The sequence below is a fragment of the Sminthopsis crassicaudata genome, chromosome 5 (assembly GCF_048593235.1).
Source record: "Sminthopsis crassicaudata isolate SCR6 chromosome 5, ASM4859323v1, whole genome shotgun sequence".
In the NCBI taxonomy this organism is placed as follows: domain Eukaryota; kingdom Metazoa; phylum Chordata; class Mammalia; order Dasyuromorphia; family Dasyuridae; genus Sminthopsis; species Sminthopsis crassicaudata.
In genome coordinates this window covers 39,438,967-39,511,055 of record NC_133621.1, presented here as the reverse complement: position 1 = coordinate 39,511,055, position 72,089 = coordinate 39,438,967, and the positions used below count along the sequence as shown (strand labels likewise).

Sequence of the window (72,089 nt, the reverse complement as noted above, 5' to 3'; positions counted from 1 at the left end):
TATCGTACCTTTCTTAAACCACCAGGATGACAGCATGTCACTGTATGAATAATCCTGTGTGGAAGCGTTCTATCCAGTGTCCACCAGGTGTCATCTTCTGGAGCCACGGACCCACTAGTGTCCACCAGGTGTCATCTTCTGGAGCCACGGACCCATTAAACATCTCAGTTCTTTTCTAGCAGTTATGCATTGCACACCTTTCCTAAAAGGCGTCCCTTGTGGCCACTAGACAGCACTCAGCCTAGAACACCTATGCTATTCCCCTTGCCCGCTGTGATGTGGCCTCAAATGACAACACTAAGGGATTTTAAATTTACACTGGCTGGTTTCAAATGTTCAGAGAGATAGAATACTGCTCAAAATGTCATACTTAGGAAATCTATAGTTTTGGAGTCTGTATCATATGTCTATCTTCTACTCTTTCTTTTCTAGCCTTTGCAGTAAAGATTCAGATACCCAACGAACTGTATTTAAGTGTACCTAGCAAAAATAGCAGGAAAAAGGCAAAGACATCTTATATGGAGATGTGAGTCTCCAAACCTCTGCTTCCCAGATCTTATTGGGGGATGGGAGAAAGTTCCCATATCACCCACATCTATAGATCGTAGAGACTAGGGTGAGGGAGATAAGAGAGGAAAGAGAGAGAGAGAGAGAGAGAGAGAGAGAGAGAGAGAGAGAGAGAGAGAGAGAGAGAGAGAGAGAGAGAGAGAGAGAGAGAGAGAGAGAGAAAAGAAGAAGGAGGAGGAGGAGGAGGAAGAAGAAGAGGAGGAGGGAGGGAGGGAGGAAGTGAGAAAAAAAAAAGAGAGAGAGAGAGAGAGAGAGAGAGAGAGAGAGAGAGAGAGAGAGAGAGAGAGAGAGAGAAAAGAAGAAGGAGGAGGAGGAGGAGGAAGAAGAAGAGGAGGAGGGAGGGAGGAAGTGAGAAAAAAAAGAGAGAGAGAGAGAGAGAGAGAGAGAGAGAGAGAGAGAGAGAGAGAGAGAGAGAGAGAGAGAGAAAAGAAGAAGGAGGAGGAGGAGGAGGAAGAAGAAGAGGAGGAGGGAGGGAGGGAGGAAGTGAGAAAAAGAGAGAGAGAGAGAGAGAGAGAGAGAGAGAGAGAGAGAAAGGGAAAATAATAGGGAAAGGAAGAGGGAGGGGGAGAGGAAAAGGGAAATAGAGGGAGAGTAGGCTCTATATTCTATGCTATAGACTATATAAAGAAAACTCAGAGCGAGAGTGATAAGTGATAACATTTCATTTCACTTTGCCCATTAAACAATAATATTCTCCACAGACGTGTAGGTGGAGACTTGGAGTCCCCTCTCCTACTCAATTTCCAGTTTATTTTTCTGGAACAGGGCTTGGATCACTTCTGCAAGGTGGTCTGTGATGTACAGAGTTACTAATTTTTAAAATCTTAGGCAAAAGAAACAGCTGTAATCCAAGGTTCCATTGCTCTGGTCTAGCTCAAGGAAGCTTAAAGACCTCAGTATGATAGTGGTAGCTCCTTGTCTCCCATCTCATATGGGGACTCAGAAATTGCATCTCAAAGACAGTAGAAAGAAAAGAAAGGGAGCCAATCCTGGATGCCAGTGCATAGATCTCTTATCTTCCTCAACCTTATTATATAATTTCCTCCTCCAGAGTGCTTGGGACAGTAGAGTTTTTTTATGGGGTAGAGGTGGGGAGAGATCTCTTCCTGAACTAGAAAGGATGGGGGGAGTTTAACTTCTGGCTAAGCCATTTCTCTTTCTCTATGAGGGAATTTTCTGGTCCTGGAGATATAAAACAATGCTATAGAAACATACATGTGTATATGTCTATACATAGTTCTGTGCATAAGCATAATATGTATATGAGTACATGCCTATATGTGCAATATGTGTGTATTTATGTGTGTATACATATGCACATATCTATAGATATCTAGATAGAGGGATGGTTGAATGGATGGATAGATGGATGGATGGTGGAGAGAGAGAGAGAGAGAGAGAGAGAGAGAGAGAGAGAGAGAGAGAGAGAGAGAGAGAGAGAGAGAGAGAGAGAGAGAGAGAGAGAGAGATGGACTGGATAGAAAGGATAGATTGCTCTAATGACTTAGAGCAAGACTACTCACATCTGGAGATAATAGAAGTCTCATGTAGGAGGTGTAGCTGAGCTGAGACTTGGGAGAAAATAAAGCTTTAAGGAAGAGAGAGAGCATTTCAGGCATGTGCACAAGGTCAGCCTATGTAAAGGATATGAAAAATGAAGCATGATGTATGGGAAATAGCAAAGTAAACAGTCTGGCTGGAAAATAAAGTGACTGAGGTCACAATAAGCCTGCAAAGTAAGTAACATTGCAAAAGGCTTTTTGTGCCAACTAGAAGAATTTGCATTATATTCAGAGACAAGAGGGAGCCACTGGTTTGTTTGTTTAATCAGGATACTTCTCTGGTCAGATCTGTTCATTCAAAAATATTAATTTTTCCATCGCATGGAAGATGAGAAGAGAGATATGAAGCAGGAAGACAGATTAGGACTCTGTGGTAATGGTGGAGGCAAGAAATGAGAAGGGTGTGCACTAGAGTGATGGAAGTATAGATAGAGAAAGGATAAATAGGAGTGATGTCATGGAGGTAGAATAGATGAGATCTGGTAATTTGATCGGATAGGTCAGAGCTGAGAGACAATGAAAAGTCAGGAAGACTGGGACTGTGAGGTTGTAAAAGAAGCGTAGTTGGGTCCTCCAGCGTAGTCAAACTGTGTTGCCCACCAGGCCCCAGCCATCCAAGTTTGCCTGATGCAGGAGAAGCTCAAGTCCTGAGATCTTTGGAGAGAAGGTAGAGAGGGAAGAAAAAAAGCAAACAGGAAGGCAGGGAGGAAGGATGATGAACAGTAATACAAGAGATAAGAGATTAACTGTTTTAAAAGGTTTTCCATGAGGTGGTTATGCCTTCGTGAAAACCACAGGCTATCAAGAAGAACAATCTAAAATTCTATGGCACAGTTCATTCTTCTAGTTACTAGTTTAAGATCAAATTTTCCTCTCCCAGAGATCTGATTGTATAACAGTTAAGAAAACTGTAACCATGATACAGTTTTCTTGTGTGAAATCATTTAGAGCATTCCATACCCTAGATCAACTTCAAAATCAGGCAAGATAGGGACTAATAACTTATGTCATCTCTCCTTTACTGAATGAACAATTAAATCTTTCTAACAAGAGTTTGCAACTGGGTCAAGAAAAAGCAAGTGGCGAATTTGTGGGCAAAACCAGGGAATTTGGGGCTCCAGAATCCAGTTGTCTCCCTCAATTTCTCCTCTGTAGAGTAGAGTACATGAAAATTATAGTTACAGCCAAGGGTAAGATTTCACAAGACACAGCTTCTTATGGCTACTCAAATCTACCAGGAAGCTGAAGAAGGGGCTGAAGAGCCCAATAGCCAGTTCTGGATGGGACCTATTTTACTCTTGGAAACATGGATATAAGCTTGTCAGTTACATTCATTCAGCGATCCATATAGCTAGAGTTCCTGAGAGATCATCCAGTCCAAATTCTTCATTTTACAAATGAGGAAACTGAAGCCCAGAAAAGTTAAGTGACATATGTTAGATATTATAGTCACAATTTACATCCAAGTCTCTTGATGACAAAGTCAGAGTTTCCCCTACTGCATCACATTGCCTGTTGATGTTGACTTTGTCTATTAAATATCCAACTGGGAAATATTCAGCAATTAGTTAATGACTTGGAAAAATGAGAACTAGGTATGTAAATCTGAGAGCAATTCTCATAGAGATGATTGAATTAGTGGGAGTTGACAAGATCCCTAAGAAAAAAGATGTAAAAAGAGAAGAAAAAAGAAGGCTCAGAATAGAGTCTTAGGGAATATCCAAGTATTGGAAGTGGGAGATGAATGAGAAAGAGCAGCCAAAGAAAGAGAGGTCCAAGGTAAAAGAGAGAATACAGGAGAGAGGGCCATGGCCATCTTATCAAATGATATAAGAAAGGTCAGGAAAAATGGGAACTGAAAAAAGACAACATGGGATTGAGCAATTGAGATCTTTAATGACCTTGGAGATGATCATTTCAGTAAAAAAAGTGTGGGCTGAAAAGTGTGGGAGAGGAGAGGAAGTATAGCTTGCTTTTTCTAGGAGTTTAGCAATGAAAAGGGAAGAAAAATATAGCTTAAAGGAATAGTTTGGTAAATTGTCTTCACTGAGAACATACGGAGTGTTTGTTCTTAAAGCTTTTGCATCATGGACCCTTTGACAACCTGATGAATACTGTGGACCCTTTCTCAGAATAATGTTTTAAATGCAGAAGACAAAATGCAAAGGGCATTAATTATGCTGAAATGTAGCTATAAACATTTTTAGAACAAATTCATAGACCCTGTTCTAGAGGAGTAAGTCATAACTAAATCTTGGTTCAAATCTGCTCCTTCATCTATGTTCTCAGACCAGGGTCTGTGCCCCATGAATTTAAGGGATCTTTGCAGGGCCATTGGCTTCAACCAGGCAAATCTCTCTAGGCTTGCCAGTTATCTCATCCCCTTCCTCCCAGAAGGTTATGTGACAAGTCCTTCTGGACCTATCCACAGCTCTCAATGCTATCATCAGCTAGGCTCCTCACTGAGTTACCACTTCATCATTTGCATCACTTGGGGGAGAGGGGCTCAGGAAGCTGAGAATTACTTAGAACCAGGTCAAGAAAAAGCAAATGGCCTATTTGTGAGCAAAATCAGGGATTGTGGGGCTCTGGAGTCCAGCTGTCTCCCTCAATTTCTCCTCTGTATAACCAAGATGTACAAGAAGAGTAGAGTACATGAAAATTATAGTCACAGCCAAGGGTAAGGAAAAAAGACACAGCCTCTTATGGCTACTCAAATCTACCAGAAAACTGAGAAAGGGGCTGAAGAGCCCAATAGCCAATTCTGGATGGTACCTATTTTACCCTTGGAGACATGGATTGTAAACGAGAGACTATAAGTTTAGCTCATAGCAGAGCTTAGCTCAGAATGTTTATGAACATTATTGACGACTTCCTCATCAACTACCCCTCTGTTGCTCAGCATATTATCCTCTCTCCTTGTCTCTGTTTCTGCCTCAGTCTCTTTCTACTTTCCCCCATGAAAAAAAGCAAAACCAAATACACACATATAAATATATAACATATATTATATGATATTATCCATGATACATATTTCTATGTGCATATAATAAACTTGCACTAGTCAAGAAAAATCAATTCTCCCCTTGATCCTGTTTTTTTAAACAACATTTTTAATGTATGTTGCTTTCCATATCGTGACTATATCACCTATCTTTCAAGGGATAATTGGACATAGTTTTAAAGAGTAATAAATGTATTTTGAGAAGCAAATTGTAATTGATATGCATTTATTCTCTCTTGCCCCAAATCTCCTCCCCACTGCAAAAAGCATGAGAAATAACTAACATGAGAACTTGTTTGACTTGTTTGGATGTTTGTTACAAGGCTATTTTTAAAAAGTTATGACCCCTACTCATAGGGAGACTCTCCTCATCAAGGAGATCTCTACACCAATTAAATCACCAATCCAACCCTTGTCTCTAACAAAATATGAAAGCCTATTGCCAAAGCCACATCTCCAATGTTGCACATATTTTGCTTATTTTAGTAAGTGAAATAATGTAAGAATTTAAAAGAGGTTTTTGTTGCCATCCTTTGTTTTTGCATTGCTTAGATTTCCCCCCACAGCCCACCTTCCTAGAAGGCCATCTTGTAGCATACCTTTTTTTTTAATAAATAGGAGAAAGGGGAAAGAAGAGGCAGCAGATCTGATCAGCTTCTCTGATATTGTGTTCCACCCCTTTGATCTCTGCAATAAACTGGGCGGTAGGGGATTTCATTACATGCCTCTTCTTTAGAGCTAAACTTAGTCATATAATTTCTCCAAATGCTGCTTCAATTGTTTTGTGGTTGTTATTCTTTCCATTTGCTCTAGTCGTTCTATGTATTAACATTGCTTGCTTCAGTTTATATCATCACAACAGTCTTTCCTCATTTCTTTATGCTCATACCACAATTTGCCATTCCCCAATTAATGAGCATCCACTTTATTTCCTGTTCTTTGCTAATAGCTGCAAATATTTTTGGTGTATATGGAGACTTGCCTTTTGTCAGTGATTTCTCTGGGGTACATGCCCAAGTTTTGAACATTTTAGTAGTTTGGTTTGTATAATTTCAAATTGTTTTCCAAAATGTACCAATTCACAGCTCTACCAATAATATATTAATATGCCTCCCCCCACAATTCCTCCAACATTGGCTATGAAAAGAAAAATTTAGCTCCCTTCTGAAATGTTCACTTTCATTTCTAAGATTTTAAAATATTATGTGACTTATTGGTAAAAAAAAATTGCAGGTTATGTGTTGAATTAATTATTCACAGATATAAATAAAGGGTCCCTTTTCAGAGACAGAGACGATTTTGTCCAGAGAGTCTGGATGAAGGACTAGGGCTTTAGAAGAACAATGAGAGGGCTAAGATGCCTAACCCTTGTAAAATAACTCTCTAACTTTTGTTAAGAAAATAGTGAGTGAAGAAATAAATGCATTGTAGCAGGAAATAAAAATTTCTGTAGCTTAGAGAGAGACTAACAGCTTTCTGGCATGCCTTTCAAGAGCTAAAGTCTAGAGGAAAGGGTGGAAGAATGGGAGTGTGTGCCCGGGATGCCCAACAGATGTTTTGCTTGGCTGAAGGCCTTTGCCTGCATATGTAGTTGACATAGTGATGCTACCAGAGCAACTTTGCAATGCCAAAATTCACTTATGAGTTTCTTAACTGGTTAGATTGTAAAATTTCAATTTATTTAAGGTACTTTTTTTTGCATCCTCCATCCCTTTTGAGCATAAGCTCCCTGAAAGTAGGAATGATTTCTTTTGGGGGTTTGTAGCTACAAAACATAGCACAGGGCCTGGCATATGCTAGGTGCATGTTACATATTTTATTTTTATTTATTGATTATTGTTAATTTATTGAATTAAATTGAATTTACATATCTTTTAATGGTGGAATTGGGAAAAGAAACCAAGTCTCATGAGTCTCAGTCTAAGATCTTATTGTGCTTATAGTTAGGAAGTTAGGAAGACCTGAGTTGAAATCTAGCTTCAGGAACTTACTGTGATCCCGGGCAAGTTATTTAACCCCTACTCACCTCAGTTTCTTCCATTGTAAAGTGGCAACCACAAAAACATCTACCTCACTTGGTTGTTTGAGAATCAGATGAGGTGATGTTTGTAAATGCTCAGCACAGTGCCTAATATACAGTAGATATATGATTCTGCCTGTTTTCTTTTCCCTTCAGCTCATTATGCTTGGGGTTTTTATTTGCTTATTAGAATTTTCACTAGAAGGTAATAATCTCTGCAGTTAATCTCTGTGAGAAAGAGGAAGGAATAATTAGATTTAAAGTAAAAAAGGCAATGGTGCTACTGGGGGAGAGAAGAGATTGAAACAATTGATCAATCAAAGATTAAGGGATCAATTGCAACTTTCAGGAATTAATTTATTTTGCAATTGACTTCAGAGTAGGAAGGAAATCAGGCAGTAGGAATTGAGTGATTAGCATTAGTGACAAAGAAATCTTTTTTGGTCAAAGATCAGTTCCTCTTTTTGAAATGTGGATCTTTCTATGGTTTATTTATTTATTTATTTATTTTTGTATTGAATTAGTAATAATCTCTGTGATAGAATGAGAAGTTGCAGAAGGGGATTTCAGGCATGACAAAAAGAAAAATTAAGTTGGTACCCCACAGACTTTCTCCCATTCCCCAAAAGTCAAGATGACCCTTTGGTTTTCTCCCATTTGTAAACCACATTGCCTCTCTAGCCTCAATTTGCCAAATACCTTTGTTCCTGTTGAACTGCCCCATATTTAATTGCAATTTCCAGGTGAATTTGCCAGCCTTTGCATTGTTTTTAAAAGGGCCATGATATAATATGAAATGTATTTTGCGTATATATTATGGTGGGATTAATTTCATCCTTTCTATTCACAATTCATTCTATTCACATCCAAATCCACAGGACCATTCCTACCGCCCCATCTTACCCCCCATCTCTATCTCTGTTCATCTCTTTGTCTGTGTCTCTTTTCAGATTCTATCTACATTTTGGCAACAGTTAACATTAATTTGCCTAAATAACTTGACATTGTTGGAGTTCATGAAATAGTGAGCAGATATTTGTTTGCCCACTAGTCTTTGAATCATATTATTATTATTATTATTATTTTTGCATTTTTCTAAAACGGGTGTTGAGACAGAATAGATTCTGACCAAGGTAGTTTTCAGACATAGGATGACCATAAAGTCTTAATGCAGTTTATTAAAATTATCAATGTTTAAAACCTTAGTAAGATATTGAAGTTAACTTGAGTAGGATGATATGAGGCTGAGAAGGCCTTCCTATTTCTCAAAAAATCCCCCTCCTTCACCCTGTAGGAATTGAGTGAACCCTACTGACTCAGTCTTGAGATTCAATTCTGCATCTATCTCAGTTCCCTTTCTATCCAGTTATGGAAATTATGAAAGAAAAAAAAAAACTTTTTTTAGAACTTAGCCTTGCATGCCTGGGAAACTGGACCACCTCCACCTGTTGCCTGGAGACCCTTAATTGAAAACTTAGCTTCTGCTGACCAGAAATCCAGTCTAATTCAAAGACCAATGGAGGGGTTTTCTTAGTTACACATCTCATGCAACCCATCTGCCTTACTTGGAAACTGGCCCTGTACTGATGAATCGATCACTGTTTCCTTGTTCCTTGGATTGAATACAGACACTTGAGGGGAGTGAGAGGGAATTTTTCTAATTTCAGGGAATTATACTTGTTTGCTCTTTCCCTCCCCACTTGGAAAGCTCCCAATCTTTTTTCCAATAAGAAATCAAATGACTTAATCATGCATTCTTGTTTATATCCTGTTGTTTGCTTTTAATGTATAAAAATCTGTCACCCCCTGTATTTGGGGTTCAGTGTCAAAGCTGAGGAGGCCTGGTCCTGATTTATTATGTAATTAATATACATTCTTTAATAAATCTATATGCTCAGGAGGTCAAATCTTTTTTTTTTCCTTGGTCATTTATTGATGCCTGAAATTTTATTACTCATCCATTAATTTGTGTTAAACATTGTTTTCAGGACCTTCTGTTAAGGCTCTTATTAGACCATTATAGGGCAGAAAGTGAGAAAAGACCAGATTCTGAAACCAATCTAGAACAAAAATTAAGCTATTTGTATGTGCACGTTCACACACACACACACACACACACACACACACACACACACTCATCCCCTGGAAAAGAATATTCAAAAACTCTCAAGATTTTCCCTCCCCCAAATAGCTGAGTTATCATTTGTACCATCCAGTAGCTCAAAAGAAACCCGAGATGCACAAATTTAGAGACACCTCCACTCCAAATGTTCATGTGAACTATTTGTGCCCAACCTGTGGTAGGGCCTTCTTTGCTCATCTTAGCCTTATCAGCCACAGTTGGGCACACTGTACCTTGATCCCAACATGGTCCTCTTCAAATACAAAGTTCAGCAATGAAATCATTTTATCCCATTTAATCAACCCAAGGTCTACTGTCTCTCTTACCTATCTGTTATGAGACCATGAAGTTACTGTCTATTCATCAGGGAATGATCATATTTATCTGAGTCCATGACTACTGAGGAGCACAATGAAAGGGGAGGCAACAGAATCCTATCTTGTGTTCTTTCTCATGAAGGGAGAGGTACATGTGTTTTCAATAATCCCAACTTCTCACAGTTGGGAAAGTCCAGCACATGGCTGCAAATCATGGGATGCAATGGAGAGTTGCATGATGATCTGATATAGTTTAGTTGGACTGGTTTCCACCACCACCACCATCTTTACCCTCAGGGAGGAGGAAGAACCATAAGCAAAACCAACTAGAATAACTTAAAATCCCATCTTTTATAGGAAGTCTGTCTCAACCCTCCTTAATTCCAGTGCCTTCCCTATTTTAATTATTCCCTATTTACCCTATATGTATCTTGATTATAAAGAGTTTTTTGCATATTATCTCCCCATTAGGCCACAGGGATTGTCTTTTCCCTCGTTTTATAACCCCAGTTATAAAAGCATGATACTTGTCATATAGTGTGTGCTTAATAAATACTTATTAACTATTAATTCATCAAGTTCAGTCCCTAGCATCACAAGGATTCCACCCTTCTGTGTGTTTATTGTTGTCTAACAAATTCATGATTAGTATCTTCAAATGTGATTGGGGAGTCTGCTTATCCTCCAGGGGGCATTGGTTCTAGTCCCAATCTCCCTTTGCTTACTTCAGTGGCCTCTTCCTAGTTAAAATAGGAAATATGCGACATCCCTGTGAATTAATTGTGTTTAATTACAAGAAAGTACTGAATGAATCGGGATTTCCACCTACTAGTAGAGACTGCCAATTTCAAATGCAATGGTGAAAAATTTGGACATTGAATCATTTACATAAAAGTACTGACTTTAGTGTCAACTAAAAACCATAATTATCCTAAATGACAAAGTGTAATAGTACTAATTGTTCTTCTTGTGGTAGACATTAGCCCTTCTTTTGGCCCCAACTACCCATTATTAAGAGACCTAGCCCTCAAAAACATGCCTTGTTCATAAATTAATAAATCTATTTGTTATTATTCACCAAAGTTTGTGGTTTAACAAAAGCATCTGAAGGTCAAATTGCCTTCTGGGCTGAGTTTTGGTTTTAGTTGAACTGATCTAAGTTGATTTATGGATTCATTTTTCAGATGTAATGAATAGGTGTTTAGTTTGGAGTTTTTTGTTTCATTTTGGGGTGAGTAGGTTCATTTATTAATTAAACAAAATATGATACATTATATGAAAAATTTTCAAACTGTTAACAAGTGTCTACAAGACATTTTGCTTTTCAGAATCTTCCCTTATTTCTTTTGGAAAAGATTTCCCATGATTCTAAGGGAAAGCTCTCAGGACTTTACTGAGATCCTAGGACAAGGTTCTCTAGTAAGAGGTCACATGATCAGGGAATGGTCAGACACAGAGATATTTGCCAGAGTTGCCCAAAAAGGGCCCCATGTTAGGCACTCCAGAAATTAGAGAGAGCTAAGATCTGATGTAACAGAGGTCAAAATGGAAGAGGGATAAAACAAATGACATAGCCCATGCTCACAGACTAGAACCAGCAACGTAAGAGACACAGATTTCCTCACTGGAGTATTAGGGAGGGAGGTTAGCCTTCAAAACCATCACATCATCACTTTATATCTTGGCATTCTGGTCAGTCTCTCTGTGTCTAGTCATTGGCTGATTCCACACTTAATATGTTTCCCTTCCCCAACTCAGTCTCCTGATTTCCCTAGCTTCTTTCAAAACTCAGCTAAAATCTTGCCTTTGCATGTGACCTTTCACAGTCTCTTTTTCCTTACCCAAATACTAGTGTCTTCCATTTAAGATGACACACTATTGTGTTTCACTGTAAATATCTTATATGAGTAAGATGCATGATGTGGAGTCATTCTGCACGGGTGGAATGAGCATATGCATGAATCTGCTTAGATGTAGCCTGCAGGGAGGCAAGAATAAATCTCTATGTTTTCCCCCCACTTTTCTTAAAAAGATACTGATTCTTATCAGAGACAAGCAGAAGTTGGGGGCAGAAGCTACTCTCCTCTCCACAGAAAGAGGTGATGGACTAGAGTTTTAACTATCTGTTCCATTAAATATTGCTAGTCTAGGGGAAATCATTTTTAGTTCGGGATGTTATCTTGATCACTTTCCTTAATGTGGAAAGAGTTCTCCAAACTATATATCCAAAGCTTAATTCACTTCCCCCAAAATGCCAATTCTATATGTGTACCTACTTCTAAGCGATCACAAAAAGGATACAGATTGGAGGAAAGCAAAAGGCCCACTTGTTTTAAACTTTCTGTCTCATTAGTTTGTTCAATGCCTTAAATGTATTCTAGTCACTCTTTTTAGTTAAAGCATTAACTATAGAAATCCACTGCTAAAATGCAAATATGTGAATATATAGTAATAGGCAAATAAGCCAACTTCTCCATCTCTCTCCCTTCTTCCATCCTTCTCTCTCCTCTTTCTCTCTCTAATTTATCTATATTTTATTTTTGTTTTATTATTAACTATATATCCATATATATGTATATATATAAAGATGTGTGTAATATATACATATATGCATACACACACACACACACATATATATATAAATACACACATACACATTTATTGAGTGCCTACTATGTGCCTGGAACTGTATAAGTGTTAAGAATACAAAAAGAGGGCAGCTAGTGGCACAGTGCATAAAGAGTATCAGCCCTGAAGTCAGGAGGACCTGAGTTCAAATCTGATCTCAGAAACTTAACACTTCCTAGCTGTGGGACCCTGGGCAAGTAACAGCCCCAATTGCCTTGGGGGGGTGGAGAGAGAGAGAGAGAGGGAGAGAGAGAGAGAGAGAGGGAGAGAGAGAGACAGAGAGACAGAGAGAGACAGAGAGAGAGAGAGAGAGAGAGAGAGAGAGAGAGAGAGAGAGAGAGAGAGAGAGAGAGAGAGAGAGAGAGAGAGAGAGGAGAGAGGGAGAGAAGGAGAGAGAGAGAGAGAGAGAGAGAGAGAGAGAGAGAGAGAGAGAGAGAGAGAGAGAGAGAGAGAGAGAGAAAATACGAAAAGAGGCAAAAGACAATCTCTTCCCTCAAGAATATGAGAATATGTACCAGAAAATCCTCAGAATAAATGAGGTTTCCCATTGGGGGTGAGCTAGCTCAGCTCATCCGAGAGGGGAATCTCAGTTCTCAGGCCAGGGGAAATTTGCTGAAGTCATAAATGTAACAAGTTAGGAATAAGGACATGGGAGGAGTGCTGGCTTTTCTGTGGTGGCTTCTTCCCAGAGTCTTTCCCTTCAGGGACCTGAAGAGATTCTGGACCGAGTGTCTGCTTCTCATCCAGCTCTCACCAACTTCTCTCCTCACACAAGTGAGGAGCATTGTAATCAATCTCCACCAAGGAAGAGAATGTGATATGAATGGAGCTTTGAGTCAAGAGTTCTTTGGCATACTGTGGTTTGCATGCTCTCTCCCACTGGAATGAGGACAGGTGGAGAGAAGAAACTTTTTGCTTCAGTTTTTAGCACAATGATTAAGTGCTTAAGAAATGCTAGTCAACATGACTTCTCAAAGTAACTTGACTCTACTGTTAATGTTTTTCCATCTTCTCTTCCTTCTAAGCAATCACTACCTCCATGCTGCTCCTTGATTTTCCTGGATTTCCCATTGCCTTACTCTTCTGTAGTCCCACTGTCCCCAAACTATTAAGCCCGCTATATTTCCAGCCCTCCTGGATTATTACAGTGTACTTGATTTAGTGGACAAAGTATTGGATCTGGTTCAGTAGACCTAGATTTGCTCTTCATTTCCTGGATGACCTTGGGCACACTTAAGTTCTTTGAACCTCAATCTATTCCTAAAATGAAGGATTTGAATGGTGCTCTGCAAATCGGAAGTATTACATAACCATTAGCTGTGATAGTATCACCACGTGCTCTCTACAATCCAGCTCTGAATCCCAACTCCCTGCTCTCTGAAGATTGGATAATTGTTTCCAATGCTGTTATCCACATCACTGATAAAAATATCAATTAGGACAGGGTCAGTGATGTGATAGTCATGTCAATTATTACATCAATAAATTACCCTTTTTAAATGATTTTTTTTTTTTGCATTTTAGGGATGGATTTCTGTAGCCACTGTTTTAACTGAAAGAATGTCTACCATTTAAGAAAAAAGAAGTTTTGGACAAATGGGTTTTTGGCTCCCTTCAATTTGTACCTTGTGGGTGACACCTACTTTGTGCCAATGTAAAGCTGGCACATAAGCTCAGAGACAGGATGAAATGTCAACTGTGTTTTCGGAAGCAGTTGGAAAAAAAGTCTCCATTGAAGTCTGGAAAACAAAGTCCTGACTCCTACTATTTTATACATAAATTATCAAAGTCATATTTACTGAAGTGGCTTTTTTCTTTCTCTCTCCTCCTTCTCTTTTTCCTCCTTTTTCTCCTCCTCCTTTTCTACTTCCTCCTTCTCCTTTTTCCTACTTCTTCTTCTTCTCTTCCTCTTCCTTCCCCTCATCCTTCTCCTGCTCCTGCCCCCTTTTCTCTCTTCCTCCTTCCCTCCCTCTCTCTCTGTCTTTTTCTACCTCTGTCTTCTCCTTTTCTCCTTCCCCCTTTCTTCTTCCTCCCCCTTTCTCTCTCCTCCACCAGCAACAAGAGTTGTCATTAACACAGGGATCTCTCACACTATTGCTAAAATGAATGTCTCTGCCATAGCCCTGCATTGAACGGGGTTAGGTACAAAACTAATCTAGCCAACCCTGTGTGCTGGCTCAGCACTTACACATTTTGAGGATGACAAAGCTGCTTCCGGCCATGTAAAAATCAGACCTGAAAGATGAGGAAGTTATCTCATTATGGGCAGCCACTACGCAAAGCAGTTTTATGACTCAGTGGATTCCTCAGTGAGGAAGCCGCTTTCAAGCCCTTTCTGACGTTTTCTCTTTTCGAGATAGACGTGTCCAAATTTGTCACCAGTCTATTAACTTGTCATTGAATCTTGGATTCAGAGGTCCTAGATCCATTGGTTTAAATTAGCTTATTGCACTGGGCAAGATGTTGGGGAAAGAAGTGTCTATTATGAATCAGGCATTGCATTAAGCATTTTACAAATATTTCATTTGATCCTCACTATCCCCATTTTATAATTGGGGAAACTGAGGCAAATAAAGGTTAAATGACTTACCCAGGATTCCACAGTTAGTGTAATGTAGAAGGAGAGCAAGTTAAGCATTTTTCTAGCTGGTTAATAGACATGGATTTTGAAGGAACAGTATAGAGCTGAGATGAAATCTAACAATAACTATTCAGTAGTATCACAAATTTTTGTTCTATTAAGATTTAAGTATTAACCTCATACAAAAGTGTAAAATGGCTATAATTGAAGTTATTGAATCTTATTTATATCTTTCTACCACTGTTCTATTGAGAATTTCATGTTTAACATTTCTTTTATGTGTTGGAAAATAAATATCTGTCTCATATGTGATTCATATTGCACATTGAATACCTTTCCATTCTAACCTCTGGAGAGATCCTGAATATATATAAGCCAGAAATTAAGCCTTAAGCAATTTCCTCCTTTACAATATGTTTGGGACAATAGGCTAGATGACTCTTTGAAGCATTCACTTAAATATCAGGGGTTTCTGCTTTAGTAATCCTAAGCCCTTTACAATTATTATTTCATTTGATCCTCACATGAGCCCTGGGAGTAGTTGTTATTATTGCTCCCAGTGTAAAGGGCCTGGAGTGCTATGGTTCATGAGATCATGAAAAGTAGGGCATGATTGAACAACAACAGACAGAGAGGATGTCAACCCGTATTAGTAGAGTTTCTTTAGATGAAAATTCCCTGTATCAATAATACCACCAGTCCAGTCCCCCTTTGGGAATACTTTAAATAAAATTGGAAAGCAATGACCAACCTTAATGATCCTGGATCTTGTCAAAAGAGGGCTTTCTCTGTCCAAATTGATGCATTGGTGGACTCTCTTCCCTCCCTCTCTGGATTTCCCAGAAAAAGGCCAAGAAAAGAATCTTCAGGTATCATGGTTGCCAAAGGTTCACCAGCTGCCTCTTGTCAATGAAGAAACATTGACAAGATTGATTTTGCAGTTTTCCATGAGTCTTAGTAAAATCCATGCCGACTGACTGGGAGAAATTGCCCTCCTTTAAAAGGCTATGGGAGGAATGGGACTTGACATGGTAGAGAATGAGGCAAGAAGGAAAACTAGGAGTAACTACAGCAGTTTACTTCCAGCAAAGTTACCTGACAAACAAGTGGGCTTCCTTCCATATCTATGGCCTTTGTTTTTCCAGTAGGAGAGATAGCTAGCTCATATAACAGGTAAAGCACTGGACCTGGAAACAGGAAGACCTGATAAATTCAAACAAAATTCAAATCTAGCCTCACACAGATACTGACTGACTATCATTCTGTCTGCCTCAGGGTCAACCATAAAATGAGAATAATCATAGCATCTACCTCACAGAATTGTTGTAAGAATCAAATGAGACAATATTTATAAAGCACTTAGCATGGTGCCAGGCACACAGTAGGGGCCTAATAAATGCTTGTTCCTTCTCCCTTTCTCTTCCCTTACATTGAGATTCTGGGGACCTTTACCACTTTCCCAACAGTTCTTGGTGAGAGTCATGATCTCCAATAGGAGGACTTGGAATGTCCAAGAGTTAAGAGATAGGTAGTAAAATGATAAATAACTAACCTTGCTCTGCCACTGTGGCCCATCAGGGCATGACCATCTGCCTTGTCATCGTACCTGGATAATTGAATTTTATCATCTTTCCTGTGACAAACACCGAAGGACCACAGGACCTTGCCATCCACCCTGTGTCGGGACCTCCCCTAATTAGAATGTGAACCCTTTGAGGCAGGCACCCACTAGTTGATCTATTTTTCTTTCCAGCACCCAAAAATGACTTAAATGTTTTTCTTTTTCTTGTCCTCAGACAGTTTGTTGCAAGAAATTTCTCCTAACTTCAAGGCCATTGTTTCTTTCATGTTTTGATGCAAAATAGCAACTGGCAATTTTTTGAAAATAGACTAGAAAATTCTTAGGAACTTTCTTGGAGATGATCTAAAATGATCTTACTGGTAAAGTTGGAGGGATTCACTGAGTCTATCCAAAGCTTTTTTCTAATGTAATTAGGATTAGGGATAATTTGGTGATACAATGGGTACAGGGGGATGCAATGGGTGTAATGGGCTGCAATGAAATCAGGAAAACCCAAATTCAAATCCAACCTCACACATTTATTAGCTATGTGACTCTTCCTTGACAAATCATTGAATCTCTGTTTGCCTCAATTTCTTTAATTGTAAAATGAAGATAATAAAAGCACCTATTACATAGGGCTTTTATGAAGACTAAAAGAGACAATATTTATAAACCACTTTGCTTACCTTAAAATTGTGTAATAAAATGAAACAATAACATTTTATAAAATAATACACATTTTGTAAGATATTTTATATTATTTATAATGCTGTACTATATACATTATATATATAGTATGTAATATTTTCTATTACACATTATATTACAGTATTTATTCTACATCCTATGTATTTTACACTATATTTGCCTATATAAATGTTAGCTCTTAATTATTAAGACAATTATTAAGAAAATAAGACACATTCTATAGGCAGAGAGAAAAGTTTTTGAGAGCCAACCTGCCTGAATCCCTGGGACTCTAGTCTGTTTAGACATAAATTCCCATTGCTCAGAGGTAGGAAACTGCTTCTGGCTCAAGGCCATTGGTATATTGTACTCATTCCCTTTCAACTAAGGAGTTCCCCCTACTCTGGTCTAGATTAGGTTCAATCTTGGTAGAGTTTAGTTTCTATTGAAAGTAGTTCTAGGATTGTCTTTTCTTATCTTCTTAACCCTTGGCTTGCTAAATCCCCATCCCTAATTAATTAATCAATCCCTAATTAGCCCCTAAATTAATTTCTTTCAAGCCAGGTTTTGGTCCATGTTTAAGTCTCCCCAAAGTAGGGAGAAAAGGAAGTAAAAAATGACAATAGTAATCAGGTAGGAGCCAGGCAATTTTTCCTAAGCACATGAGACTCACAGTGATAGAATAACCCAAAAAGAGAATTCAGGAACAATTTACAACTATATCACCACAATCTCTTAGGAAACTGATACTTAAAATCCTGTCAGAACATAAAGCTGTTTTTGGGATTGCTGATGAGGCATTTTACATTTCACCTCCCTTGTGTGCTGTCCAAATAATTCCTAGCCTACACCTTCTAGTTAAACAGGCCACATGTGGGCTAGGCCTCTTTCCAATGGTCATCTTATCCACTGGCTTTGGTCAGTCATGTGTCCCTTGCTAGTCAGCCCTGACCCCAAAGCCCTGGGACCTCATGGAACGTTTGTCCTGTTTGTTCAAATACAGCCTCAGACTGTTTGTCTTAGTTTCCTCAAATGTAAAATGAGCTAGATAAGGAAATGGCAAACTACTCCATTATCTTTGCCTAGAAAATCCCAAAGAGGGATGTGCAGAGTTAGACATGATTGAAAATAACTAAACAACACAGATAGAGACAGAGATATATGTACATATATGCATGTATGTATGTGTATACATATTATATACTTCTATTATGTTTTTGCAAATTAGAAAAGCATGTTTCTCAAGTCTGAAGATGCATAAAGTTTTATTTGTAAATCTCAAGAGAAAATAAATTACATTAACTTCTATTTGTTTTTACAATGCTCTGTGACTACTGAGCAATTTTGCAAAGAGATCTGTCCTTATAGTCTGAATATTTGAGTTTGGGGAGCGCCCAGGCTCCTAATCTCCCAACCATCTCACCTCCCACTAGAGTACTGACTTTCTGTTCCATCTGAGAAGCTTAACCTGGGGATCAGTGAATGGGTTCTGAATTTCCCACTCCAGCTAAGTAAATGTTAAAGCCCATGAGCCACCCTCCTAGGTAATGATCTAAAACTCAATCATGTGTTCATGTTCCCTAGTAGGCGGAGAGAGAGAACTAACTCTCTCTGGCCTGTTCTTCAAGAAGGATGGGACACACTTGTACAGATGCACTGCAATGTGATTGTGGACAAAATGAGAGAGGTATTTCTGAAACCGCTCTCCAGCAAAGGCATAGATCACAGGATTGACACAACAGTGTGAGAGGGCAATGGTTTCAGTCACTTGTATTGCCACATCCAACTGTTTGCTATTTTCACAATCCAGTTCAAAAAAGAAATTCTGGAAAGCAGCAATGAGCATTGTGATATTATAGGGTATCCAAAAGAGAAAGAAGATGATCATGATGACAAAAATCAGTTTGACCACTCTCCATTTCCTCTCACTCCTCCGTCTAAGCAGTATTTTTATAATCCCTGTGTAGCAAACGATCATGATCAGTAGGGGTAAAATGAATCCCAGGAAGTTCAGTTTCAAAGCCTGGAACTGTTTCCATGTTTCCATACTATGATCTGGGAAATGAGGACTACAGGTATGAACAAAACTCTCATTCTCAGATCTAGTGAAGATAATTTCAGGAAGAGATAACAAGAAAGCCAGAACCCAGGTAAAGATGCTGGTCATGATGCTGAGGACCACCTTCCTGACCTTTATGGCAAACACCGCATGGACAATGGCCAGATATCTATCAATAGTTAGCAGGACGATGAAGAAGATTTCACTGTACAAGCCCATATGATACAACCCTGAAAGAAGTTTACACATGGCATCTCCCAAGGCCCAACTATTTTGCAAATAATAGTGAATCCAGAATGGACGTATAATGAGGAAAAGCAGATCCGAGATGGCCAAGTTGAGAAGGTAGATGTTGGTCATGGTCTTGAGTCTCTTGTACTTTGTGAGGATCAGTATTACTATGGAATTGCCCAGCATGCCGATGATGAACACCAACAAGTACAGAAGAGGCACGAACTTGGAGGTCAGGTCTATGATGCCATCATTGTAACATGGAGTAAAATCTTCATAGTTAAATCCATTTGTAGTTAGATCTGGTGGCCATGTAGTAGTGCTCATCCTGGACTGCCCTGTGAGAATAGAAAAAGTTGATTGTTTGCTTGTTTTGCTAAAAGTTCATAGAATAATTCACTGGATCTGGGAGAGGACCTCAGTGACCTCTTTGCCTAACCTGTATCTCACCAAGAATCTCCTCTGCTACATCCCTACCAAGTGATCAGGTAGCATTAGAATGTAAGCTCTGAGGGTAGCTAGGTGGTACAGTGGATAGAGCACCAGCCCTGAAGTCATGAGGACCTGAGTTCAAATCCAGTCTCAGACACAACAATTCCTAGCTGTTGTGTGACAAGTCAAGTCACTTAACCATAATTGCCTTAGCAAAAAGTAAAAAATAAAATTAAAAAAAGCATAATAATTAGCATAGTAAGTGAAAATACAATCAAATGTAAATAACCAAGTAGACAACAAAAGAAATCTAACATAAGACCTGGAACTTGATAAACATTTGCTGATTAATTATTGATTGATCAGTTTCCAATACAGTTTTCTTCTGACATATCTTCAGAATACGGTGATGACCCTGGCTTCTTAAAGGCTTTGCCAAGGGATCACAAGCCCTAGAAAGTCATACCAAACTGAAAAGATTCCAGGTACTTCTCTCTAATAGAATAGAAGCTTTTTGAGAGTATGAATTGTTTTACTTTTTGGCTTTGTTTCTCTTGGGCTACAGAGTATAGTCCCTGATAAATAGCAAGTATTTTTTTTTATTAAAGCTTTTTATTTTCAAAGCATATGCTTAGATAATTTTCAACATTCACCCTTGCAAAACCTTGTGTCCAATTTTTTCTCTCTCCTCTAGGCAGCAGGTAATTCAATATATGTTAAACATGTGCAATTCTTCTATGCACATTTTCACAATTATCATGCTGCACAAGAAAAAATCAAGGAGAAAGGAAACAAAATGCAAGCAAATAACAAAAAGAGTGAAAATACTACGTTGTGATCCTCAGTCCGCAGTGACCTCTCTCTGGGTGCAGATGGTTCTCTCCATCACAAGACCATCGGAACTGGCCTGAATTATCTCCATAGCTAGTATTTAATAAATGCTTGTTGGATTGGATCAAATCAGAGGACTGGAAATGGACCAGGTATCGATAGTTCCAGAACTGGCCTGGCTCATTCCTAGGAGGGAGTAGCTCATCATCTGGGGAGGCGATGGTATTTCTGGGCCATGGAAACTCCTGAAACTCCCTACAGAAGCATGGAGGATGGCACTCTACACCTGGAGAGGAAGCAATAGGACTTAGTGTATCAGGTAGCACCTAGAGAAGGGGAAGGTCCAGTTTCTACAGGGTGCCAGGTAGGCTGGTAAACAAAAAAGTCAGGCAGTGACTAATGGCAAACTTCAGACTATGGCCAGAGCTGCTGTCCCATAGCCTAGCACTCTATGCCTTAGGGAGCAATGTAAAAGCCCATGGAAAGATACCTTTTACATACTAATTTTCTGAGGGGAGACTCAATCCCTGATGTCACCACTACCGTCATTATCTTATTCTCGAGTAAAGAAATTTGGGATCTCATCGTCTCCTCCCTCTATAATTGCAATGAACAGATGCCCGATTACATCATGAGTGTACACGATGGTTGTATCTCTATCGAGAACATAGTCTCTTCAAGGGCAGAGATTATTTTTCCTTTTGTCTTTGGAGCCCCAATAAAGACAAGGTGTCTGGTACAATTTTCTCTATAAGATGATTTCAAGTTGGGAGCGCCCACTGTGCAAATTCCATCCAGGAATACAGATCTACACACTACTCTGCCATTTACAATCTTAGTTGTGACCTGCCCAAGGTCATTCAGCTAGGATATGTCAAACTTGATTCTTACCCCAGGACCCATTCTCTATCCCCTTCCCTCATACTACTGCACCTTGCACAAATTAGAAGATTAGCAAGTACTTCTTGTATTTGCCACTGTCTAGCTATTCTGAACCTCCCCCCCACTTTTTTCACAAGACATTTTGCTTTATTTATTTTGATTTATCATATGCCAGGCTTGCTGACATTTTTTAAAAATTTGTTTATTGTTTTCTTTTTTTCTGGTTATATATGTACACTAATTTTAATTTTAATTTTTTTTTCCCTTGAGGTGGGGTTAAGTGACTTGCCCAGGGTCACACAGGTAGGAAGTGTTAAGTGTCTGAGGCCAGATTTGAACTCTGGTCCTCCTGAAATCAGTGCTGGTGCTCTATCCACTGTGCCACCTAGCTGCCCCCTACATTAATTTTAAAAAATACACATTTTTTATGAATTATATTGGGAGATCTGAACCTTCTTAATTCTCAGACAGCAAAAGACCTAACGGATTTGGGAGTCCACAGATATGTATGGCTGGGAATTCTGTCCTCCATAAACTGTGAGAAAGACATGGGCTACATTCTTATGACTCACATACATTGTGACCTAATGATGCTATAGGGAAGATTTCCACTGGATGTGAAAAGCACTCTCTTGCTCTATGATTCTTTGTTTAATTATTAAATAGAAGTTACCTCTAAAGGTTGTCTAGTTCATCCACCTTCTTTTGGCAATTCAAAACCCAGTCTATCCTTATTTTTAGGAATTTCCAAGGATGAAGAGCTCCAAACTTATTTGGAAGTCTACTTTCCTTAAATCCCCATTTCTCATAGGGCTTAGGCAAGAAGTGCCCTTAGAACTCATATAATTCAATCCTTCATTTCTCAGATGAGGAAAATGAATCCAAGTGATTTTCTCAATCTAATTGAGTTGTATCACACCCAAATCTCCTGAATCCAAGTTCAGCTCTCCTTTCAATGTAATTCTGTCCCCTTAACACAGCTCTGACCAGTAAATCATAAAAAAAGAAAAAAGTTACTTACTGGTTCAGCAGGCTCTTCACCCAGCCTATTAAGTCTTCTTCCTAGGCTGAAGATTCTGTCTGAGAAGGAAACACCCAGCTTCCTGAGCAACAGAAATTGGGCTCTATGGGAACTAGTAAGTTTTCAGAATAAGAAATATCTGGGTGCTGCCCTTACTTCATCTCTTGAGGAGCTCACTCATCACCTCACACAGCAGACACTATCACTGGAGGGTTTGCAGAGCAGAAATGCCCAGAACATTTTATTGAAGATGTCTTAATTTTTCTAGAAAAAAAATCTAGAAAAAAATCTAGAAAAAAAAAAGTCTATAGTGGCAGCTATAGCTGTGGGATAGTGGGGAGATCCATGGGGTGGGGCTCCAGGAAGTGAGCCCAAATAATATCCATTTGAATTCAAATCCAATCTCAGATACTTTCTAGCTGAATGAAACTTAACCTCTACTTGCTTCAGTTTCCTTAACTGTAAAATGGGGATCATAATAGTCTGTACCTTTCAAAGTTGTCGTGAAGGAGATAATATTTTTAATGTGCTTAGCCCAGTGTCTAGCACATAGTATGTCCTCTGTAAATATTTCTTTCTTTCTTTCCTCTCTCTCAGCACTGTTGTGAGGATCAATTAAGATCACACATGCAAGGTTCTTTGCAGTGTTCCATAAATGAATGTGACTTCTTTCTTCTCCTTCTCCTCTTCCTTTTTTTCCTCCTTCTCCTCCTTTTCCTTTTCATTCTTTTCTTCTCCTCTTCCTCCTTCTTCCCTTCTTTCTCTCTCTTCCTTCCTTCCTTCTGTTCTTCCTGCTTGTTTTTCTCTCTCTTTTCTTCTTCCTTCCTCCCTCCCTCCCTTTCTATCTTCCTTCCTTCCTTCCTTTTTCTTTCTTTCTATCTTCCTTCCTTTTTCTTTCTTCCTTTCTTCCTTTCTTCTTTCTTCCTTCCTTCCTTTCTTTCTTTCTTTCTTTCTTTCTTTCTTTCTTTCTTTCTTTCTTTCTTTCTTTCTTTCTTTCTTTCTTTCTTTCTTTCTTTCTTTCTTTCTTTCTTTCTTTCTTTCTTTCTTTCTTTCTTTCTTTCTTTCTTTCTTTCTTTCTTTCTTTCTTTCTTTCTTTCTTTCTTATTATTATGGACTTTCAATGAATTATAGTATCACAGAATCTTAAACTTACAGCATAGTTTCATGAAATAAGAGAACCATAAGACAATAAAGTCATTGTATCATTGAATCGGAAAATACAAGAATGATAGAAATAAATGAGACCCCAAAGATTATATGGTATAACCCTATGGCAATGCTTGAATCTATGATAATAATAATAATAATAATAATTAATACCTAGCCTATATAACACCTAAAATTGTGCAAAGTAGTTTATACATGTCATTTGAGTATCACAAAAGCCCTGGGAAGTAGTTGCTATTATTATCCTATATTTACAGATAAGGAAACTGAGGCACAAAGCAATGAAGTTATTTACCCAGGGTCACACAATTAGGGAATATCTGAGGCAGAATTCCAACTCAGGTTTTTCTGACTCCTAAATGTGGTCTATTTGCCACATCACCTATTTCCTACAACAGCTTAAACAAATGGTTATCCTACCTCTGGTTGAACATTTCCAGAGATGGGTATCTCACTGCCTTAAAAGACATCCATTCCATATTTATTCATTATTGTAAAGTTCTTCCTGAGCTGAAGTTTTCCTCTTTGTAACTACCACACTCACTGACTCACAGTATCTAAGAAGTAACTTAGAGGTTTTGTAGACCAACTTCACTACTGCTTCCCCAATAAGTGAACATGCAGGCCATCCTTTCTGTAGTAATGGGAATCCTTTACATCCTGAGGAAGCTCTCTCTACTTTTAAATCATTTAAGTGGGGGGCTTTTCCTTTATAATCAGGACTAAATGTGCCTCTGTAATTTCCACCCAATAGTTAATGTTTTGTTCCTTGGAGCCAAACTGAACCTATCTATCTAGTTCTCTCTTAGACAGCAATGCTATCAAACTGAAATGAACCAGATCCCTTCTGGCCATATTTTGACTGAGAGAACCACGAATTCACATTAACTATGTTGTATTGTATTTTTACTCATTTTGCTAAATAGTTCTCAATTAAATTTATTTTTTCATTAATGTTTTCTGTTTCTTACAACACCTACTATCAATTTTAAAGTCGGAAAGTAGACAGGAAGAATGAGCAAACAAAAAATGAATTCCACCATAAAAACTTTCCATGGTAAGAGGGATACTAAAGACTCAAACTCAGAAGAAGAAAATTACTCCAAATATCTACAATCAAACCCTCAAAGAAAAATACATTGTGGACACAAAATCGACTGAAATTCTTGGAAGATGCTATCCACCTTCAGAGAAATAGATGACAAGTGGAACAAAGCAAAGCACAGTTTTACTACATGTGTAAAGATATGTCATATATATGTAAATATGTTGGATTTCTTGTGAGAAAATGTGTCTTGGAAGAGATGAAGCAAGAGTTAAAATATTTTTATAAATGAGAGTGCTAGAAGGAAAAATGAAAAAGAAATTATAATTATGGAATACAGAATTGGAAAGGAAATTAACAGCTGGCCAAAAAAAAAAGGCACCCAAATCTTGCCCAAGTAACAAATTCTCTAAAAATTAGAATGAGTCAATAACTTTATGAGATAAGAAATATTAGACAAAGTCAAAAGACAGAAAAATAGAAGAAAATATATGGTATCTCCAATTAAAAAAATACCATTACATAGCTCCACTTTGTTGACTACCTGAAGGCCATGACCAAAAAAGATGCTAGCCATTTTATTTCTTTTTTTTTAATTCTGAAAGAGAAAAAAAAATGAGTCAAAAAATGCCTTTTTAAAACCTAGTCAAAAGAAAAAATAGAATCTACTTGGAGGGGAAGACTCTCAGGGTTTCTGGTCAAAAGAGAAACAATTGCTATTTAAGTTTTCTCTGAGGCAATCAAGGCCAAAGCAAAGACCAGGGTGGGTTTGGCCCTGAGACCTTTTATTAGCCAATCAATGAGAGCCAGAGTGATTTGATTTTTGAAGCATGGTCATTATGAAAGAAATCTAGGTAGAAAGCAAGGAATTAAGGAAGAAAGGAAAGGAGGAAGGGAAGTATGGAAGGAGGAATGAAGCTAGTTGTTTTGCCCAGTCTTCAGTGGGACAGCTCCTACACATAGAGATTGTTGTTTGTCCTTTATTCTTGAAGAGTATCATGATATCAGAAATGTATGTGCAAAGACACCAGCCTCACTTTCTCCTCCAGAGTCATCTGGGTTTATTGGCAAGATATGGATCAGGATGACTGGATATGGTCTTGGATGCAGTGAGAGAACATGGCTTTTTTGAGCTAAAAGATCTTTCACAGGTCTTATTTTTTGTGGAAGCAAAGATTTGGAAATTGAAGAAATAGTTATCAATTGGGTAATGACTGAATAAGTAATGGCTTATAAACGTGATATAATACTATTATGCTGTCATAAATGATGAAGGAAATGGTTCCAAAGAAACCTAAGGAGACTTACATACTTGAACTAACACAAAATCAGGAGAATAAAAAAAAAGCAATATTTTAAAGTCAAATAAGCTTGAAAGACTTAGGGACTCTCATAGCCAAAATGACCAACCATGGATTTTGATTATGATATTCCTGGGAGTTTTTGCTTGGGAATTTCTTCCAGAAGTAATCAGTAGATTCTTTTATTTCCACTTTGTCTCCTGGTTCTAAGAAGTCTGTGAATTTTTCTTTAATGATTTCTTGACATATAGTGGCTAGTAAAGAAGATTCTCTGAAGATGATGAAGTAGCTTAGAAAACTTTTGGCTCTCCCAATTTCCTCCACAAATAAAGACAGAACATTGTGTCAAAGAGAATGTAGAGTAGCAGGAAAAATGAAAGTCAGAATAAAATAGTTGTTCTCCTAAGACAATCTAAGAAGGCCCAAGAAACCCTAGACTTCCAAGGGTAGAAACTGGGCAAACTTCTCAAAGCCAACTCTGCAGAATCAACAAACAACAAACCTTGGGGCATAGGGTGAGGGGAGATGTAGGTAAAGGATTAGGAGACAATGCAGTAAGTAAAAAGAAATTAGAGGAGAGATGAGAATGAGTGAGGATAGTGAGGAAAAATAGTAAGGAAGAAAATATACAACAAATAATTATAACTTAGAATATAAATGGGATGAATTTACCTATAAAATGTCAACTGAGAGCAGATAAAAATTTGAATTCAACAATATCTTGTTTTTGGAAAATACTATAAAAATGAGAGAGACATGCAAACATAAAAGCTATGAGTAGAATTTATTATATTAAAAATCAGGGGTAGTATTCATGATGTCAGCCAAAGTTAAAATTAAAATAGATTTATCCCAAAAAGACATGTCATTCTTACCTCCCTTGTAATTTGGCTTTGATGATTATCTTATATTTCTTGTGGATCTTGTATGTCAAGTTTTCTCCTAAGTTCAGTTCTTTTGCAATAAAATCCTGGAAGTCTAGCAATTTATTTAATATCCTTTTTTAAAATTAGTGGTTAAGCTTAACTTTTCTGGATGTGATATTTTCAGCCACAAGCAAAATTTTTTGTTTTTGTTTTTTTTTGTTTGTTTGTTTTTTGCTCTTTGATATATAGTGTTCTGAAATTAGCAGTTTTTAAAAAAAATGTAGCCAGTACTAGATCTTGTGTGATTCTAATTGTGGCTCCACTACAATTGTATTGTATTTTTTTTTCTTGTTGTTCATAATTTTTTTCTCCTTGACTTGGGGTTTTTGAAATTTGGCGATGATATTTCTGTTGGTTTTCCCCATATTTTCAAGTGGTGATTAATGAATTTTTTTCTATTCTACTTTCCCTTTTATCCTGACAATTCAGGATAATTTTCTTTATTTGTATTATTGTATCAAGATAATTTTTTATCGTAACTTTCAGGTGCTATGGTTATTCTTATGTTTTCTCTTACTGATGTGTTTTTCAGATCTATTGTTTTTCTTATGGAATGTTTCACATCCTTTTCCATTTTTTATTTTTTGTTTTATTATTTCTTGATCTTTTATAACTTTGCTGTCTTCTGATGAGATATAACCAAATGCTGAGATCTAGATAAGGGATACTTAAATAAAATTAGGATTAATTGAGGTCTAGTGGCAGGTTTGGGATACAGGGAGTCAAATGGAGCTCCCCTGAAACCTCTTTGGATTTGGCGCAAAGATACAAAGTTAAATGAGTTCTAGTGGCGAGAGTCCCCTGTAAATGAATTTACAGGCCCGAAAACCTAGATTGATAAAAAAAAGGTTTATTGTAGGGTTTGGAAGTAAGGTTAAAGTCTGGTTGTAAAAGGTATTAGATAGAGGAAGAAATACACCAAAAGCAGTGGACAGAGAGTCTATGATGCAAAGCATGGTGCTTGCATGTTTCAACTCTCTGCCCAGAGATGATTCCAGCTTGGCTCTTTTATTTGCTTTATTTGCTCCTATGGTGGAGTCGTAGATTGATTCCTTGAGGTCCAGAATCCACCAGGTGGGGGTTGGGCTACCTGAGCAGATCATTAGAATGGGGGCTGGGTACAGCCCAAATTAGCTCAGATCCGGATCTCTCTCCTTGGAATACAAAAGGGTGGTTTTGACCAGATCTTGTAAATCAAAGGTCAGTCCCAAAGGAAGTTGGAGATCAGAAAAGGAATCTTAAAGGGACTACAACCCCCATCATCTTCCTCTTGCCTAATTCTAGTTTTCAAGGAATCATTTTCTTCCTCAATATTCTAGATCTCCTTTTCTAGTGGATTAACATTCCTTTCATAACCTTCTTGTTTTTCTTGGATTGTGTTGAATGTGTTTTCCCCTTAGTCTCTTTTATTTGATTTTTAAAGTTTTTTTTTTTTAATTTAAACTTTAAACTTTTTTAAAGTTTCTTTTTGGGCAGATGACCATTTTAAGTTACTCTTTAAGATAGGAGAAACTTTGTTTTTACTTCAGTGTCTTCCTCTGAAAATGAGCATATTCCCATATTTATTTTCTATGATTGGGTTCTTTCTCCTTTGCTTGCTTTAAAAAAATTGTAGTAATTTTTTGTGTAATCACTTTAAGTTTTGGAGAATCAGGGATGGTGCTTCTGGTCTTAGGTCCTCCTTTAATTCTCCCCTCTGGCCTAAAACCTCAAACCAAGAACTCTGCTCTCCTTTAAGAGTCCACAACTGCAGGTTCCCTTTTCCACCACTTTTGCATTCATCAAGCATGTGCTGGTTCTTTCTTGCCATGTTTTGTTAGCACAGATATGAGCTCTTATATAGAGGTTCCCTCAATCTTCCCTTGCTCAAATACCTAAGTTCCCATACTGTGCAGGAGGTGAAAATATCTGTAGCTGGGCTGGGGCTACTTACTTCACAACCCAGTTAGGCCCAGGACTTCCTGCTGCTTGTTTCACAGAAACTACTCTGGAAATGTTTACACTTTTCAAGGGCCAAGCATCTGTTCTGGGATCTTTTTTCAGATCTGGGTTGTCCCAGAAGCACTATAGTTCTGCCTCAACTTTTGTTTTGGCTCTGTTCTGAATTGTTTGTGGGGGAGATCTGAAGAGCTTGGAATTTTCTAACCTACTCCACCATCTTCCTAGAATGTTCCCTATGTTTAATCTTTCTGACTTCTGTTTTTAAACTTCATCCCAAAATTCTCCTAATTTCTTAGACATGTCATTTCATATGGTATAATAATACTAGAGCATTCATATGCTACACTTTACAAAGAGATTTCCCAATAATCAAACAACCAGTTCATTTTTAATTTTATTCTTTACAACCACAAAGAATACATCTATGAATATTTTGGTAAACAAGGACAGTTCTTTTGGTTACTGTCCTCTTAGGAACATGTGTTCAATAGTGGGATCATAGGGTTAAAAGCTATGAACAGCCTAGTGGCTTTATTTGCATAGTCTCAAACTATTTTCTGCCACAATGGATCAATTCACAGCTATAGCAGAAGTGCCTCAATTAGTTAATCTTTTACTTAAATTTTTTTAAAATTTTTTTTTAAATTTTATTGCCTCAATTAGTTAATCTTTTACTTAAATGTAACATTCATTGATCAAAGAAGCTAAAAGAACAACTAAAAGGATATTTTTGATGTTATATAACACAGTGCCTGTAACATAGTAGGAGCTTAATAAATGCTTTTGTAAAAAAAAAAGTCATTATGGAATATTATTGTTCTGTAAGAAATAACCAGCAGGATAATTTCAGAAAGGCCTGGAGAGACTTACATGAACTGATGCTGAGTGAAATGAGCAGGACCAGGAAATCGTTGTATACTTCAACAGCGTTACTATATGATGATCTATTCTGATGGATGTGGCCATTTTCAACAATGAGATGAACTAAATCAGTTCCAAAAGAACAATAATGAATTGAACTGGCTATACTCAGCAAAAGAATTCTAGGACATGATTATGAACCACTACATAGAATTTCTAATCCCTCTAATTTTGTCCGCCTGCATTTTGATTTTCTTCACAGGCTAAATGTTCACTATTTCAAAGTTCGATTCTTTTTGTACAACAAAAAACTATTTGGTCATATATACATATATTGTATTTAATTTATACTCTAACATATTTAACATGTATTGGCTGACATGCCATCTGGGGCGGAGGGGAAGGAAGGGAAAAATTGGAACAAAGGGTTTGGCAATTGTCAGTGTTGTAAAATTACCCATGCATATATCTGGTAAATAAAAACTATTAAAAAAAAGTGAACAGACTGATATTTCTTTGCCTTTCATATCCTTTCTGTGTGGCTATCCTTGCAATATCAGTGGTAATATTGACACCAAACTACCTTGCAGCTGTTTGGAAGTAGAAGTGGTAGGCAAAATAATTTCTCCTTCCTCTTTTTAGTTCTTACTAGAATCCAGAACTATATATACATAATTACAATGTGCTCTTCACACAAATAAAGTTAGGTCTAATCAACTGGGAAAATATCAATTGCTCATAGGTAGGTCAAGCTAATATAATAAAAATAACAATTCTACCTAAATTAATTTACTCATTCAATGCTATATCAACCCAACTACCAAAAATTATTTTATAGAGCTAGAAAAAATGATAACAAAATTCATCTGGAAGAGCAAAAAAGTCACAAATATTGAGGCAAATAATGAAATAATGCAAAGGAAAATGACCTACTCCTATCAGATCTTAAACTATATTATAAAGCAACTGACTAAGAAACATAGTGGAAGATCAGTGGAATGGTTTAAATACATGATTATACTAATCTATTGTTTGATAATCCCCACAACTCCAGATTTTGGGATAAGAACTCACTATTTAACAAATACTGCTGGGAAATTGAAAAATAGTATGGTAGAATTCAGGCACAGACAAACATCTCATACTGTATCCTAAGATAAGGTCAAAATGGGTACAAGATTTAGACCTAAAAGGTGATGCCATATAAAAAAATTAGGACAGCAAGGGATAGTTTACCTGTCAAATCTATGGAGAAGGGAAGAATTTATAACCAAATAAGATTTAGAGACCATTATAGAATGCAAAATGAATAATTTTGATTACACTAAATTAAAAGGTGTTTCCACAAACAAAACCAATGCAACCAAGTTTAAAAGGAAAGCAGAAAGGTGGAAAATAATTTTTATAGTCAGTATTTCTGATGAAGATTTTATATCTCAAATATAAAGAGAACTGAATCAAATTTATAAGATTACAGGCCATTCCCCAATTGATAAATGGTCAAAGGATGTGAACAGGCAGTTTTCAGATGAAGAAATTGAAACTATTTATAATCATATGAAATAATGCTCTAAGTCACTAATGTAAATTAAAACAACTCTGAGGCACCACTTCATACTTACCAGATTGGCTAATATGAAAGAAGAGGCATATGATAAATGTTGGAGATGTGGGAAAATTAGGACACTAAGGCATTGCTGATGGAGTTATGAACTGATCCAACCATTCTGGAGAGCAATTTGGAGCTAAGTCTAAAGGGCAATCAAACTGGGCATACTTTTTGATTCAGTAACATCTATAGCAGGGACTACATATACCAAAATATTTATAATAGCTCTTTTTGTAGTGGCAAAGAATTGGAAATTGAGGGAATGCCCATCAGTTGAAAAATGGTTGAACAAGTTGTGCTGTGTGAATGTAATGAAATAACATTGTGCTATGAGAAATGATGAGCAGGCAGATTTCACCAAAACCTGGAAAGCCGTACATGAACTGATGTTGTGTGAAGTGAGCAGAACTAGGAGAATACTGTATAACAGTAACAGCAACATTATGGTATGCTCAACTATGATAGATTTAGCTCTTCTTAACAATACAATGATGCAAGGCAATTCTAAATGACTCAATAGAAAATGCTATCCACATCCAGAGAAAGAACTGTAAAATATGAATGCAGATTGAAGCATACTATTTTCACTTTTGTTGTTGTTGTTTTTTCTGGCTTTTCTCTTTTGTTCTGTTCTTGTTTTCACACCATAACTAATGTAGAAACATATTTAAGTTATTTGTACATATATAATCTATATGAGATTGCTTGTCATTTTGGGGAAATGGGGGAAATTTTGAAACTCAAATTCCTATGAAAATGAATGTTGAAAATATAATTGGAAAAATAAAATACTATTTACCAAAAAAACCATTCCTACCAGAATAACAGATGTTGAGAAAGTGGATTCAAAAAGTCATTGAATTGGCTTAAGGAGATAGATTTTAATTAATAGGGCAAACCTTCCTTGAATTGAAATTGATTTCAGAAAAGAACAATATTCCCAGTAACTAGTCCTTCTAGAAATAGAGGTTCCCAATGAGAAATGTGGGATGGTATTGAGGGGCAGCTTTCTGTTGAGAAAAGAGTAGGACTCCCTTGAATCAAAAACAATCTCATCTTTTGGAAAAGAGACTCTTACTCTGAGATTTAGATGGCTTAAAATACAGAAGATATGATTCTGCTCCCAGTTCTTGGGAGGGAACAGCTGAGGAAGCCTAGACCTAGCAAGTTCAAGAACTTTTAACATGTTTCCAAATTAGAATGAAAGTCATAGGCAGAATTGAAAGATAATTCTCAGAATCTCAAAAGGGCCTTGTCTCTTTCACCCTCCTTTTCTATGGAAAAAGGAACAATGAACAGAGGTTCCTATATTCTTCTTACTAATCATACACACATATGTCTAATATATAAATGCATATTCTTCCCCAGGCAGCAAAAATCAATCTCTCCTCCTTCTCGTTTCCAACTAATAAAGAAGGAAAAACAAAACCAAATTATGATTCTAGAAGAGTAATAAAGCATGCTATCCACCTCTTGAAAGAAAGATGGACTCAGTGAAGAATACATGGGTACATGCACGAATATGTGAGTGAGTATGTGTATGTATCAGGAGTAGGTAATGTGACATGTAAAGGTCTGGTATTATTCGACCCTAGGAAATAACATCTAGAAAAATTAAGAGAAACATGGGAAGATTCATATGAACTGATGTGCTCTTTTGTTTTTGTTTGTATTGTTTGTTTAAAATTTTAAAATTTTATTTTCTCCCAATTATATGTAAAAACAATTAAATTTTTTTTGTTTTATAAATTTTGAGTTCCAAAGTCTCTCCCTCCCTCCCTTTCCCCCCACTGAGATGGCAAGCACTTTATATATTATAAATGTGAGGTTATGCAAAACACATTTCCATGTAAGTCATGACACACTCTTGTCATCTCAGATGAAGAAGAGAGTTGTCTGAGTCATAGCTAAGTAGGAATCCTCTCCATAACATTCCTAACAAGTGTATTTTTTTTCTTTTTTAATAGTTTTTATTTACCAGATATATGCATGGCTAATTTTAGAACATTGACAATTGCCAATTGCCATTTTGTTCTAATTTTTCCCCTTCCCCGCCCCCCCAGATGGCAGGTTGACCAATACATGTTAAATATGTTAGAGTATAAATTAAATACAATGTATGTATACATGTCCAAATAGTTGTTTTGCTGTAGAAAAAGAATAGTGCTTTGAAATGGTGTACAACCAGCCTGTGAAGGAAATCCAAAATGCAGGTGGAGAAAATTAGAGGGATTGGGAATTCCATATATATTGATTCATAATCATCGCCTAGAGTTCCTTTGCTGGACGTAGCTAGTTCAGTTCATTACTGCTCTATTGGAATTGTTTTGGTTCATCTCATTGTTGAAAATGGCCTCATCCATCAGAATTGATTATCATATAGTATTGTTGTTGAAGTATTTGATGATCTCCTGGTCCTGATCATTTCACTTAGCATCAGTTCATGTAAGTCTTTCCAGGCCTTTCTGAAATCATCTTCTAACAAGTGTATTTTATTCTCCTCCTGAAAGTTTTTAAAGACATGGAATTCACTGCTTTCATAATTACCCCATTCCATTTGGGACCTCTCCAATTTCCATATAGAATATTGAAATATGCTTCTTGGAAACTTGCATTCATTGCTTCCTCTTATGTTCTCTTGACTAGGCAAAATAAATATCTATTACACAGCTCTTTATCTCTATCTTTGTCTCTATTTCTCTTTCCGCTTACCTCTATCTCTTGGACAGGCACTGTAGATAATCAGAGGGGCTAAACAGAAACTTGGGATAATGATGCTGCTACATTGTATTATATTTGGGAAACTGTTGATTGCTTACAATAATTCCGAACTATGCCCACTTTTTCAGTTCTGATATTGTCCTAATAATTCTATAGCTGTAGCCATAATCATGGGGGAAATAATCTTGATAGAACAGAAAGGGCAGAGTCTAAATCACTGGACATAAAAAGACCCCTCGCCAATGATGATTTAACCATAAGAAATAAGTAGTATAGAAGATAACACTGAGGACATTTATGACCAAAAAAGGATGTGGGTTGGTTATGTGATTAGAATGAGACAGCTAGCCTGAGTATAATATTAAAAACTTCTGAGATATTAAAAAAAATCAGAGTATGGTCTTCATGGAAGATTCACACACAAAAAATGGATAAGAATTGCTTGGGATAACAGAGTATGGAAAGGGTACTGCAAAATAAAACCATGGGGAGTAAACAGTTTTTATTTGTAGGAAATAGCAGTCATTTTTAGATTACTTTTTTTGCCTGTCTATTTGTCATCACACATTTTATTGATATACGGAATTCTTTGTCTGAAAAAATTTTTTTTCACTGAAATAGAGGGACAACTTGTAGTCATTAAGAGATACCTAGGCCACAGGGAGGTTAAGGGACTTGCTCGGGTCACACAATTCATATATATATCTGGACATACAATGACTTAATTCCAGGTCATCCTGAGGTGGGCCATCAGTCTACTATGTCTCATTACTCTTATGAGTTTTATGTTGTTTGTAAGCAACTAGTGTATACTTTGTGTTAGAGGTTCTCCTGCAGCATGAAAAATCTGGGTACATTTTGAGAGAATGCCTCAGTTCACTGGCTCCTTTTCTCCACTCAGAAAATCTGAGGGACAGAATTCAAAGAAGGAAAGTTTCATTTGTAGGTTAAAAACAAACAAGCCAATAGATCTCAGAACAGAGCCTGTAGAAAATAACAAAGCTGACTAACTCAACAATCCTTCCAGTGACCTCTAATGCCTCATTTGCATATGGTGATAACCCTCAGGTGAGAGGTTCCCTTCAGATCAAAAGGGCTTTGGAACCTCCTTTATTCTTATGGTTATTTGAGGGTCTGAAACAACATTTATTATGTTTCAGATGACTCCGAAAGATAATATTGAAAATGATAAATTTGAAATCCCTTTATTGATTATTTCCTATTTATTTTATAAACTAATCAGCTGTACATAGTTATTTGCATGTTGTCTCTTCCATTAGATTTATATCATTCTATATCTTTCTTTTTATATCTTTCTACCACTGTTCTATTGAGAATTTCATATTAAACATTTCTTTTATGTGTTGGAAATAAATATGTCTCATATGTGATTCATATTGCACATTGAATACCTTTCTACTCTAAGCTCTGGAGAGATCCTGAATATATATAAGCCAGAAATTAAGCCTTAAGCAATTTCCTCCTTTACAATATGTTTGGGGCAATAGGCTATATGGCTCTTTTGAAGCACTCACTTAAATACCAGGGGTTTCTGCTTTAGTAATCCTAAGCCTTTTTCAATTATTATTTCATTTGATCCTTAATGTGAGCCCTGGGAGTAGTTGTTATTATTGCTCCCAGTGTAAAGGGCCTGGAGTGCTATGGTTCATGAGATCATGAAAAGTAGGGCATGACTGAACAACAACAGACAGAGAGGATGTCAACCCGTATTAGTAGAGTGAGTTTCTTTAGATGAAAATTCCCTGTATCAATAATACCACCAGTCCAGTCCCCCTTTGGGAATACTTTAAATAAAATTGGAGAGCAATGACCAACCTTAATGATCCTTGATCTTGTCAAAAGAGGGCTTTCTCTGTCCAAATTGATGCATTGGTGGACTCTCTTCCCTCCCTCTCTGGATTTCCCAGAAAAAGGCCAAGAAAAGAATCTTCAGGTATCATGGTTGCCAAAGGTTCACCAGCTGCCTCTTGTCAATGAAGAAACATTGACAAGATTGATTTTGCAGTTTTCCATGAGTCTTAGCAAAATCCATGCTGACTGACTGGGAGAACTTGCCCTCCTTTAAAAGGCTATGGGAGGAATGGGGCTTGACATGGTAGAGAATGAGGTAAGAAGGAAAACTAGGAGTAACTACAGCAGTTTACTTCCAGCAAAGTTACCTGACAAACAAGTGGGCTTCCTTCCATATCTATGGCCTTTGTTTTTCCAGTAGGAGAGATAGCTAGCTCATATAACAGGTAAAGCACTGGACCTGGAAACAGGAAGACCTGATAAATTCAAACAAAATTCAAATCTAGCCTCACACAGATACTGACTGACTGTATCATTCTGTCTGCCTCAGGGTCAACCATAAAATGAGAATAATCATAGCACCTACCTCACAGAATTGTTGTAAGAATCAAATAAGATAATATTTATAAAGCACTTAGCATGGTGCCAGATACACAGCAGGGGCCTAATAAATGCTTGTTTCTTCTCCCTTTCTCCTCCCTTACATTGAGATTTTGGGGACCTTTGTCACTTTCCTAACAGTTGTTGGTGAGAGTCATAATCTCCAATAGGAGGACTTGGAATGTCCAAGAGTTAAGAGATAGGTAGTAAAATGATAGATCACTAACCTTGCTCTGCCACTGTGGCGTATGAGGGCATGGCCATCTGCCTTGTCATCGTACCTGGATTATTGAATTTTATCATCTTTCCTGTGACAAACACGGAAGGACCATAGGACCTTGCCATCTGCCCTGTGTTGGGGAATGTGAACTCACTAATTCATCTGTTTTTCTCTCCAGCACTCAAAAATGACTTAAGAAATATTTTTCTTTTCCTCATCCTCAGCCAGTTTGTTGCAAGAAAGTTCTCCTAATTTCAAGGCCATTGTTCCTGTTGATGTATTAATGCAGAATAGCAAGTGGCAATTTCTTGAAAATGGACTAGAAAATTCTTAGGAACTTCATCAGAGATGATCTAAAATGATCTTACTGGTAAAGTTGGAGGGATTCACTGAGTCTATCCAAAGCTTTTTTCTAATGTAATTAGGATTAGGGATAATTTGGTGATACAGTGGGTACAAGGGGATGCAATGGGTGCAATGGCATGCAATGAAATCAGGAAAACCCAAATTCAAATCCAGCCTCAGACACTTATTAGCTATGTAACTCTTCCTTGTTAGATCACTGAACCTCTGTTTGCCTCAATTTCTTTAATCGTAAAGTGAAGATCATAAAAATACCTACTCCATAGGGCTTTTATGAAGATTAAAAGAGACAATATTTATAACCACTTTGCTAACCTTAAAATTGTGTAATAAAATAAAACAATGACACTTAATAAGCTATTTTATATCATCTATAATGCTATATAATATACATTATATATATTAGGTAATATTTTCTATTACACATTATATTACATTATTTATTCTATATATTTTACACTATATCTGCCTATATAAATGTTACTTTTTAATTATTATTATAAGATACATTCTTTAGGCAGAGAGAAAAGTTTTTGAGAGCCAACCTGCCTGAATCCCTGGGACTCTAGTCTGTTTAGACATAAATTCCCATTGCTCAGAGGTAGGAAACTGCTTCTGGCTCAAGGCCATTGGTATATTGTACTCATTCCCTTTCAACTAAGGAGTTCCCCCTACTCTGGTCTAGATTAGGTTCAATCTTGGTAGAGTTTAGTTTCTATTGAAAGTAGTTCTAGGATTGTCTTTTCTTATCTTCTTAACCCTTGGCTTGCTAAATCCCCATCCCTAATTAATTAATCAATCCCTAATTAGCTCCTAAATGAATTTCTTTCAAGCCAGGTTTTGGTTCATGTTTAAGTCTCCCCAAAGTAGGGAGAAAAGGAAGTAAAAAATGACAATAGTAATCAGGTAGGAGCCAGGCAATTTTTCCTAAGCACATGAGACTCACAGTGATAGAATAACCCAAAAAGAGAATTCAGGAACAATTTACAACTATATCACCACAATCTCTTAGGAAACTGATACTTAAAATCCTGTCAGAACATAAAGCTGTTTTTGGGATTGCTGATGAGGCATTTTACATTTCACCTCCACTGTGTGCTGTCCAAATAATTCCTAGCCACATGTGGGCTAGGCCTCTTTCCAATGGTGATCTTATCCACTGGCTTTGGTCAGTCATGTGTCCCTTACTAGTCAGCCCTGACCCCAAAGCCCTGGGACCTCATGGAATGTTTGTCCTGTTTGTTCAAATACAGCCTCAGACTGTTTGTCTTAGTTTCCTCAAATGTAAAATGAGCTAGATAAGGAAATGGCAAACTACTCCATTATCTTTGCCTAGAAAATCCCAAAGAGGGATGTGCAGAGTTAGACATGATTGAAAATAACTAAACAACACAGATAGAGACAGAGACATATATATGTACATATATGCATGCATGTATGTGTATACAAATAGATGTGTATATATATATATTATATACTTACTTCTATTATGTTGTTGCAAATTAGAAAAGCATGCTTCTCAAGTCTGAAGATGCATAAACTTTTATTTGTAAATCTCAAGAGAAAATAAATTACACAAACTTCTATTTGTTTCTACAATGCTCTGTGGCTACTGAGCAATTTTGCAAAGAGATCTGTCCTTATAGTCTGAATATTTGAGTTTGGGGAGCGCCCAGACTCCTAATCTCCCAACCATCTCACCTCCCACTAGAGTACTGACTTTCTGTTCCATCTGAGAAGCTTAACCTGGGGATCAGTGAATGGGTTCTGAATTTCCCACTCCAGCTAAGTAAATGTTAAAGCCCATGAGCCACCCTCCTAGGTAATGACCTAAAACTCAATCATGTGTTCATGTTCCCCAGTAGGCAGAGAGATAGAACTAACTCTCTCTGGCCTGTTCTTCAAGAAGGATGGGACATACTTGCACAGATACACCGCAATGTGATTGTGGACAAAATGAGAGAGGTATTTCTGAAACCGCTCTCCAGCAAAGGCATAGATCACAGGATTGACACAACAGTGTGAGAGGGCAATGGTTTCGGTCACTTGTATTGCCACATCCAACTGTTTGCTATTTTCACAATTCGGTTCAAAAAAGAAATTCTGGAAAGCAGCAACAAGCATTGTGATATTATAGGGTATCCAAAAGAGAAAGAAGATGATCATGATGACAAAAATCAGTTTGACCACTCTCCATTTCCTCTCACTCCTCCGTCTAAGCAGTATTTTTATAATCCCTGTGTAGCAAATGATCATGATCAGCAGGGGTAAAATGAATCCCAGGAAGTTCAGTTTCAAAGCCTGGAACTGTTTCCATGTTTCCATACTATGATCTGGGAAATGAGGACTACAGGTATGAACAAAACTCTCATTCTCAGATCTAGTGAAGATAATTTCAGGAAGAGATAACAAGAAAGCCAGAACTCAGGTAAAGATGCTGGTCATGATGCTGAGGACCACCTTCCTGACCTTTATGGCAAACACCGCATGGACAATGGCCAGATATCTATCAATAGTTAGCAGGACGATGAAGAAGATTTCACTGTACAAGCCCATATAATACAACCCTGAAAGAAGTTTACACATGGCATCTCCCAAGGCCCAATTATTTTGCAAATCATAATGAATCCAGAATGGAAGTGTAATGAGGAAAAGCAGATCCGAGATGGCCAAGTTGAGAAGGTAGATGTTGGTCATGGTTTTGAGTCTCTTGTACTTCATGAGGATCAGAACTACTGTGGAATTGCCCAGCATGCCAATGATGAACACCAACGAGTACAGAAGAGGCACGAACTTGGAGGTCAGGTTTTTGATGCCATCTTTGTAACATGGAATAAAATCTTCATAGTTAAGTCCATTTGTAGAGAGATCTGGTGGCCATGTAGTAGTGCTCATCCTGGAGTGCCCTGTGAGAATAGAAAAAGTTGATTGTTTGCTTGTTTTGCTAAAAGTTCATAGAATAGTTCACTGAATCTGGGAGAGGACCTCAGTGACCTCTTAGCCTAACCCATATCTGAACAATAATCTTCTCTTCTACATCCCTACCAAGTGATCAGATAGCATTAGAATGTAAGCTCTGGGGGTAGCTAGGTGGTATAATTGACCATATTAATAATCAAATTAAAAAAAAGCCATATGATCATCTCAATAGATGCAGAAAAAGCATTTGATAAAATACAACATCCATTCCTACTAAAAAACACTTGAGTATAGGAATAAATGGACTATTCCTTAAAATAGTCAGGAGCATATATTTAAGACCATCAGTAAGCATAATGTAATGGAGATAAACTGGAACCTTTCCCAGTAACATCAGGAGTGAAACAAGGTTGCCCACTATCACCATTACTATTCAATATTGTATTAGAAATGCTAGCCTCGGCAATAAGAGTAGAGAAAGAGATTAAAGGAATAAGAGTAGGTAATGAGGAAATCAAACTATCACTCTTTGCAGATGATATGATGGTATACTTAGAGAACCCCAGAGATTCTAATAAAAAGTTATTAGAAATAATTCACAACTTTGGCAAAGTTGCTGGATACAAAATAAATCCACATAAATCCTAAGCATTTTTATACATCACCAACAAAATGCAACAGCAAGAGATACAAAGAGAAATTCCATTCAAAACAACTGTTGAGAGTATAAAATATTTGGGAATCGATCTACCAAAGAAAAGTCAGGAATTATATGAGCAAAATTACAAAACACTTGCCACAAAAATAAAGACAGACTTGAATAATTGGAAAGACATTAATTGCTCTTGGATAGGCCGAGCGAATATAATAAAGATGACAAACTCACCCAAACTAATCTATTTATTTAGTGCTATACCAATCAGACTCCCAAGAAACTATTTTAATGACCTAGAAAAATAACAACAAAATATATATAGAAGAATAAAAGGTTGAGAATTTCAAAGGAATTAATGAAAAAAAAAGTCAGATGAAGGTGGTCTAGCTATACCTGACCTAAAGCTATATTATAAAGCAGCAGTCTCCAAAACCATTTGGTATTGGTTAAGAAATAGACTAGTCGATCAGTAACTAATCCAACAGATTAGGTACACAGGACAAAATAGGGTACAACTATAGCAATCTAGTGTTCGACAAACCCAAAGATACCAACATTTAGGATAAGAATTCAGTATTTGAAAAAAACTGTTGGGAAAACGGGAAATTAGTATGGCAGAAATTAGATATGGGCCCATACTTAACACCATATACCAAGATAAGATCAAAATGGCTCCATGATTTAGGCATAAAGAATGAGATCATAAATAGACTAGAGGAACAGAGGATAATCTACCTCTCAGACCTGTGGAGGAGGAAGGAATTTATGACCAAAGGAGAACTAGAGATCATTATTGATCACAAAATAGAAGATTTTGATTACATCAAATTAAAAAGCTTTTGTACAAACAAAATTAATGCAAACAAGATTAGAAGGGAAGTAACAAATTGGGAAAATATTTTTACAATTAAAGGTTCTGATAAAGGCCTCATTTCTAAAATATATAGAGAACTGACTCTAATTTATAAGGAATCAAACCATTCTCCAATTGATAAATGGTCAAAGGATATGAAGAGACAATTTTCAGATGATGAAATTGAAACTATATCCACTTATATGAAAGTGTTCCAAATCACTACTGATCAGAGAAATGCAAATTAAGACAACTCTGAGATACCACTACACACCTGTCAGATTGGCTAAGATGACAGGAACAAATAATGATGAATGTTGGAGGGGATATGGGAAAACTGGGACACTGATACATTGTTGGTGGAGTTGTGAAAGAATCCAGCCATTCTGGAGAGCAATTTGGAACTATGCCCAAAAAGTTATCAAACTGTGCATACCCTTTGATCCAGCAGTGCTACTACTGGGCTTATATCCCAAAGAAATACAAAAGAAGGGAAAGGGACCTGTATGTGCCAAAATGTTTGTGGCAGCTCTTTTGTAGTGGCTAGAAACTGGAAAATGAATGGATGTCCATCAATTGGAGAATGGTTGGGTAAATTATGGTATATGAACATTATGGAATATTATTGCTCTGTAAGAAATGACCAGCAGGATGAATACAGAAAGGTTTGGAGAGACTTGCATGAACTGATGCTGAGTGAAATGAGCGGAACCAGGAGATCATTATACACTTCAACAACAATACTGTATGAGGATGTATTCTGATGGAAATGGATATCTTCACCATAAAGAAGATCCAACTCACTTCCAGTTGATCAGTGATGGACAGAAACATCTACACCCAGAGAAGGAACACTGGGAATTGAATGTAAACTGTCTGCACTACTGTCTTTCTACCCAGGTTACTTATACCTTCAGAATCCAATTCTTACAGTGCAACAAGAAAATTGGATTTACACACCTATATTGTATGTAGGTTATACTGTAACACATTTAATATGTATGGCATTGCCTGTCATCTAGGGGAGGGAGTAGAAGGAGGGAGGGAAAAATTTGTAAAAATGAATACATGGGATAATGTTGTAAAAAAAATTACTCATGCATATGTACTATCAAAAATTATAATTATAAAAATAATAAAAAAAAGAATGTAAGCACTGGGGGTAGCTAGGTGGTACAGTGGATAGAGCACCAGCCCTGAAGTCATGAGGACCTGAGTTCAAATCCAGTCTCAGACACTTAACAATTCTTAGCTGTTGTGTGACAGTAGTCAAGTCACTTAACCCTAATTGCCTTAGCAAAAAGTAAAAAATAAAATAAAAAGGCATAATAATTAGCATAGTAAGTGAAAATACAATAAAATATAAATAACCAAGTAGACAAACAAAAGAAATCTAACATAAGACCTGGAACTTGATAAACATTTGCTGATTAATTATTGATTGATCAGTTTCCAATACAGTTTTCTTCTGACATATCTTCAGAATACAGTGATGACCCTGGCTTCTTAAAGGCTTTGCCAAGGGATCACAAGCCCTAGAAAGTCATACCAAACTGAAAAGATTCCAGGTACTTCTCTCTAATAGAATAGAAGCTTTTTGAGAGTATGAATTGTTTTACTTTTTGGCTTTGTTTCTCTTGGGCTACAGAATATAGTCCCTGATAAATAGCAAGTATTTTTTTTATTAAAGCTTTTTATTTTCAAAACTTATGCTTAGATAATTTTCAACATTCACCCTTGCAAAACCTTGTGTCCAATTTTTTCTCTCTCCTCTAGACAGCAGGTAATTCAATATATGTTAAACATGTGCAATTCTTCTATGCACATTTTCACAATTATCATGCTGCACAAGAAAAAATCAAGGAGAAAGGAAACAAAATGCAAACAAATAACAAAAAGAGTGAAAATACTACGTTGTGATCCTCAGTCCGCAGTGACCTCTCTCTGGGTGCAGATGGTTCTCTCCATCACAAGACCATCGGAACTGGCCTGAATTATCTCCATAGCTAGTATTTAATAAAGGCTTGTTGGATTGGATCAGATCAGAGGACTGGAAATGGACCAGGTATTGATAGTTCCAGAACTGGCCTGGCTCATTCCTAGGAGGGAGTAGCTCATCATCTGGGGAGGCGATGGTATTTCTGGGCCATGGAAACTCCTGGAACCCCCTACAGAAGCATGGAGGATGGCACTCTACACCTGGAGAGGAAGCAATAGGACTTAGTGTATCAGGTAGCACCTAGAGAAGGGGAAGGTCGAGTTTCTACAGGGTGCCAGGTAGGCTGGTAAACAAAAAAGTCAGACAGTGACTAATGGCAAACTTCAGACTATGGCCAGAGCTGCTGTCCCATAGCCTAGCACTCTATGCCTTAGGGAGCAATGTAAAAGCCCACGGAAAGATACCTTTTACATACTAATTTTCTGAGGGGAGACTCAATCCCTGATGTCGCCACTACCGTCATTATCTTATTCTCGAGTAAAGAAATTTGGGATCTCATCGTCTCCTCCCTCTATAATTGCAATGAACAGATGCCCGATTACATCATGAGTATACATGATGGTTGTATCTCTATCGAGAACATAGTCTCTTCAAGGGCAGAGATTATTTTTCCTTTTGTCTTTGGAGCCCCAATAAAGACAAGGTGTCTGGTACAATTTTCTCTAAAAGATGATTTCAAGTTGGGAGCGCCCACTGTGCAAATTCCATCCAGGAATACAGATCTACCACTATTCTGCCATTACAATCTTAGATATTTGTGTGGAGGACGGAAAAGTTGTGACCTGCCCAAGGTCATTCAGCCAGGATATGTCAAACTTGATTCTGACTCCAAGACCCATTCTCTATCCATTTCCTTCACACTACTGCACCTTGCACAAAGTAGGAGGTTAACAAGTGCTTGTTGTATTTGCCACTGTCTAGCTATTCTGAACCTCCCCCCCACTTTTTTCACAAGACATTTTGCTTTATTTATTTTGATTTATCATATGCCAGGCTTGCTGACTTTCTTTTTAAAATTTGTTTATTGTTTTCTTTTTTTCTGGTTATATATGTACATTAATTTTAAAAAATATACATTTTTTTTGAATTATGTTGGGAGATCTGAACCTTTTTAATTTTCAGAAAGCAAAAGACCTAACGGATTTGGGAATCCACTGAGGGAAAAAACAGATATGTATGGCTGGGAATTCTGTCCTTCATAAACTGTGAGAAAGACATGGGCTACATTCTTAAGATTCACATACATTACGAACTAACAATGCTATAAGGAAGATTTCCACTGGATGTGAAAAGCACTCTCTTGCTCTATGATTCTTTGTTTAATTATTAAATAGAAGTTACCTCTAAAGGTTGTCTAGTCCATCCACCTTCTTCTGGCAATTCAAAACCCAGTCTATCCTTATTTTTAGGAATTTCCAAGGATGAGGAGCTCCAAACTTATTTGGAAGTCTACTTTCCTTAAATCCCCATTTCTCATAGGGCTTAGGCAAGAAGTGCCCTTAGAACTCATATAATTCAATCCTTCATTTCTCAGATGAGGAAAATGAATCCAAGTGGTTTTCTCAATCTAATTGAGTTGTATCACACCCAAATCTCCTGAATCCAAGTTCAGCTCTCCTTTCAATGTAATTCTGTCCCCTTAACACAGCTCTGACCAGTAAATCATAAAAAAAGAAAAAAGTTACTTACTGGTTCAGCAGGCTCTTCACCCAGCCTATTAAGTCTTCTTCCTAGGCTGAAGATTCTGTCTGAGAAGGAAACACCCAGCTTCCTGAGCAACAGAAATTGGGCTCTATGGGATCTGGTAAGTTTTCAGAATAAGAAATATCTGGGTGCTGCCCTTACTACTTCATCTCTTGAGGAGCTCACTCATCACCTCACACAGCAGACACTATCACTGGAGGGTTTGCAGAGCAGAAATGTCCAGATCATTTTATTGAAGATGTCTTAATTTTCCTTATCTAGCAAAAAAAAAAATTCTATGGTGGCAGCTGTAGCTATGGGATAGTGGGGAGATCCATGGGGTGGGGCTCCAGGAAGTGAGCCCAGATCATATTACCCAGTGAACATGGGATTGGGCAGGACAATAGAGTTACTAGCACAAGCAGTTATTTTCAGATATGAATCTGGAAAGATTTCCTCAAGCCAAATTGGGAAGTAGATGGATTTTTTTTTCTTTTGCCTGCTTTAGAAGCAGCTAGACAGTGCAATGGATAGAGTGGAGGCCCTGGAATCCTAAAGAACTGAATTCAAATCCAATCTCAGATACTTTCTAGCTGAATGAAACTTAACCTCTACTTGCTTCAGTTTCCTTAACTGTAAAATGGGGATCATAATAGTCTCTACCTTTCAAGGTTGTCATAAAGAACAAAGGAGATTATATTTTTAATGTGCTTAGCCCAGTGTCTAGCACATAGTATGTCCTCTGTAAATATTTCTTTCTTTCTTTTCTCTCTCTAAACACTGTTGTGAGGATCAAATGAGATCACATATGCAAGGTTCTTTGCAGTGTTCCATAAATGAATGTGACTTCTTTCTTCTCCTTCTCCTCTTCCTTTTTTTCCTCCTTCTCCTCCTTTTCCTTTTCATTCTTTTCTTCCTCCTTCTTCCCTTCTTTCTGTCTTCCTTCCTTCCTTCTGTTCTTCCTGCTCATTTTTCTATCTTTTCTTCTATATTCCTCCCTCCCTCCATCCCTCCGTTCCTCCATCATTTCCTCCATCATTTCCTCCTTCTTTTCCTCCCTATTTCTTCTTCCTTCCTTCCTTCCTTCCTTCCTTCCTTCCTTCCTTCCTTCCTTCCTTCCTTCCTTCCTTCCTTCCTTCCTTCCTTCCTTCCTTCCTTCCTTCCTTCCTTCCTTCCTTCCTTCCTTCCTTCCTTCTCTTTCTTTCTTTCTTTCTTTCTTTCTTTCTTTCTTTCTTTCTTTCTTTCTTTCTTTCTTTCTCTCTTTCTTTCTTTCTTATTAATATGGACTTTCAATTAATTATAGTATCACAGAATCTTAAACTTACAGCATAATTTCATAGAATAAAGAGAACCATAAGACAATAAAGTCATTGTATCATTGAATCGGAAAATACAAGAATGATAGAAATAAGTGAGTCCCTGAAGATCATATGGTATAACCCTATAGCAATGCTTAAATCTATGATGATGATAATAATAATTAATACCTAGCATATATAATACCTAAAAGTGTGCAAAGTAGTTTATACATTGTCATTTGAGTATCACAAAAGCCCTGTGAATAGTTGCTATTATTATCCTATTTTTACAGATAAGGAAACTGAGGCACAGAGCAATGAAGTTATTTACCCAGGGTCACATAATTAGGGAATATCTGAGGCAGAATTCCAACTCAGGTTTTTCTGACTCCTAAATGTGGTCTATGTGTCATGTCACCTATTTTCTATAACAGCTTGAACAAATGGTCATCCTACCTCTGGTTGAACATTTCCAGAGATGGGTATTTCACTGTCTTAAAAGACATCCATTCCATATTTATTCATTATTGGAAAGTTCTTCCTGAGCTGAAATTTTCCTCTTTGTAACTACCACACTCACTGACTCACAGTATCTACAAAGTAACTTAGAGGTTTTGTAGACTAACTTTCCCGTGAATAATGATTCATCACTGCTTCCCCAATAAGTGAACATGCAGGCCATCTTTTCTGTAGTAATGGGAATCCTTTACATCCTGAGGAAGCTCTCTCTACTTTTAAATCATTTAAGTGGGGGGCTTTTCCTTTATAATCAGGACTAAATGTGCCTCTGTAATTTCCACCCAATAGTTAATGTTTTGTCCCTTGGAGCCAAACTGAACCTATCTATCTAGTTCTCTCTTAGACAGCAATGCTGTCAAACTTAAAGAGAACCAGATCCCTTCTGGCCATATTTTGACTTGGAGAACCACGAATTCACATTAACTATGTTGTATTGTATTTTTACTCATTTTCTAAATAGTTCTCAATTAAATTTATTTTTTTCATTAATGTTTTCTGTTTCTTACAACACCTACTATCAATTTCAAAGTCAGGAAGCAGACAGGAAGAATGAGCAAACAAAAAATGAATTCTACCATAAAAACCTACCATGGTGACAGGGATGCTAAAGATGCAAACTCAGAAGAAGAAAATTACTCCAAATATCTACAATCAAACCCTCAAAGAAAAACACATTGTAGAAACAAAATCAACTGAAATTCTTGGAAGATGCTGTCTACCTTCAGAGAAATGGATGACAAGTGGAACAAAGCAAAGCACAGTTTTACTACATGTGTAAATATATGCTATATATATGTAAATATGTTATTTTTCATGTTCTCTGTGTCTTGGAAGAGATGAAGCAAGAGTTAAAATATTTTTTATAAATGAGAGTGCTAGAAGGAAAAAATGGAAAAGAAATGATGAGTATGGAATACAGAATTAGAAAGGAAATTAACAGCTTGGCAAAAAAAAAAAAAAAGGCACCAAATCTTGCCCAAGTAACACATTCACTGAAAATTGGAATGAGCCAATGATTTTATGAGATAAGAAATATTAGACAAAGTCAAAAGACAGAAAAATAGAAGAAAATATATGGTATCTCCTAACAAAAAAATATACCATTACATAGCTCCACATTGTTGGCTACCTGAAGGCCATGAACAAAAAAGATGCTAGCCATTACATTTCTTTTTTTTTTTTTTTTTTTTTTTTTTTTTTTTTTAATGAGGCTGGGGTTAAGTGACTTCCCCAGGGTCACACAGCTAGGAAGTGTTAAGTGTCTGAGACTAGATTTGAACTTGGGTCTTCCTGAATTCAAGGCTGGTGCTCTATCCACTGTGCCATCTAGCTGCCCCATATTTCTCTCTCTTTTTTTTTAATTCTGAAAGAGAAAAGAAATGAGTCAAAGCACAGCTTTTTTAAAACCTCATCCAAAAAAAAAAAAAAAAAAAAGAATCTACTTGTAGGGGAAGACACTCAGGGTTCAGGTCAAAATAGAAACAATCGCTATTTAAGTTTACTCTGAGGCAATCAAGGCCAATACAAAGACCAGAGTGAGTTTGGCCCTGAGACCTTTTATTGGCCAATCAATGAGAGCCAGAGTGATTTGATTTTTGAAGCATGGTCATTATGAAAGAAATCTAGGTAGAAAGCAAGGAATTAAGGAAAAATGAATGGAGGGAAGGGAGGGATGGAAGGAAGAATAAAGCTAGTTGTTTTGCCCAGTTTTCAGTGGGGCAACTCCTACACACAGAGATTGTTGTTTGTCCTTTATTCTTGAAGAGTACCATGATATCAGAGTCGTATGTGCAAAGACACCAGCCTCACCTTTCCTGCAGAATCATCTGGGTCTATTGAAGAGATATGGATCAGGATGACTGGATATGGTATTTGATGCAGTGAAAGAACTTGGTTTTTTTAAGCTAAGGTCTTTAATAGGTCTTATTTTAACTGAGGCAACCACTGTTTCAGTGATTAAGGCTCGGTAAGAAAGAAATGAAAATAATATGACTGACACAAAATGTAGTTTCCCTATTTATCTTTTTGGGATAAATGCATTTTAGTTTTAACTTTGGCTGACATTGTGAATACTACCCCTGATTTTTAATACAATAAATTATACTCCTGGCTTTTATGTTTGCATGTCTCTCTCATTTTTATAGCATTTCCCAAAAAAAGATATTATTGAATTCATATTTTTATCTGCTCTCAGTTGACATTTTATGGGTAAGTTGATCCCATTTATATTCAAAATTATAATTATTTGTTCTATATTTTTCCTTACTATTTTTCCTCACTATCCTCATTCATTCTCATCTCTCCTCTAATTTCCTTAACTTCTACTATTTTTGTCATAAATATCCAAAAGTCTTTCAGTTTGTTAAATGTACTTTTTTTTATCATTTAGGATTATACTTAACTTTGTTGGGCAAATTACTCTTTGCCATAACCCCAGCTCCTTTACTCTATGAAATATGCTATTCCAAGACCTGTAGTCCTTCAACATAGTAGCTACTAGGTCTTGTGTAATCCTAATTTTAATTCCATATTTAATTTTTTTTTCTCATTGCTTCCAATATTTTCTCCTCAACTTGGGAGACAAAATCAAAAGACAGAAAAATAGAAAGTTAGCTCTTTTTCCCCTGCAGCAGCCTAGCCTAGGAATGTCTGGTGCCCACTGCTGTGTTTGCCATCCTCTTACAGTGGAACTTCCTTTGATATTCTACTCTGCTATCAGACTTCCACAGGAGATGAAAATTTCTAAGGCTGAGGCTGCCTCCTGATCTCAGTTACCCCTAATGTTGTTTGTTGATTCTGCAGAGTTGGCTTTGAGAAGTTTGCCCAGTTTCTGTCCTTGGAAGTCAAGGCTTTCTTGGGCCTTCTTAGATTCTAATCTAAGTTCTAAGGAGAACAACTGTTTTATTCTGACTTTCATTTATTCCTGCTACTCTACATTCTCTCTGATACAATGTTCTGTCTTTATTTGTGGAAGAAATTTGAAAAGCCAAAAGTTTTCTAACCTCCTTCATCATCTTCAGAGAATCTTCTTTGCTAGCCAAAAATGTCAAGAAATCATTAAAAAAAATTCCCAGACCTCTTAGAACCAGGAGACAAAGTAGAAATAAAAGAATCTACTGATTACTTCTGGAAGAAATTCCCAGGCAAAAACTCCCAGGAACATCATAATCAAAATCCATGGAGTCCCTAAGTCTTTCAAGCTTATTTGACTTTAAAATATTGCTTTTTTAATTTTTCTCCTGATTTTGTGTTAGTTCAAGTATGTAAGTCTCCTTAGGTTTCTTTGGAACCATTTCCTTCATCATTTATGACAGCATAATACTATTACATCACGTTTATAAGCCATTAATTATTCAGTCATTACACAATTGATAAGTATTTCTTCAATTTCCAAATCTTTGCTTCCACAAAAAAGAAATTAAAAAATATATATTTTTATATTCTTAAAGTTTTTGTTTAATGCTAATTCTTATCCCTCTAATTCTGTCTTCTCCCTCTTCCTCTTCTGTTTTCTCTTCTATATCAGCCACTCTCCCCACTTCTTCTTCCTAAACTTCTATTTGTATACCCTAGTTTTATGAGATATTTTCTCCTAACTTTCTTCTTCCTTACCTTCATTGTTTTCTTTTCCCATTTCATTTCCATTTTTTTTTACAGTCAGAATCCAACAGTTCTTTATCTGGTTTTGGATAGCATTTTCCATCCCAAGTCCTTTGTAATTGTCTTTTGTTTTTTAATTTTGTTTTTTATTGATTTTTATAATTATAACATTTTCTTTGACAGTACATATGCATAGGTAAATATTTTTTTTGCAGTGTTATCCCTTGTACTCCCTTTTGTTCCGAGTTTTTCCCTTCCTTCCGTCCACCCCCTCCCCTAGATGGCAGGCATTCCCATACATATTAAATATCTTATAGTATATCCTAGGTACAATATATATGTGCAGAACCGAATTTTGTTGTTGTTGTTGTTGCAAAGGAAGGATTGTATTTGCAAGGTAAAAATAATCTGGGAAGAGAGACAAAACAAAACAAAACAAAACAAAAAAAAAAACAATGCTCACAGTTTATACTCATTTCCCAGTGTTCCTTTTCTGGATGTAGCTGATTATGTCCATCATTGATCAATTGGAATTGGATTAGCTCTTCTCTATGTTGAAGATATCCACTTCCATCAGAATACATCCTCATACAGTATCATTGTTGAAGTGTATAATGATCCCCTAGTTCTGCTTGTTTCACTCAGCATCAGTTGATGTAAGTCTCTCCAAGCCTCTCTGTATCCATCCTGCTGGTCATTTCTTACAGAACAATAATATTCCATAACATTCATATACCATAATTTACCCAACCATTCTCCAATTGATGGACATCCATTCATTTTCCAGTTTCTAGACAGTATGAAAAGGGCTGCCAAAAACATTTTGGCACATACAGGTCCCTTTCCTTTCTTTAGTATTTCCTTGGGATATAAGCCCAGTAGCAGTATGGCTGAGTCAAAGGGTATGCACAGTTTGATAACTTTTTGGGCATAGTTCCAGATTGCTCTCCAGAATGGCTGGATTCTTTCGCAACTCCACCAACAATGTATCAGTGTCCCAGTTTTCCCATATCCCCTCTAACATTCATCATTATTTGTTCCTGTCATCTTAGCCAATCTGACAGGTGTGTAGTGGTATCTCAGAATTGTCTTAATTTGCATTTCTCTGATCAGTCGTGATTTGGAACACTTTCATATGAGTGGAAGTAGTTTTAATTTCATCATCTAAAAATTGTCTCTTCATATCCTTTGACCATTTATCAATTGGAGAATGGCTTGATTTCTCATAAATTAAAGTCAATTCTCTGTATATTTTGGAGAAGAGGCCTTTATCAGATTTTGATTTTGAGGTTTTTATGCCCTAGTATATGATCAAGTTTTGTATAGGTTCCATGAACTGCTGAGAAGAAATTATACTCCTTTCTGTCTCCATTTAGCTTTCGCCAAAGATCTATCATATCAAACTTTTCTAGTACTCTATTTACCTCTTTGACATCTTTCTTATTTATTTTGTGGTTTGATTTATCTAATTCTGAGAGTGCAAGGTTGAGATCTCCCACTATTATAGTTTTGCTGTCTATTTCTTCTTGCAGCTCTCTTAATTTCTCTTTTAAGAATTTAGATGCTGCACCACTTGGTGCATATATGTTTAATATTGATACTGCTTCATTATTGATGCTACCCTTTAGCAGGGTATAATGCCCTTCCTTATCCCTTTTAATTAGATCAATTTTTGTTTTTTTGCTTGATCTGAGATGAGGATGGCTACCCCTGCTTTTTTGGCTTTGCCTGAAGCATAGTAGATTCTGCTCCACCCTTTTACTTTTAGTTTGAATGTATCACCCTGTTTCAGGTGTGTTTCCTGTAAACAACATATAGTAGGATTCTGACTTTTAATCCAGTCTGCTAACTGCTTCCTCTTTATGAGGCAGTTTGCCCCATTCACATTTATGGTTAGAATGACTAATTCTATATTGCTTGCCATCCTGTTAACCCCTGCTTATGCTTTTCCCCTTTCCTTCCCTCTTACCCCACTATCCAGTATTAAACTTGTGAACACCACTTGTTTTTCACAGCCCTCCCTTTTTAGTATCCCTCCTCCACCTTAAAGTTCCTCCCCTTATTTTACCCCTTTTCCTCACAATTTCAGTATTCCCTTCCCCTTAGCTTACTCCTTCCCTCTCACTTTTCAATGAAGTGGAAGAAGTTTCACCATAAATAGAATATGTCTATTGATACACATTATGTTCATCTCCCTCCTTTCTTTATCTCATATATAATAGGTTACCTTTGCCTCTTCATGAGATGTAGTACCACCACTTTTCACTTTTTTATGATATAATTTCCTTTCCACGTCTAGTTTCTAGGACAAATTATACATATATTCTTTACATATTTTTATGGCAGAAGTATAGTTCTCAAGATTTCTTTTTATCTTTTTTGGAAATCTCTTGAGTTCTGTATTTGAAGATCAAACATTTTATGTATGTCTGGTTTTTTCATCAAGAATAGATGGAATTCATTTATTTCGTTAAATGTCCATCTTCTTCCCTGGAAAACAATGCTCATTTTTGCTGGGTAAGTTATTCTTGGCTGCATACCAAGTTCCTTAGCCTTTCGGAATATCATGTTCCAGGCCCTTCGTTCTTTTAATGTGGACGCTGCTAGATCCTGGGTTATCCTTATTGTGGCTCCTCCATATCTGAATTGCTTTTTTTCTAGCAGCTTCCAATATTTTTTCTTTTGTCTGATGGTTCTTGAACTTGGCCACTATATTTCTTGGCGTTTTGATTTTAGGGTCCCCTTCAGTAAGTGATCAATGAATTTTTTCAATGTCTATTTTACCCTCTGTTTCCAAAACGTCTGGGCAGTTCTCTTTGATAATTTCCTCGAAAATAGTGTCCAAGCTCTTTTTTTCCTCACATTTTTCAGGGAGTCCGATTATTCTCAAATTGTCTCTCCTGGATCTGTTTTCCAGGTCTGTTGTCTTTCTAATAAGGTATTTGATTAGATTATTTTCAATTGTTTCATTTCTCTGGTTTTGCTTGACTATTTCTTGGTTTCTCCTTGAGTCATTCATTTCTACTTGTTCAAGTCTAATTTTCAATGATGTATTTTCTTCACTCACTTTTTAAAATATCTTTTTATAATTGTCCAATTATGTTTTTAAGTGAGTTTTTTTCTTCTATGGAATTTTTTTTCCATTTCATCCATTTTAATTTTTAGAGAGCTGATTTCTTTATCCAGCTCACTAATCCTGTTTTCCTTGGAGTTGTTTACCTTTTCCAATTCACTGATTTTGTTTCTCAATGATTTGATCTCTTTATCCACTCTGGATGACTTCTCCAGGCTCTCTTTCCAAGCTTCCCTTTCCTTTTCCAATTTCTCTTCTAGCTCTCTTGTGAGAGCCTTTTTGATTTCCTCTATGAGATTCTTTTGTATTGAGGAGCAGATCATATCCTCCTTAGGGGATTCCTATGGGGACAGTCTGTTTTTGGTCTCCTCAGTATTTGAAGTCTGCTCTCTCTCCATACAGAAGCTGTGAATGGTTAGAGCCCTTTTGAATTTTTTGTTCATTTTGTCTAGAGCGGAATCAAAGAAAACAAATTGCCAAGAGAAACAATTGGTCTGTTTTGGGGGGGATGGGGCTGGATGGTGTTAATGGGCTTCTTCTACACACTGGGGATAGGGCAGCAGAGAGCCACTAACAGGACAGCGATGGCTGTGCTGAGTCTGCGCTCTGAGGCTCTGAGAACTCCGGAGTCACTCTAGGTGGGGGTTGGGGGTGGCCGGTTCCGAGAGGGGCTAGCTTTCCGGGGTTTTAATCTTCATCTCCCATGTTTACACCATCTCTGCTGCTCCTGGCTTGCTGCCAAGACGGAATATCCACACTGGAGTAAAAGTCTTTTTGCAGAAATGAAAGAGATCGTACCCCTCCCCCCTCTGGTCTGAGCTGTGTGAGCTGTCTGTCTCACTCTCGCTGCCTGCCCTCAGTCTGCGCCCACTCTGTTCAACCCTCCCCCGAGCAAACACAGACCTTCTCTGGCAAATTTCAAGGATGGCTTCTGTTGGTGATTATTTGTGGGTTTCTTTTCCAGTCATGCATTAACTCTGAGACTTGTCATGAAGTAAGTACTGAGAGAAAATGCGGAGCTCAAGCAACTGTCTGCCTCCATGCTGCCATCTTGACGGGAAGTCTCATTTCCATTTTTTAAAGATCAAAAATTATACAGAACTATTTCCAGATTCTGTCTAATTAGATTTCCTCTGTGATCCATGATAATAATAGGGTTCAGAGAAGAGACACAAAAGTAAGCACCTTATTTTTGTTTAGTATCTCATGATTATTCATTCATGTTTATCTTTTAAAAAATATTTATTTTATGTATAGAATTATTGCACTGTTTAACATATATTGTATTACTTGCTGTCTAGGAGAGGGGATGGGAGAAGTAAGGAAGAAAAATTTGGAATATAAGGTTTTGCAAGAGTAAATATTGAAAATTATTTTTGCACATATTTTTAAAATAAAAAGCTATTATTTAAAAACATTTATCTAAAACAAATACATATGAGAAAAAACCCATTGTTATGTATGGCAGAACATGAGGATTCAAAATATGAAACAATAAATTAGCATTTTAAGAAAACCTAAATGATAATCTCTGCATTATGTTCAGAGATGTCCATCTTTTCTTTGCTTCCTTGTAGATTTTCTTTTGTTCTCTGTTGTGTGCTTTTTACTTTATTCTTTTTCTCCCTTTTCTCCTCCCACTTCCCCACAAAAAACTACAATTAAGCAGAATATATATATGCACATGATATATATAAATATACAGATATTTCTATAATCATACACACATATATTCATACACATTTATACATATCTACATATTTACATATATGTTTATACATTAATATACATCTATATAAGGTTGTACTATGTTTGTTTGTCCTCTGTCTCTTTGAATGTAGATAATATCATCCTTCATAAGTTCAAGTCATTCCACACTTTTCCAACTCATCATTTCCTATATCACATCAATATTCCAACTTTATACTACCTAGTTATTGAAATAGTCTAAAACAATATTGATTAATACAGATGATATATAATATAGTTTTCCTATTTTTTTCTTTTTGATTAAATCTATTTTAGTTTAATTTTGTCAGAGATCAATGATTACTACCCCTGCTCTTTTCTAATAAATTATACTCCTGATCATTACTATTATGTTTGTGTCTATGTCTTATTTTCATCCCTGCTAACTTTCTGCTTTACTTCTATCCATTGCTTTAATGTTATTAGCCTACTACCGCCACCAAGAAGTCCTTCCTTATCCTCCTTCCCCATTCCTTCTCTTCTTCTTTATCCCATTTCCATTCGTCTACATATCTTATTACATTCCTGTTAATCTACATACCATCATATACTCCACCTTGGTCCTATTCCTTCCCCCTCTTATTTCTTTATAAATTTAGAAGATTTTATGCCTTTCTAGATATTCCCTCTTTAACCCATTCCCAATGTGAGTAGCATTCCAGAACTACCAGCCCTCCTCCCTCATCTGATTCCTCTGTATCAACTCTTCCTCTCACACCTCATTTGTATAATCATTTTGTTTACATTTTTCTTACATACTTTTGTTTTTTTTTTTTAAATCACATCTTTCTGAGCTCTATCCCAATCTTTCTTATGAATTACACAATTACTAATGATAATCTTAGACATATGGTTTATATTTCCATGTATAAGACATAGTTTGTCCTTACTGAGCTCCTTATAATTTGGCTTTGATGATTACCTTATATTTCTTGTGGATCTTGTATGTTAAGTTTTCTCCTAAGTTCAGTTCTTTTGCAATAAAATCCTGAAAGTCTGGCAATTTATTTAATATCCTTTTTTAAAATTCGTGGTTATGCTTAACTTTTCTGGGTATGATATTTTCAGCCACAACCACAGTTTTTATTTTTATTTTTTGCTCTTTGATATATAGTGTTCTGAAATTAGCAGTTTTTAAAAAATGTAGCCAGTATTAGGTCTTGTGTGATTCTAATTGTGGTTCCACCACAATTGTATTGTATTTTTTTCTTGTTGTTCATAATTTTTTCTCCTTGACTTGGGGTTTTTTAAATTTGGCCATGATATTTCTGTTGGTTTTCCTCATATTTTCAAGTGGTGATTAATGTTTTTTTTTTCTATTCTACTTTCCCATTTATCCTAACAATTCAGGATAATATTCTTCATTTGTATTATTGTATCAAGATTCTTTTTTTTTATCATAACTTTTAGGTAGTATGGTTATTCTTATGTTTTCTCTTACTGCTGTGTTCTTCAGATGTGTTGTTTTCTTATGGAATGTTTCACTTCATTTTCTATTTTTTCTTTTTTTATTATTATTTCTTGATCTTTTATAACTTTGCTGTCTTCCCTTTGCCCAATTCTAGTTTTCAAGGAATCATTTTCTTCCTTAATATTCTAGATCTCCTTTTCTAGTGGATTAACTTTCTTTTCATAACCTTCTTGTTTTTCTTGGATTGTGTTGAATGTGTTTCCCCTTCAGTCTCTCTTATTTGATTTTTAAAGTTTTTTTTTAGTTCTATGAATTCTTTTTTTTTTTTTTAGCAGATGACCATTTACTTTGTTTTTATTTCAGTGTCTTCCTCTGAAAATGAGCATATTCCCATATTTATTTTCTATGATTGCGTTCTTTCTCCTTTGCTTGCTTTTAAAAAATTATAGCAATTTTTTTTGTGTAATCACTTTAAGTTTTGGAGAATCAGGGATGGTGCTTCTGGTCTTAGGTCCTCCTTTAATTCTCCCCTCTGGCCTAAAACCCCAAACCAAGAACTCTGCTCTCCTTTAAGAGTCCACAGCTGCAGGTTCCCTTTTCCACCACTTTTGCATTCCTCAAGCATGTGCTGGTTCTTTCTTGCCATGTTTTGTTAGCACAGATATGAGCTCTTATATAGAGGTTCCCTCAATCTTCCCTTGCTCAAATACCTAAGTTCCCATACTGTGCAGGAGGTGAAAATATCTGTAGCTGGGCTGGGGCTACTTACTTCACAACCCAGTTAGGCCCAGGACTTGCTGCTGCTTGTTTCACAGAAACTACTCTGGAAATGTTTACACTTTACAAGGGCCAAGCATCTGTTCTGGGATCTTTTTTCAGATCTGGGTTGTCCCAGAAGCACTACAGTTCTGCCTCAACTTTTGTTTTGGCTCTGTTCTGAATTGTTTGTGGGGGAGATCTGAAGAGCTTGGAATTTTCTAATCTACTCCACCATCTTCCTAGAATGTTCCCTATGTTTATCTTTTTGATTTCTGTTTTCAAACTTTATCCCAAAATTCTCCTAATTTCTTAGACATGTCATTTCATATGGTATAATAATACTAGACTAGAGTATTCATATACTACACTTTACAAAGAGATTTCCCAATAATCAAACAACCAGTTTATTTTTAATTTTATTCTTTACAACCACAAAGAATACATCTATGAATATTTTGGTAAAGAAGGACGGTTCTTTTGGTTACTGTCCTCTTAGGAACATGTGTTTAATAGTGGGATCATAGGGTTAAAGGCTATGAACAGTCTAGTGACTTTCTTTGCATGGTCTCAAACTATGTTCTGCCACAATGGACCAGCGGAAGTGTATTGCCACAGCTTTGTCAGTCTTTTTCTTGAATGTAACATTCATTGATCAAAGAAGCTAAAAGAACATCTAAAATGATATCTTTGATGTTACATAACACAGTGCCTATAACATAGGAGCTTAATAAATGCTTTTGTAAAAAAAATAGTCAACACATTGATTTTTTTTGTCTTTCATATCCTGTCTGTGTGGCTATCCTTGCAATATCAAGGGTAATATTGACACCAAGCTCCCTTGCAGCTGTTTGGAAGTGGAAGTGGTAGGCAAAATAATTTCTCCTTCCTCTTCTTAGTTCTTACCAGAATCCAGAACTATATATACATAAATACAAAATGCTTTTCACACAAATAAAGTTAGGTCTAAACATATAGAAAATATAAATTGCTCATAGGTAGGTCAAGCTAATATAAGAAAAATAACAATTCTACCTAAATTAATTTACTCATTCAATGCTATATCAACCCAACTACCAAAAATTATTTTATAGAGCTAGAAAAAATGAAAACAAAATTCATCTGGAAGAGCAAAAAAGTCACAAATGTCGAGGCAACTGATGAAATAATGCAAAGGAAAATGACCTACTCCTATCAGATCTAAAACTATATTATAAAGCAACTGACTAAGAAACAGAATGGAAGATCAGTGGAATGGTTTAGGTACATAAGGCACAGTAATAAATTACTAAACTACTCTATTGTTTGATAATCCCAACTCCAGATTTTGAGATAAGAACTCACTATTTAACAAAAACTGCTGGGAAAATTGAAAAATAGTATGGTAGAATTTAGCCACAGACCAACGTCTCATACTGTATCCTAAGATAATGTCAAAATGAGTACAAGATTTAGACCTAAAAGGTGATGCCATATAAAAAAAATAGGACAACAAGAGATAGTTTACCCGTCAAATCCATGGAGAAGGGAAGAATTTATAACCAAATAAGATTTAGAGACCATTATAGAATGCAAAATGGATAAATTTGATTATATTAAATTAAAATGTATTTTCATAAACAAAACCAATGCAACCAAGGTTAAAAGGAAAGCAGAAAGCTGGAAAATAATTTTTATAGTCAGTATTTCTGATGAAGACTTTATATCTCAAATATAAGGAGAACTGAATCAAATTTATAAGATTACAGGACATTCCCCAATTGATAAACGGTCAAAGGATGTAAACAGGAAGTTTTCAGATGAAGACATTAAAACTATTTATAATCATATGAAATAATGCTCTGAGTCACTAATGTAAATTAAAACAACTCTGAGGCACCACTTCACACTTACCAGATTGGCTAATATGACAGAAGAGGCAAATGATAAAGGTTGGAGATATGGGAAAATTAGGACACTAAAGCATTGCTGGTGGAGTTGTGAACTGATCCAACCATTCTGGAGAGCAATTTGGAGCTAAGTCTGAAGGGCAATCAAACTGGGCATACTTTTTGATTCAGTAATAGCTCTAGCAGGTCTGTATTCCAAAGAGATCACAAAAAAGAGAAAGGGACTACATATACCAAAATATTTATAACAGTTCTTTTTGTGGTGGCAAAGAATTGGAAATTGAGGGAATACCCATCAATTGAAAAATGGCTGAACAAGTTGTGGTGTGTGAATGTAACAAAATAACATTATGTTATGAGAAATGATGAGCAGGCAGATTTCAGCAAAATCTGGACAGGCATACATGAACTGATGTTGTGTGAAGTGAGCAGAACCAGGAGAATACTGTATAACAGTAACAGCAACATTATGGTATGCTCAACTATGATAGACTTAGCTCTTCTTAACAATACAATGATCCAAGGCAATTCTAAATGACTCACTGGAAAATGCTATCCACATCCAGAGAAAGAACTGTAAAATATAAATGCAGATTGAAGCATAGTATTTTCACTTTTTTGTTATTGCTTTTGTTTTTCTGGCTTTTCTCTTTTGTTCTGTTCTTTCTTTCACAACATGACTAATGTGGAAACATGTTTATGTGATTGTACATATATAGTCTAGATGAGATTGCTTGTCATTTTGGGGAAATGGGGGAAATTTTGAAACTCAAAGTCATATAAAAATGAATGTTGAAAATATAATTGGAAAAAATAAAATGCTATTTACCAAAAAAAAAAATCATTCCTACCAGAATAACAGATGTTGAGAAAAGTGGATTCAAAAAGTCATTGAATTGGCTTAAGGAGGTAGATTTTAATTAATAGGGCAAACCTATTGAATTGAAATTGATTTCAGAAAAGAACAATATCCCCAGTAACTAGTCCTTCTAGAAAGAGAGGTTCCCAATGAGAAATGTGGGATGGTATTGAGGGGCAGCTTTCTGTTGAGAAAAGAGTAGGACTCCCTTGATTCAAAAACAATCTCATCTTTTGGAAAAGAAACTCTTACTCTGAGATTTAGATGGCTTAAAATACAGAAGATATGATTCTGCTCCCAGTGCTTGGGAGGGAACATCTGAGGAAGCCTAGACCTAGCAAGTTCAAGAACTTTTAACATGTTTCCAAACTAGAATGAAAGTCATAGGCAGAATTGAAAGATAATTCTCAGAATCTCAAAAGGGCCTTGTCTCTTTCACCCTCCTTTTCTATGGAAAAAGGAACAATGAACAGAGGTTCCTATATTCTTCTTACTAATCATACACACATATGTCTAATATATAAATGCATATTCTTCCCCAGGCAGCAAAAATCAATCTCTCCTCCTTCTCATTTCCAACTAATAAAGAAGGAAAAACAAAACCAAACTATGATTATAGAAGAGTAATAAAGCATGCTATCCACCTCTTGATAGAAAGATGGACTCAGTGAAGAATACATGGGTACATGCATGAATATGTGAGTGAATGTGTGTATATGTCAGGAGTAGGTAGTGTGACATGTAAAGGTCTGGTATTATTCAACCCTAAGAAATAACATCTAAAAAATTAAGAGAAACATGGGAAGACTCATATGAGCTGATGTGCTCTTTTGTTTTTGTTTGTATAGTTTGTTTAAAAATTTAAAAATTTTATTTTCTCCCAATTATATATAAAAACAATTTAAATTTTTTTTTGTTTTACAAATTTTGAGTTTCAAACTCTCTCCCTCCCTTCCTTTCCACCCACAAAGAGATGGCAAGCACTTTATATATTATAAATGTGAGGTTATGCAAAACACATTTCCATGTGAGTCATGACACACTCTTGTCATCTCAGATGAGGAAGAGAGTTGTCTGAGTCATAGCTAAGTAGGAATCCCCTCCATAACATTCCTAACAAGTATATTTTATTCTCCTCCTGAAAGTGTTTATAGACATGGAATTCACTGCTTTCATATATACCCCAGTCCACTTTGGGACCTCTCCAATTTCCATATAGAAAATTGAATTATGCTTCTTGGAAACTTACATTCATTGGTTTCTGTTATGTTCTCTTGACTAGGCAAAATAAATCTCCATTATACAACAACTCTTTAAAATCTTGGAGATGCCATTGTGTCTTCCCTCCTGCCTACTCTATCTTTCCTTAAGCTAAGTTTTCCCTATGCCTCCAGCCTCTCCTTATATGCCATAGAGGCAGGTTCCTTCATCCTTCCTTGAAAATACTTCTATTTGGCAGTGAACTTAAAATGCCCCACCCAGAACACTGTCCAATCTACATGTTTTCTGACTGTGACTAAGTATAGGAATTATTTCTAGTCTCCCACATGCTGAAAACAATATTTATATTAATTGTTACCTAAAATTAAATTAGGCCTTTGGCTACCACATCACACTGTTGACTTATACTGAGTTTATGGTCCATTAAAACCAGTAGGTCTTTCTTCTCATAGTGTATTGAGCTAAGATGTCTAGCTATATCTTTCCCATCCTGCATAAGTAAAGCTAATGTTTTGTAACTCAAGGGTTTGATTTTATGTTTAGCCTTATTGACTATATCTATGATATTTAACCTATCAATCTTGCTATTGAAAGTTTTTTTGGGTCATGACTAGATTGTCCACCATGTGGCCTCTTTCTTATATCTTGTTCCTGTCCACCAATCTGATAAGCATGAGATCAATAATTTCATCCTAATTTATTTTTTGAATTGCTGAACATAATGGAAGGCCAAGGATAGATTTCTAACCACTAGAATAATATATGCATATGAAAACACTTAGATTAATACTTATTAGTTTGAATGGCTCATATATGTCTGAATCCCCTTAACTATACCATCATTCAGTCTTAGTTTCTCTATCTTGTCATACCCCTGTGATTAAATAGTTTGTTAAATGCATTCCAGAAGTGTGAGCATACTCTATTTTTTTGGGTCAACTTTGAGATTTTTCACTTCTAACTTTAAAACAGAAGAATGTGTGCTTTATCTGGACCTGTGCCTGTAAACACATGCATGGATTCCTAATATTTCTGCTTATGTAGGCAAAACCACAGGTAAACCGAATATAACAATTAATTTTTAGATCATGATGGCAACATTAATTTCAATGGACTAGTTTTTTAATATTTCAATGGATTTATATAATCTCATCTTGCTCTAATTCTGCATATCATTCAGGCTTCACTATTCAAGCCTCTGATCACCTAGAAATCATCCATAATATACCCAACTAGTAAAGTAGAAACCTGTCAGTTTTTCACATTTTCTGGATACTTAAGCAAGTAGTGGGGCTAGTTATCTCTACTCTCCATCCTGATAACCCAGCAGCCCACCTCCTTTTTTGATTTCTATTTCCTGGATGAAATCCCTTATGAAATTCATCATTGGAATATACTAAGGCTTCTATATATCCATCTCTCCATTGACTTTTGAGTCACTTGAAATTTTGATACTTCAGAGATTGAAATGTTTTCATAGCCCAGAGAGATATAAAGGGCATTCTTCAGCTCCTTCACTCCTACACCCAGTACATCCTGGGAAGATTCAATGCTATCAGTTCTTCATTGCATTTACCATTTGGTGTATTCAGTCTTTCTGTCTCCCTGTCTTTCTCTCCACCTCAGCCTCTTTATCTCTATCTTTGTCTGTCTTTATTTCTCTTTCCACTTATCTCTATCTCTTGGACAGGCACTGTAGATAAACAGAGGGGCTAAACATAAAATTGGGATAATGATGCTGCTACATTATATTATATTTGGGAAACTGTTGATTGTTTACAATAATTCCGAACTATGCCCACCTTTTCAGTTCTGATATTATCCTAAAAATTCTATAACTGTAGCCATAATCATGGGGAAATAATCTTGATAGAACACAAAGGGCAAAAAGTCTAAAAAGCAATGGAAAGATAGCCACTGGACATAAGAAGACCTCTTACCAATTGTCAATGATGATTTAACCATGAGAAGTAAGTAGAATAGAAGACATTTACGACCAAAAAAAGGATGTGGGCTGGTTATGTGATGAGTATAATATTAAAAACCTCTGAGATATTAAAAAACATCAGAATATGGTTTTCATGGAATATTCACCCCCCCAAAAAATGGATAAGAATTGCTTGGGATAATAGAGTATGGAAAGGGTACTGCAAAAATAAAACCATGAGGAGTAAACAGTTTTTATTTGTATAGGAAATAGCAGTTATTTTTGGATTACTTTTTTTGTCTACTTTTTTTTGCCTGTCTTTTTGTCATCACACATTTTATTGATATAGGGAATTCTTTGTATGAAAAAAAAATCTTTTCACTGAAATAGAGGGACAACTTGTAGTCATTAAGAGATACCTAGACCTCAGGGAGGTTAAGGGACCTTGCTCTGGTCACACAATTCATGTATATCTGGACACACAATGACTTAATTCCAGGTCATTTTGACCCTGAAGTAGGTCATCAGTCTACTATGTCTCATCACTCTCAGTAGTTATATGTTATTTGTAATCAATTAGTATTTCCCTTGTGTCAGAGGTTCTCCTGCAGCATGAAAAATCTGGGTACACTTCCAGGGAATGCCTTAGTTTACTGGCTCCTTTTCTCTACTCAGAAAATCTGAGGGACAGAATTCAAAGAAGGAAAGTTTAATTTATAGGTTAAAAACAAACAAATAATCCAATAGATCTCAGAACAGAGTCTGTAGAAAATAACAAAGCTGACTAACTCAACAATCCTTTTAGTGACCTCTAATGTCTCATTTGCATATAGTGATAATCCTCAGGTGAGAGGTTCCCTCCAGATCCAAAAGGCCCAGGTAGTCTTTGGAGCCTCCTTTATTCTTACTGTTATTTGAGGGTCTGAAACAACATTTATTATGTTTCAGATGATTCCAAAAGATAATATTGAAAATGATAAACTTGAAATCCCTCTATTGATTATTTCCTATTTATTTTATTAACTAATCAGTTGTACATAGTTATTTGCATGTTGCCTCTTCCATTAGATTGTGAGCTCTGAGGGGACAGGGATTGTCTTTGGTTTTCCTTTGTATCCTAAGCACTTAGCACAGTACCTGGAACATAGTAGACAATGAATCAATATTTACTGACTGACTACTGACTAACTGAAAACTTGATAAAGGGACTATAGGGGAAGAGGAAGGGAACATGCATTTATATAGCATCTGTTCTAATCCAGGCACTGTGCTAAGCACTTTACAAATACTATCACATTTAAATCTCACAAAAACCCTGGGAAGTAGATGCTATATTATTCCCATTTTACAGTTGAAGAAACTGAGGCAAACATAAGTAAAGTAATGACTTATCCAGGATCACACAGTTAGTGTCTGAGGTCAGATTTGAATTCAGAGTTTCCTGATTCAAGGCCAGGTGTTCTATGCACTATGGCACCACCTAGCCATTCTTGGTAGGTTGCTGCTTCTCATTGGTACACACCTCCATCAGCCTCCCAATATGGCTGATCTCTATGAACAAGGTTGTTTCTTCCTTTGTTTTTTTCTACTTCTTTTGCCTGTGTTTTTGTCATCACATATTCCCCCCCCAATAGCTTTTTCTGTAGCTTTCCTTTCCTACAATCTTTTAAAGTTTCTAGCAGTTAGTAATTAGAGTTATAAATCTTTAGCTATCTTACTGATAGTCCTTGCTGCTTGTAGTTCCCCAAACTCCCAGTAGATGGCAGTTATTTCCTTTCCCAGGGGATCAGCTCTCTGCCTGCAAACTATCTGACTTTCCTGTAGTGCAGCTTAAAAACATAGTTCTGATTTACAGCCTTCTCTTGTACGGTGAAGTTCCTATGCCCCACCAGCTAAAAGGTCTCCCAGAAGCTTGCATAATAAACTCTCCTTGAACTTCACAAATAGTTCTATTTCCCCAAATTCATGTTGGTTCTTGGTCAGTTGCCACAGTTTGATAGTTCTTCTTAATATACTTTCCAAATGCATTACTACTTCCTATGAATCTAGCTGCTCAGGAAAGCATTACACTCTCTTCCCAGTTGTCTCAGTTATCCATAATTTTCCCTACATGTTTTATCACCATGGGGATTAGTTGACTAATCCTGCCTTGATTTCTCAGAGAAAATTAGAGAGAGATCTGTCACCAGAAATCTGGGACAAAGTACTAGGCTGGGCTGCAAACAGGACAATTCTTTCCCTTGATTCTTTCTCTAATTTCCACAGTTCCCAGTAGGTGGCATTAGATTTGCTTCCTATTATGGCTCCTGCAGGTCTTTGCAGCTTTTTGCAATTGGCATCCAACACTGCATCCTTCTGGTTGCTCTCTGGGGCAGTTTTCTGGCCAGTGTATGCAGTATATATGCAAATATATATGTTTATGATATGATATATATGATTCTTTTTTTTTGTCAGAAAAAGTCACTTCTCCAGTATCAAAACTGCTTGACCTTTAGGACTCTTTGTTCCCATTCTTCTTATACATTTTTTTCCTCATCTTTGTACTTACAATCCAGTCCTACTGGAGAGGAAATTGTGTTTGATAAAGATAAATTGGCTTGCCCAGAGTCACATATTCTTCCTAACTTTAATTCCCACAATACCATGCTTCTGTGCTCAAGACAAGTTTGCCAGTATATACTCTTTTAAAGAAAATAATAGTTTTTTATTTTCAAAATATATGCAAAGATAGCTTTCAACATTTATCCTTGCAAAACCTTGTGTTCCCTTCTTCTTCTAACCCTTCCTTCCTTCTACTCTCCTCCACTAGATAACAAGTAATCCAACATAGGTTTAAAAAGTGCAATTCTTCTAAACATATTCCACACTTTTCACGGCCAGCATATAATCTTGAAAATACCATTCTCCCCACTCCATCTACCTATGTCTCTATGTTTCCCTGTGTGCCTCTCTTTCTGTGTGTATCTTTTTCTGCCTGTCTCTCTGTGTCTGAGTCTCTGAATCTCTCTCTCTCTCTCTCTCTCTCTCTCTCTCTCTCTCTCTCTCTCTCTCTCTCTCTCTCTCTCTGACCCAAACAGGAACATTTGCCATTCTCCAAGACTAAAAAAACTTTCTTCAAATTATTTGAGGCAGTGTCCCGCTACATCTAAGGTTAAAGATAATGGGCAGAGGAAGCAAAGCAAACTGGAAAAGTGGGGAAAGGAAGAAATAAAATAAACAATCCCTGCTGTGCTAATTTTGGCTTAGTGGGGCTTTAATTTATGCTGTAGACAGGAACCAAGTGGTGGTTTGGTTTCTGAGTAACAAGGGGCTTCTATTCACACCTCTGCCACAGCCACCAACACCATGATATTCCCCACATTCATCCTATAATGACTCTTGTTTACATGTGGCCCTATCCCTCAAGAAACCTAACCTGCAAGTTCATCCCTGATGCTATAAACCTGAAGTCCAACTGGTCCAGTCCAGAGAATTATAAAAAGCCTCAATCCAGTGATTAGAGAGTCAACCTTTCTATAATTTTTATTATTGTTAACCTTAAACCTGGTCTAACACAGTCTGACCTGGTAATTGCTTCTAGGATTCTTGCTTTGTTTCTTCTAATCAAACTCCTACATTGTTCCTTAATTCCAATAACTGGATCTTACTTTGTTATCTCTTTAAAATTTTTATGGATATTCATCTTCACAGTTATTTTCAGATATATTCTTCTCTCCATATTCTCCATAATAATTATTTCCTTGTAACAAAATGTGTGTGTATGTGTATAGAAGCAAAAATCAATCAATACATCAAGCGGATTTGCTAGCATCTTCCAAAATTCCATGCCCATAGTCTTCCATCTCTTCTATAAAAAGGTGGTTAGTATATTTTCTCATCTCTTCCTGAAGCTCAGTCATTATAATTATAGAGCACTTTTCTTCATTTTAAGTTCTTTTGGTTTATATTATCATGGTCATTGTGTATATATTTGATGCTGTGTATAAATCTGATCACTTGGCTCTGCTTTAACCCAAGTAAGTTTTCTCATATTTCACCAAATTCCTTATATTATTTTCTATGCTTCAATAATATTTCTTTGCATTCATGTGTCATAATTTGTTCCTCAATTTTTATTTCTGTTCTTTGTTACCACAAAGAGTGATGTTATAAAAATTTTTGATATAAGGAAACTCTATTTTTTTACCCATTGGGATACAGGTCAAGAAAGAGGATCTTTGAATTTATATTCACCTAGAATAGCTAGCCATTTTGTAATATAAAATATTAAAATATATAATATATACGTAAAATATAAAGATATAAAATACAATAAGCAAGGGCTATTTTCATGATACATGAGGCCTTGGAATAGATTCTTATTGGAGAAATATTTCTCTTGTTATATTTTTATGTCTAAAATGGCTGCTTATTGTGCTACAAAAATTATATCGATTAAGATTAGAAAGAAAAATTCTTTGGAAGTTAACTGTTAAAATAGCAACATGTTAACTGCTAAAATAATCAGTTTTAATTTTCTGGTTTGTAATGGGTATTTTCATATATCCATTTATCTCTTAACTATCTATCTACCATCTACCTACCCACATATAACATAGATTCTGAGAGTCCAAATTATTATTCACACTGGTAAATTGCATCCCCAGAATGCAGCTGACTACATTTCCTCATCATGGTTCTAGGAAACAACCTTTAGGTGTTAAGAGATTTTTCTTATAATGTTATTGAGTTTATCACTTAATTCCAGTTAGTTTACCCTACTATCAATTTTCGGTTCTTTCTCCTTTATGTTAAAAAACTGTTTATATATATTTTTTCTTTTCTTTTCTTTTTTTTTTTTTTTTCTGAGGCTGGGGTTAAGTGACTTGCCCAGGGTCACACAGCTAGGAAGTATTAAGTGTCTGAGACCAGATTTGAACTTGGGTCCTCCTGAATTCAGGGCTAGTGCTCTATTCACTGCGCCACTTAGCTGCCCCTAGAGATATATATTTTCTATAATTTCTATGATTTATTCTCTGATCCACCAATTCTTCAGGATTTAAATTCGTTTTCAATTGATTTTTTGCCTCTTTTATTTTTTATATTTAATTTTGATTTATTATTTCTAATTTCTCCAGTTACATGTAAAAACTTTTTTTGTTATACACATATTTTCATTTTTTACATATTTCCATATGAATCATGTTGGGAAAGAAAAATCAGAACAAAAAAGGAAAACCATGAAAATAGTATGCATTATCTACATTCAGTCTCCATAATTCTTTCTTTGGATGTGGATAGTGTTTTCCATCCAAAGTTTATTGGGATTGCTTTGGATCATTGAACTGCTAAGAAGAAGCAAGTCTATCATAGTTGGTCATCACACAATCCTGTTATTGCTATGCACAATGTTTTCCTGGTTCATGTAAATCTTTCTAGGCCTTTCTAAAATCAGTCTGTTCATCATTTTTTTTGTAGAATGATATCCACTACTTTCATATACCATAACTGATTGATGGCCATCTACTTATTTTCTAATTCCTTGCCACCACAAAAAAAGCTGCTACAAGTGTTGCACATATGGATCTTTTCCCTCTTTTATGATTTCTTTGGGATACAGACCCAGTAGGAGCACTGCTGGATCAAAGAATATGTACAGTTTTATGGCCCTTTGGGCATAGTTCCACATTGTTCTCCAGAATGGTTGGATTGGTTCACAATTCTACCAGCAATGCATTAGTGTCCCAGTTTTCCCACATTCCCTCCAACATTTGTCATCTTTTCCTGTCATCTTAGTCAAAGGAGATGTGTGAGATGGTCCTTCACTTGATTTGTATGCATTTTATGAGTTCTTCATTTAATATTACATTGTAGTCAATAAAGAATACGTATATAATATTTATGCATTTACATATTTTGATGAGATTTTTATGTCCTAAGTCAAGATGAATTTTATAAAGGTGCCAGACACAACTATTAAATATGTATACTTTTCTATTCCACTCCAACAATTGTCAGGCATCTGTCTATCTAAAATCTAGATCTATTATCTAAAATTTAATTGGCAGGAGAGTTTTACAGATGAAGGGTGCTGAACTTATTTATAGATAAAATCACTATGTTGCTGTACTAATTGTTCAGTCATTTTCAGATGTATCTCACTCCTCATGATCTCTCTAGGGATTTTCTTGGCAAAGATATTGAGATGGGTTTGCCATTACTTTTCCAATTCACTTTACAGATGAAAAAACCGAGGCAAATAGGATAAAGTGACCTACTCTGGGTCACACAGCTAGTGACTAAGATTTGATGTGAATTCAGATCTTTCTTGACTTCAGACTAGCACTCCATCCATAGCTCCACCTTGCTGCCACTATGTTGCTTGCTTTGCTTAATTGTTTTTCTTTGTTGCAAAAGTTTTCAGAATAGCAGTAATCTGGAAATGTTTGTAATATAACATCAAAGAAAATAAACAAAGCTTAAAAAAACTTCAGTTACAATTAATATATCCCTAGATAATTGAACATCTACAAAGAATTCACCCTAGCAAATAGTCCCTAGACCAGTGTTAGCTATTTCAGCAACTGCTAGGCTGGCTTCCATAAGTCATTCTTTAAACTACACTCCTCACTAGGCTAATGCTGGACTCCAGTTCCTGGACTTCTAGTGATTAACTCTTCTGATCTTTCAAAGCTTTCAAGGTCACAGGCGTTTCCAATATATCTTCATCTAAGAGGAGAAAAGAATCCACAGGCAAGATGTCTGCTCTTGCTTTCCTGCCTATCAGATGAGAGAGGATCTGGGAGTACCTCTCCCTCGTGGGGGCCCACAGCAATTTATGTTCCTCACTCAAAGAGAGCTGGGAGGGGAGAGGGATTACTTTGGATACACAATCAGCCCCACTCAGCATTCGGTGAAAAGGCCTTTTATTTATTTTTTTGACTCAGTAAATGGATGAACAGTAGTCATAGAATGCTTATGCATACTCTGGAGATGAAGCCTTTTGTGCTCAGAAACAGGCTCATCAAACATCCACTGTATTTACAATGGGCACTGGTACACACACACACACACACACACACACACACACACACACAGAGACAAACACACACAGACATACACACACACAGACACACACACAGACACACATACAGACATACACAGACAGACAAACACAACATACATACACAGACACAGACAAAGACACACACAAACACACATACCAGCACCTTTTTTTGTAATGCATTCTTTCTTGGAAACAATTTGGGTTAAGTGACTTGCCTAGGGTCACACAGTTAGTATTTAAGGCTGGCCTTGAACTCAGGTCCTCCCGACTCTGGGGTCACTGCTTTATCCACTGCACCACTCAGTAATATATCCTTAATGAATTGCTTATAACATTGTGAGATTAATTGCCCAGGTTCACATAACCTTTATGCATCACAACTCAAACCCAGGTCTTCCTCATCTGGAAAATTGGCTTGATGAGAACATCTACTTCTCAGTACTGCTGTGAGATTAGATGAGATAATATTTGTAAAGCTCTGATAGCACAGTACCTGGCATACAGTAGGTGCTACATAAATGTTAGCTGTTGTTATTATTCCTGACTCTAGGGTCAGCTCTTCAATCCCTGGGCATGCTCTGTTATACATTTCAGATTTAATTTCATCAAATGCTATTTTTAATAGTTACTGAATAAAAGTTGGACTTAAAACTGTAATCTAAAAGATTGCCATGGCAACAATGGAAAAGCAAAAACTTTTTTTCTACCTGTGGCTTGGAGGCCTCCAGTTAATTCCTCTCTCTCTCTCTCTGTCTGTCTCTGTGTATCTCTCTCTCTCTCTCTCTCTCTCTCTCTCTCTCTCTCTCTCTCTCTCTCTCTCTCTCTCTCTCTCTCTCTCTCTCTCTCTCTCTCTCTCTCTCTCTCTCTCTCTCTCTCTCTCTCTCTCTCTCTCTCTCTCTCTCTCTCTCTCTCTCTCTCTCTCTCTCTCTCTCTCTCTCTCTCCCCTCTCTCTGTTTCTGTCTCTCTGTGATTGTCTCTCAGTCTCTGTCTCTCTCCCTCTATGTCTATTTGTTTGTCTGGCTCTATCTCTGCCACTGAAAAGGACTTTTGAAAAATGAAAACAGTCTCCTTTATTTATATGATCTGATTCAAGGCAGTTCCCTTCTCAGGACTTCATCATGTGCAGAATGGAGGGGGTGGCTAAGATGGCCTCTGAGCTCCCTTTCAGTTTTCAATCTACAAGAAGTTTCAAACTGAAGCATTTTCCCCACCTTCTCCTTTGTTTGTCATATGTGACTACCTCATCAAAATGACTTGAAAGTCTTATGACTGAGAAACTTTCCTAACCTAAAAGTGGATTGCAGAACACACTCTATTTTCTCTATGTTCTTAGTTTACAGTAGTATATTTATGCATATGTATTTTTATGCATTGATTTTGTTGTTTACTCATGTCTGACTCTTCATAACCCCATGGATCATACTGTTCATGGGGCTTTTGGGGGCAAAGATACTGGAGTGGTGCCATTCCCTTCTCCAGTGGATTAAGGTAAACAGGGTTAAGTGATTTCTCCAGGGTCACACATCTAAATTGCCTGAGGTCAGATTTTAACTCAGTTA

General features: G+C 36.6%; 2 protein-coding genes across 2 annotated transcripts; both read right to left on the bottom strand.

Annotated features, from left to right (window-relative positions):
* Positions 1 to 18,360: 18,360 nt before the first annotated feature.
* Positions 18,361 to 22,654, bottom strand: LOC141543130 (C-C chemokine receptor type 1-like). The gene is made up of 2 exons (XM_074268023.1): positions 22,509 to 22,654; positions 18,361 to 19,680 (listed from the first exon to the last, which is right to left on the bottom strand). Exon 2 carries the CDS (start codon positions 19,667 to 19,669, stop codon positions 18,605 to 18,607), a length of 1,065 nt encoding a protein of 354 aa, XP_074124124.1. The 5' UTR covers positions 19,670 to 19,680; positions 22,509 to 22,654; the 3' UTR covers positions 18,361 to 18,604.
* A 16,031-nt stretch (positions 22,655 to 38,685) lies between these two features.
* Positions 38,686 to 39,974, bottom strand: LOC141543129 (C-C chemokine receptor type 1-like). The gene is given in 1 exon segment (XM_074268022.1): positions 38,686 to 39,974. A coding segment is annotated over 1 exon segment (1,065 nt). The 5' UTR covers positions 39,970 to 39,974; the 3' UTR covers positions 38,686 to 38,904.
* Between the last annotated feature and the right edge of the window lie 32,115 nt (positions 39,975 to 72,089).

Coding starts and splice junctions, on each gene's coding strand:
- LOC141543130 (XM_074268023.1), bottom strand. CDS start 19,669: ATGAGCACTACTACATGGCCACCAGATCTAACTACAAATGGATTTAAC.